We start from the raw sequence: 72,089 nt of genomic DNA, 5'->3' as shown, positions 1-72,089 counted from the left end.
AAAAATAGATACCACACCCTCAGTGCATCAGAAAAAAGACTTACTTAAATTGGTATCCCTACATATTATCCCTACCAAAAAAATTGCCATTCATATTGTCGTTTGTCTCGCCATAGGCAATATTTTTTGGGGGATAATTTGTGGGAGCGGGGGTTGTGGGGGTGTCCCCTGCACATTTAAAAATAATGCTGGGGTTGCAGGGGTGTCCACCGCAGGGTCCATGACTCAATATTGCCGCACAAATATGGTGATATTTTTGTATTGTGATATTTTTGCGGGGATATTAATACATGGAACCATTAAATCAAGCAAGATTACTCGATTAATGTATAAACCTTTAGATGACTTAGTAGGCTTAATGGAAAAAAAATGGGTCTGAATAATGCCCCACCTTTTACACTTGATAAGTCCATGTAAAAGCTAATGCCACACAGTCAGACGCAAGATAAGATAAAACCATCAACCCATAGGTTGATAGCTGTTCCAGATGCCTGCATAGGGATGAATATCAGTACTCCACCCACAATGCATTACATAAGGGAGGAGATAAAAGTGTCCATTGAATCCTACATCTCCCAAACTCAAGCCATGTTATTAAAGGCAAATTTGTGCCAAAGTGCGATGAGATTGACAGATGACCCCAAGGCTAGAGTACAAGCTACTAACGTAAATGCACAAGTATTCACTTATCCACACTGCCCTGTGATCATACTGCCTATGATGCAACCGGAGAATGTACAGAACATTATACCCTTGGCAAAGCTCAACCAAGAGATTCAGTCAATCTCACCTCCAATATCTGACTTTGCTGGGCAAACCGCTGCTGTGTTGCCCTCCATGCAGGACCTGAGAGATGAAATCAAGTTGTCGATCGATGCATATCTAACACAAAACCAAATTGCTCCTCAGAACGAAGACAGTCAGCAACAACCCCATAAAACATTTCCCGCAGTCAGTTCCCGTCTGAAGGGACCATTCGGTCCATCTCAAGATGCACGTCTCCATCAAGGCAATAACCAACAATATATAATCAAGTGTATGGTAATCAGAGATGGCAGGAACCAACAAAAGGCAAAGGGCTTAAAGCCACTAGTCAATCCTTTAATACCCAGATGGATACATTTAGAAGCTCCCATCAACTAATCCTAAAATGCAGGGATCATCCATTCAAAAAATATGATCTTAACAGGAGAAGTATCCTAAACATATATGCAGAGATACCAATCCTGGCAAAACTGTACACAGTGGATATTGATGTAGTGCAATTTGTCGATCATAAGGATCATTCAGAAGCACAAATTCATATTCAATCTGCATTAATACTGGCAAGCCAGGGTGGCACTATTTGTCCTGGGTTTTATAATGACACAAGAAATGGCACAAAATAAACAGCTGGATGAGCAATGCAAATTGAGAATATTTAAAACCACTAGCAAAGAGTCTCAGAATCAGATGACCCTTGAGCCTATTCCCCAAAGGCAGGCAGAGAGAGCAAAACAAACCACAACACATGAAGTCATCAGCCTGGTATCTTGGAATACAAGAGGCTATAAACATGTTGTCAATTCACTGATGGATGGATTTGATGATTATGATATTATTGCCCTCCAAGAGACGTGGCTTTTGTCTTCACCATTCTGGGAGTCACATACAATATTGACGATAGTAGCCACAAAGAATCTTACAGGACGTCCGATGGGAGGGCTTCTGCTAGCGGTTAGAAAGAGTAGTGGTTTTCAAAGCTGACTGTGTACATCGCCATCACCTTGCTTTCAAGTGGTAAAGCTATCTTTAGGAAACCTGTCAGTTGCGATAGTCGACATATTCTGGAGTACAAACATTAAGTGCTGATGAATGTTTTAAACATTTTAGGATTATACTAGATAGTCTCACACTAGACTCCAGGATAAATCACACCATTATATTAGGTGACTTAAATCTTCATCTCCATCCAGGCCTAAATAAAGAGTTAGCAGGTGATGAAGGCATGTGGACCGCAATTACGAATGAAAGAAACTACGTCATGTTAAATGGGACTGTCCCAGGCAATAAGCCATCACAGTACACTTGGTATAGAACCCATCAGCAGGCAACACTGGATTACATATTTGTTGACAGGAACTTTTTGGATAAGGTAAAATCAATGAACATTATTTTCTCAGATTTGAGTGATCATAACAAGTTATGGCTGATATTCAATCTCCCATACCTGCTGGGAAAATGCAGATAAACACTAATGTAGCAGACATCACAGTGAACAATCGAGGTAATCGCCTGTATTGGTTGAGATGGAAATTAACACAATTTAACACTACATTAGACAATATATTCCAAATATCGGTCCAGGATGAGCGGGGAGATTATGTTCAAGCAATGCAAATGTTCAGGCAGATTAAATTGCCTGATTCTAGTTGTAGACAGAAACATTGCTATACATTTGATATAGATTTGAAGTACAGAAAAGCACAGCTAACATGAGACATACGTAATTTAAGATTGGATAAAGGTGTAGAGAAACACACCAAAAGTAAACAGCTAAAATGAATTAATAAAAAGTGGCTCAAAGAAAGAAAAGCTATTCAAAACCAGAAAGATGGAGAGAATATGCTAAAACAAATTGCAGGCAAATCTTCAGCCGGCATTTGGGTCCTTTTGAATGATGGAACAGTTAACACACAAGCATGAGTACAAATCAACTCGATATCACAAAAGGTTTGGCAAGTCTATTATCGGGACATCTATCGGTCACCTGTTCCCAATATGTACTTGAATTTCCATATTGGGTCTTATAAGCATGATTTCCTGATAGAAATAGAGGACATTAGGCATTGGATATCCAGATTACGTAAATCCTGTGCCATGGGCCAGGATGGACTACACAACGGCATGATCAAAAAATACCCACAGAAATGGGCTGAGATCTTATATCGAATATATAAGAACATATTCAAAATAGGTAAAATTCCAGACATGTGGAAGAAGTCAATTATCCTTCCTATATTTAAAAAAGGTAACAGAGAGAACCCTTAATCATACAGACCCATAGCGTTACTGGATTGTCCAGGAGAAATGTTTGCTCGACTGCTCCTGAATCTATTTAATAAGTGGCTGGATAGTAAGAACACTTGTGATCCATTTCAAACGGGTTTCCTGCCTGGTTTACGTACAGCCATAGATATCGTAACATTGAACGGCCTAATACAGCAGGTTTAGCACCAGAATGAAGCAATTTACATTGCTTTTATAGATTTCAGGATGGCGTTTGATGCAGTGCCGCGAGAATTACTGTATAAAAAATTGGTAGATGAAGGATGTCCTTGGGAAATCTTGAAATGATTAATTGAGCTGCATACAAACACCACCATCTAAGTAAGATTCAATAATGATGGCCTGCTAACAGAACCGAATAAGACCGAGCAGGGACTAAAGCAGGGATATTTGTTGGAATCCGCCCTTTTTCATTTTTTCATTTCAGATGTGGGTCAATCATTCGAAGAACTTGTTACAGATTCACCAAAGATCATGGGGGTACAAATTTAATGGCTATTGTATGCCAATGACATGGTTTTATTATCCAAAACACCCAAAGGTCTGCGTGTACTGTTGAGCGCATTTGATCTGTATGCACAAAAAAACTACATAACAATTAATATTTCAAAAACCAAAGTGATACCATTAACAAGTTAAACTAAAACTACTCACAGCAGTGTCGCAAGCTCGAGTAATCAAAGCTAGATTCTGGCTTGATTCTGTAAATTCTCTTTAGTGCCGGTGATAGTATATTAGAAGCAAAAAGTAACTCCGGTTATATTGTATGGCACAGAAGCAAAATCATGGAAGCCATACGAGCATTGGGCAAAAATTGAAGGATATTATTGGAAGCATGTGTTAAATTTACCGTTCTCAGAACCTAAACCCATTTTAAGATATGAAGTGAACTTGACCTCATTATGTGCCATATATAAATGGAAATTGTGTTCTCTATACCGAAAGTGTCTCAAGGGCCAAGCTGCGCCTGGCCTTCTGAAAATTATGTCAGATTATCTACTTAATTCAATGGATCCCTTTTCTAAAATATGGCATTTTCAATCGCAGAAAGTCATCGATGGTGCGGATATTACTGATGCATTGCTAATCGGAAACCCGACTAAAGTGAAATCCAAGATATGGGAATATGATTGGCTTAAAACCAGAACTGTATGCCTGCAATATCAAAAATTCATAGTAAATCCATTTGAATTAAAACGGCACAGTGAGCCTGCAAATTACTCATTGAAATTCCCGAACCCACGGCATCGAGATGACTTTTAACGCTTTAGATTAAATCTATGGTTAACTGGAGAGGTGCTGTGTAAGAGAAAGGTCTTAAAAGCAGCAGATTCAAAGTGTTGGTAATGGAAAAATGGAAAACTTAAACCATCTCTGTACAGAATGTGTTGAATTATTGGCGCACAGAATCCTTCATTTCAAGCATCTGTTTGAAGGTTACGAAACTTTGACAAATGAGAAATTATGGAACTTGTTATTCCACACCACAAGAAAAGCTGTAAAATACGCCATACTTAATTTTTTAAACCATTTGGGCCTACCAAACAAAATCGTCTGGGCACGTGAATTTATAACAATGGAGAAATATATATTTGTGATCTGTGTAAATGAGAAAGTGTGTGCAATGTCGATTTATCTGTATATAGAGAGCTGATATTATCAGTTGATCTTTATTTTATTTTGTTTTTAGGTATTTTACTTGGTTTTATATTTTTGGTTTTACAAACAGAAATATTATAATGTAACCACTGATGAATATGCATGTTGAAAGGTCTTGATTTGTCTTGACCAAACCAACAAATAAAAAAATAAAACATGTTTTTTGCTGTTGTATATGGCCATGAACCTACAGTGCAGAGCAAATGTGGCCAGATGCATACATGAGACAGTGTGCACGCTTTGCATGAAGACGCCGGCCAACATGGCTGCTTCAGCTTTACTCAGTTTACAGCGTGGCATCTGACATTTTTCCAGATGTATATAAAGACACACAGGCGCACTTATATAGACAAAATACATTATAAAACACACACACACACACACACACACTATCACGTGGGTACTCTTAGGTACACACAAACTCTTTGTTAAATGCAGTCATATAGATCCAAACATGTGGCTACACAAATACACACATGTTTATGCCCCCGCCACACACATGCTCACACACTTGTTAACCATCAGAATAAAACTCAAACTGCCCACTCCAGTACTCTCCAAAGTCAGTAAGTAGCCGAACAGTCTCCATAATCTGTCCTGTTTTCTTCCAGCTGTGGCATTGTCGACTCTGCCAGGTCTCCAGCTCTGATTGTCATGTTTCAATAAGTTCAGTGCATGGGATCGTCCCAAGTTCTCTTTGTTTTGTGATCCTGTCACTCTAATGGAAGGCAGCACATATGTTCATGCTCTGTGTGAGGGCAATCTTGCCACTGCTACTCCAGATTCTCCAATATAGGAAGATTTTCCAGAGCCCTTGTTTTAGAATGGGGCTCTTTTATTATGGCCCTCACTCCTTCCCAGCCCCCACACCGCCTCACCAAATTTCAGAGTGTCTATTCTTTTCCAACTAGCTTTTTAGTTTAAACATTCTTGTGGGGGTGTTGGCAAACACACATGCCCCATTAAATGTATGGTGCACCAGGGTCAAACCCTCCAACCAATGGTACATCCATGAATTAGCTGAGAGCAAATAACGAACTCAAAAAGCATTGGCACACCATGTACAAACCTGAGGACTTGTTCAACCGTAGGATGCAATGCTCAACACACAGCCAAAGTTTCCTATCACTCCTCAAATCTGTGACAGCTGCTAACAGATGCAAAGCTCTCTTTGCAACAGTCAAACTCTTGCAATAATGACACAATCAGGCATCACATCAATGCCTCCAAATCATCAGTGTGGTGGTTATCTATCCCATTGCAGGCTCCCACACTCTGGAATGACTTCACAGTACTCATGCCCAAGGATCTCACCAACACGCTTGTGTCAATAAAGATAACCAATCATACCAATGAGATCCTACCTCCAACCATCGTAGAAAGGATCTAGGGACACACTGCTTTAAATTGTTAATGTCTCCTCTTAAACAGGGATTTTTTTCCTGTGCTGCTTAAAAACAGAGCTTGTCTGCCCACACTAGACTCAGAAACCCTTGCCAGTTACCAACCAATCATCCGTCTCCCATTCATTGGAAAAATCATTTAAAAGGTAATGGTGAATCAACTGCACAGGCAAATCAACCGGTCTGCCTTGCTCTAGGACTTCCAGTTTGTATTGTGTCCTAACTGCAGTACAGGAATAGCCAACATCCAGGTCATTGATGAAGCTCTCCAGATCATGTATACAAGGCATTCCTGCCTTTTATTCCTATAGTGCATCTCTGATCAGTATCCTTGCACAATGAATGATCTTCACAACAGTTCCCAACTGGTTTTCCTCCTAACTTTTATACAGATTCCAGGCTGTCCAGAAGGGTAGCTTCAGATCTGATAATCTCACAGTTACCTGTTGAGTGCCACGTGGACTCAATCCTCTCCCTGTTGCTATTTGATCTGTACAGGGACCAGCTGAAATCACTCCTTGGTGACCTGAACAGCTTGCTGCACAAGCACGCAGATAACATCCAGCTGTTCCTTCAAGAATCGCCTCTCACTGCTTCACTTGCCTCCAGAAATAACTTGCAACCAGTCAAACGAGGATGACAAGTGCACACATAAAACTTAATCCAAGCATATGGAATGGAATGTCTGCTTCTTGAACACCCCTCTGAACAGAAAAGCATATAAGGACGGCTGATTGAGATGAACTTGGACTGATTCACGCTCCAAATTGCCCTAGTGGCAGAATTTCTCACCTTCACTGTGGACAGCAAGATCTCCTTTCAGCGGCACATCAACAAGAAATCCCAGACTTCATGACACCAGATCATACTGCTATGCAAGTGTAAGGCATTCCCCCTCCTCAGATATTCCAGGCCATGGTACAAGCTCTTCTGATTGCACTAATTGATGGGGGTAATGTCCTTTTCACCAGCCTTTTCGAAAACATTTTGGAACATTGTCTCCATTCTGAGCAACATTCACAGGCTCCCTATCCCTTCCGGGATACTTTTAAAATTGCCTGTATAATGAAAAATGCAACCACCATCAGGACACCCACTTACTTTGTGGACAAAATGAATACCTCGGGTGGTGCGCAATCCTCGAGGAGCCCGACCATTGCTGGGTTGGAAATTAAACTAGCCCACGAGGAAAAGACAAGAAGCAGTACTTCCCCTGCTGTGCCCTGCCATACTGAAATACTATCCCTGCAATCAGGTATACTGATTGTTCAGCTCAGGAAATACCTAAAACCCTGGGCTTCAGGGAATTTTCAAGCGTTACTTAGGTAACTCTGCCCTTGGTTCTTCCACCACTCTTGCCCTCTGGTTCCGTGGAACTCTTGCACAGTGGTCAGTCGCTGTTGAACTAGGTTCACATTACATAAAACACAGATACAAAATATACAAACACAAATATCAAAGACAACGGTCTCTGTGTATAAACATGTGGAATTTACAACATTGCAAGCAAGCTAGGATTCACTAGATGGACTTCCCGTACCTGTTTCTGTTACCTTTTTTTCTCACATATAACTATTAAGTATGTCATGCTTTCTTAAAATATTCACATATGCCTTCAAAAGCACACTTTGCAAAACTAAAAAAAGCACACTTTTCAAAACTAAATTAGTTTCAAGAGACACTTATGAAATACCACTGGTGACCCTGGTCCTCATTATACAGCTTTGAATCCCTCACAACATATTTTCGCCAGCCATGCACTGTCCAAAGTGAGGCAGTAGAAGAACCGACTGCTTCAAGTTAGTGCTTTGAGTAGAAAGAATAGAGAATTTGTTTCAAGATGCCCCAACCTCACACCACATCAATACAGCTTATTTATTTATATATTTATTCATATTTTTAAAGCTCACATCAGCCCGAGGGCATCGTGGCGCTGTTACAAATAATCTTGCTGGTTACAGACAGGAGGAAAGCATATTATTTACAAAGAAATTGCATTTAGTTACAGTTTGTGATTTCAGCTTAGGTGTTACAGAAATAGCAAATAAAATATCTTAGAGTAAGTGGATATATAATATATTGCGCCAGCAGGTGGATGGAATGAAAGGTCTTCAAAGCCCCCTCCCCTTCATTCTGACCAACGTGCAGACTATGGGCCTCATCACGAGTTGGGCTGTAACACCGGCGGTATTACCGCCGGTGGTATTAGCCCTACCACCAAACGCCCCAGCGCTATTAGCGCCGGATCATGGGTTTGGCGGTAATGGAATTCCCCATTCCCCACTGGGCTCAATGGGGAATTTTCGCGCTCTTACCGTTGGCGGATTTCCCGCCGCCGGTAATAGCGCGAACTTTCGGCAGATTTCCCCCCAGCTCAGAGCTGGGGTGAAATCCATCAAAGCCCTGATTTGGCAGACTCTTAAATACGGCGGTAATAGCGCGACTGCCGGATTTAAGGGTTACCACCAAACTCGTGATGAGGCCCTATGACTCGTCCAGCAGCCACCCGTGTGCCTGTGGCCAGGGATGCGGGATGGCTGCGGGTCGACACATCTGGCTGCAACACTCAGCCAGCACCATGGTACCAGACTCCATTTTGTGGCACTCTCAGACTCCATTATGAACGTAATAATTTAAGCCTCACGAACAAAAGTGGTCTGCAGGGCTGCAGCTCTCCCCTCCTGATCACGCACAGCACACCAAGCACTTCCCTCGCCCTCCTCCCCTCGGCGTCCCTACTGCAGGCCTGTTCTCACGGGAGACTAGGCTTGAACAAGTTACATGACAAACATTGTATCTTTCACCTTCCGCAGTCCATCATTGACTTGCAGATGACCGACCGAAGCTGGGGTTTGAGAACAACAAGCTATCTCCATAAAACTTGTCCTGTCCCCTCGCAGACCCCACATTTATGACATATGCTGTGGATAACTCCAAGCCCTGATCCCCGTTTGAAGTGTCAGAAACGCGTACATAGTCCGTGTGCCACCCAGTTTCACCCAAACAGCTAATCCCTCTGAAGGGACTATACATTCACTTTTGTTGTTGTATGCACGAGATTGATTGTATATATATATTGAAATAAGGTGACCCTCACCCATCTCAGATTGCACGAAGAGCCGTGAATTGTATATTTAAGCCTGTCGTCACTGAGCAAAGATTATTGGTTGTTACAGACTAGATGAAGCAATGTATGATATCAATATATACTGAATGATTTTCTAAAATTGTATGATTCCCAATATACTCAATTAGTATCGCAATATGTATGGTTTATTATGATATGTGTCAACTGTATAATAGAGTGTCCTTTGTAGAATGTGTCTAACCCCCCAAGCATTGAAAGCATGCACCCCATATTGCAAGTGAAACTTTGCACACCTCTCAATGTACTTACACATACACTGGCCTACGTTTTCCTCATTCGTATGATTCATGTGTACCCGCCACAAAATGCACAAGATGTGGCACAACAAGCTGCAGAGCCTCCTCTCTGCTCTCGTGCAGTGCCGCACATGCAGCCCCCCCTTTCCTCCCACCTCAGGTCGGGCTGACAACTAAAAGCCCTTATTTCATTGACATTGTGATTTTGTAACTGTAACTTCTGACCCCTCCACTAAGCTTGCACCTAACCAGCACCTTCCTAAGCCCCCAGACTCGGATTGAAAGAAATATGGGTGCCAGGTCTCTCATCCCACCTCCTTGTGATATACCAGCTAGAGTACCCTCTGACCCGATAGTATCCAGGTTCACCCTAACCCCAACTGACCATAGAGGCTATATATTCTCTTTTGTACTAACATACTACAAAGATGTCACCCACCAGATCTAACAAAGAGGAATGATAGATGTATCTCTGCCTGTACCCCCTGATGAGTCACCTAACCCATGGAAGCTGCTAACCTATTGCTCACTTCATGTTTAGGGTTTTCTTTAGAATTATGAAATACTCACACCTAGAGTTATGTGGTATATTTCTTGTGATGTTAGAATAACGATTTGTAGGTTTTACAGGGCATCATGAATTACAATTAACACTGAATGGGTATGCGTGGCCTCAAGGGGAAATGTTAGCGTAGTCAAGATGTATCCATCAACCATCATCTGACCGGAGCTCCACCCTGATGAGTCCAGATGATCTGCATGCATCACCATGACACCCCGAGGAGCCTCACCAGCCCTGAAGATTCACCCCTAAACATCTAGATGGGCCCTTCCACACTGCCCAATCTCATCGATTCATGTAATCCCTAGCTCCCACGTCATAGGTGAAGTGGTTTTGTAACAAAATGGGAATGTTTGCTGATGTTTGGCAGAGCGCTCTCAGAGTTTGCAGAGTTCTCTGCTTGACCTAAATTGGTTTGGATAAACTTTTACTTTTTGACTTCACCTGCACTTGGTCTTGGTCTCATTCCCATCTGGGGTGTGTCCATCATTGACTCTCAATAGGGAGTTGTAAATGCCTTTTTGGGGGACGCTCACTTTCACAGGGTAAATGTATGTGGAAGGCAGGAGGCCAGGGTGTAGTGGGGATATATGAACAGGGTGGTTTTAAGGGATTTGCGAAAGGAGTATAGAGAGGGTTCTGCTATGAGCGCATTAGGTAAGGCATTCTAGAGATTGGGCGCTAGGTAAGGGAAGCCTATGTCACCTGCGTAAGCTCTTTTTATGGGAGGGACCCAGAGTTGGTTCTCGTGCTGGCTTCTTTTAGGATGGGCATTTGTGTTCTTGGTTAAGGATTCTGATAGGTATGATGGTGCAGAGAGATCGATACATTTGTGGGTGAGGGTGAGGATTTTAAAGTCAATTCTTTCCTTGACTGGGAGCCAATGGACGTCGCGTCTGGCTTGAGTAATGTGTTCATTTTTGGGTTTGTGAAGGGCTGCGCGGAGCGCATTGTTTGGTACTATTTGGAGTCTGTTGAGGTTTTTAGTGGATATGCCTGTCAGCAGGGCGTTTCAATAGTCCAGTATGTCTCCTATTGTGGCTCTGGCGATGGAGAGGCAGTTTTAGGTGGTGAGAAAGTGTTTAATAGCATATACAAGTTTGGTGGTAAGGGCTGAGGCAGATGAGATGGCGCTGACCTGTCTGGTCATCGAGAGTGTGGAATCTAAGTAGACTCCAAGGGTCTTGACCTTTTTGCATGTCTGTGGCATTCAGCAATGTCTAACATATCTCCTCAGCTCGTGCAAATTCTTCCTTACAGGTATGATCCATCAGACCGCTGGATTGAATAGAGGTTTTGAGTTTACCATTGATACAAATTGCAAGGAGTTGTCCAACAGCTGGAGGATAAAAAGTCTGCACATCAGGAAATAAAGCTCATCAAAGAAGTTGAAGGTGGCCAAAAATAGTAAAAACGTATGCTATGGACTGAGCTTTTCAGCCAAGTGCTATTCAATGGTATCTTCTTGGGTTACCCACAGGCTCTTTATCTCGGTTCAAGATTGAGACAGAGGACACCCCGCCTACATTTTCTAGTAGTAACTAGGACGTTTTCATTCCATGCACCACTGGATGTATGCTTTGCCTGTTTTGAAAAGCCATGTGACTCATGTTTCCCTTCATCTTGAATGGAATTTTTATTTTTCCTATCCACCCCATCCTACTTGCATGCACTCATGTATTTTAATCTAACCCCCTACTTTCCATAACTTTGTCACATTCTTTTTGAAGTATCATGACACTCATTTGATTTGTTGGGGGTATTGTTGGTTTGAGGCTGGGGGAATGCACAGTGTTTCCTCTATAGAGAACAGTTACATTTTAAACATGTATACTAAATTAAAAGTTTTTGCTCCCCATATAAATGCATTGTCCAATCTACTTTGACACCATTGTGTCCATAAAACCTATGGCCCTTATCCCCAAGTCCATGAATGTCCATCTCCCCACGTTCGTCTACTACATCACAATTCCCACAAGGCTCATCTTCATCCGAATCCAGTGATCACGCAAATCTGTTCAGTTTTGTGCTTAATGACCCATCAACTGTGTGGCCATCTGTAACAGGTCTTGAACTCCCCTAGCCCCCAAAATCTACTCTATGATGTTCTAGGTGCTGATGGGTGCCTTACTGTAGTGATGTTGGGCCTCATTACGACCCTGGCGGAATGGGTTTAACGGTTCCAGTAAAGGTGCCGATGCTGTTAAAACCATTCTGCCCTATTACGAGGTTCCCTCGCTGGACCCGCTCTGGACGTCTGGTCAGACCAGACGTCATTTGCGGGTCCCGCGAGAAAACTAGCATGCTAACAAATAACATTAATGTGCCCATTGTTAGCATGCCCCCCAATCCCATTGAGCCCTATTGGGGCTCAATGGGAATGGGGATCGTCCGGGTCCGGGTTCCCTGAATGGGGAAATACTGGGACCTCCAAAGTCGGAATGGCCCGTTAATTCCCCATTCAGGGAACCCAGACCCGGACCCGAGTTTGGAGGCAGCCATGCCTTATTAAGGGCATTGCTACCTCCAAACTCATAATGAGGCCTGTTGTCTTGGTGTCACAGGCTGCCACTGTACTGGTGTCAGGAGCCACATTCTAATGATGGTATCCATGGTGTACATCAAGAAGCAGTGAAGGGGACTATGGCCCTCATTCCTTAGTTTGGAGGTAAGTAATGTCCCTTACTGGCATGGAGCAAATAGCGTGTCCGTGCTGGCACCAGTCCGCTAATCTGCTAATAAAGGACTAGTACGACTTCACAGGCACTAGCTTTATGCCAGGCTGGTAAGGTACCTATCGCCATGCTGCAAAAGGCTCCCAAAAAAGCCCTTACCGGCATGAAGCATAGCGCAGATAACACTACCAACATTGTCCAATGCGTCATTAGCGGTGACCGTAAATAGCGGTGACCGCTATTTACAGTCACCGGTAATAAGCGGAACCAGAAGTAGCGTCATCGCACAGGAATGGGAAGGAGCACTGCGGCCATCTTTAAAAACACAATCCATTGCCATCCTCAACACACAGGACCTCTGGGACACTACTGATTGTCAGAAAAAAAAACCCTCCAAGACCACAATGCCCAAGGCCCTGAAGAAGGGAGCTGCCCGCCTGAGAAAGGAACAATTTAACGAGGATGAGCTCCAGATTCTTGTGGACACCCTGCACGAGCATGCTGCCACAGTCTTCTCCAGTAACATGAGGAGAGAGGCAGTGCTAAGAAAAAAAGAGATCTGGGCACTTGTTGCCAGAAGGTTACTGCTGTGGGAAACACACCACGCACAGTAAAGGACTGCCGTAAGCGATGGGATGACTTGCGCCTAAGGGTGCGCAACATCCTCTCTGTTAATCGCAGCCAGGCCATGGGAACAGGAGGAGGTCATAGTTCTCCTATAAAGCTCACCCCATGGGAGGACATATGCGCAGGCATGATTGGGACGGAATCCATCGAAGGAGTGGGCGAGATGGAGTGTGGCGCCACAACATCGGCTGATGGCGGTGAGTGTCCAATGTTAACACTGCTATGCCAAATCTGATGATAGTCAACCCCAATGTCAGTCCGAAGAGTCACGCTATGTTCTCCCACACACACCGACTCCCCGTAAAGTAGGCCGATGCATTACAGACACATGCATATGGCTGTTGTAAGGCAAAATCGTACATGACACATACCACACAAAGTAGAAAATTTCACGAGGCGCACAGCGTGCATGTGCAAAATAGTATGCATGTCAGACAACACTGTTCCTGGCCAACATGACTGACGCCGAAATATGCCTGCATTTACCAGCCATGTATCAAATGATGTGCTGGTCAGAACACAAAAGCCTATTACCCCCAATTGTGTGGATGAGCAATCGTCCCAATGTATTATGATGCCTATCAAAACATCACTCTGCCGTCCCTCTCTTCCACCCCCACAGGCACTGACCATGACAGCGATGGGCAGGAAGGCACACTTGCACAGGCCACACCCCAGAAGAGGTCCAGGGAGGACAGCAACTGGCCGTCAACCTTGAGGGGACAAGCCAGGGCGCGCTGTGTACAAGCATCCAAGCCACCTCAGGTACCAGTTGCACCTGTGCCACCAAGGCCCGTGGAAGGCACAGCAACACCACCACCTCCACCCACTGGTCAGCCTGATGACATCTGTGAGCCTCCACATTCGGAGGAGTCGAGTGTGGCTGGTGAGGTGGCAGCCACGGCACCCCTCACTGTGGATGACACAGAGGAGGACATCTGGGGCACCATGGAGGACGATATAATGGATGTGGTCCATGCCCCAACTCAACTTGCATCCCCCCAAGTATCATTGTTTGATAACGGAGGCACCAGCACCCCAGAGAAGTCTGGCCATGACCACACAGAGGGACACTTAAGTCCAGTTTCCAGTGTTGGGGAGTCTGAGAAGGCTGGCCATGACAGCCAGGGGCCCAATACATCCATGGGTGAACCTGCAGGGCCACAGCGGGCCGACCTGCTAACTGCACTCGTGCGTGAGTTCGTACAGGACAACAGGCAGGCCAGAGAGGAGTGGCGTACGGAGTTAGCTGCACTAGGCCGGTCCATTACAGACAACACTGCCTCCCTGGTGAGATCTTTCACGGACAACACCAGTCGCTTCTGCGAGGATGTCTTGGCCCTCCAGCATGTGTTAGGGTGCATCGCGGATGCCATGGAGGCAGGGAATGCCGCCACACTACCTCAGGAGGCGGCCACACCATCGTCCTGCAGTTCCACACAAACAAGCCTGCTCCACAGGTCAGCCCGTACACAGCGCCGACAAGACAAGCCGCCCCCTGGGTCAGGGAGTGCTGAGTAATAGTTATGGCAGCCTCATGTAGGCTACGGGGACTCAATGGGACTTGTATGGGGGAGTTGTGTGGGGAGGGGGAGGGGTGAGGGTGTCTGAGGGAGTTTTGGGGGTAGGAGGAGCGGGGGAGGGTGTGTGGGGGAGTTGTGTGGGGAGGGGGAGGGGCGTGAGGGTGTGTGGGGGAGTTGTGGTGGGAGGCGGAGGGGGATGAGGGTGTGTGGGGGAGTTGTGGGGGAGGGGGTGAGGGTGGTGGAGGGTTTTGTCACTTGCGTTTATATTGTTACATTCAATACACCGGTTGTGTGAAAAAGAAGACCTGAGTGGACATTCATCATTGTGCATGTGTCATTTATTATTACGATTTACAGTGCATAGTGTAAATGTACCCCCACACCCAGTGCCCTCTGTCCAACCATCAAGTCACCCTCTGCTGCCATGTGTGTCAGAAATATTGTGCAATCACTGACTGGTGCACAGCACGTCCCTCCTGTGCATCGGCACCATGATGATGCCCTGGCACATCTTCTTCTTCCCCTTCATCATCATCATCAGGTGGTAGCAGTTCAATGACAGGGGGCAGGGGAACGTTCCGGTGGATGCACATATTGTGCAGCATTACACATGCTATGATGATCTTGGCCACCTTCTCATGCCTGTAGAGGAGTGCCCCACTTGACCGGCTGAGGCAGTGAAATCGTGCCTTCAACAGGCCAAAGTTCTGCTCGATGACCACACGGCTTCAAGGGACAGCCACTATCACCTGCATGAGAGGGAAATAAAGGTAAATGTTAGGCGATTCATGATGGACAGCTGTACTAGTCACACATGCCTGCAGGTTATTGTTGCCCACATGCACATGTCCCTGGATGCATTGACGCCATTTTCAGTCCCTCAATGTGTCCTGTGCCATGGACTAATGGTGTGGGTTGAATCTTCAAGATGATACATGGTGTGCACTGACATCTTGTTGCACATGCATCGTGTATGCATACAGCTGTGTTAGTGTCAAATTAGTGAGGTGTTGTGTTCTGTGAGGTTTACTTAGCGGGAGCATTGGCAGTAGTCTGTGCAATATTGGGCCATCAGCGCTGATCTTTCCCATGGTGACATGTAGCACTCCTGTGGGTGTGCCGGCCCAGTGCCAGACAGTGGATTCCCTAGTAGGTTCAGTTTGATGCACTCTCAGGGATGCTTGTCCTGTGTGGTGATATGATGGAGACAGCAACATGGTGCATATGCACTGCATGGGGCAGGATGGCATTACGGAGGGTGAGGGTTGCTGATGAGTGGTGCACGTGTTCTGGGATGTGGGGTGGTTTCCTGTTAGTCATGTAGTGATAGGTGTCAACCTTACTTCATTCAAATGGGATTTGGGTGTCAGGTACGGTTTGTGATGGTTTGAGGCACAGTGTTCGGTGATGTGCACATCGTGCAGTCACATCAACATTGGCAGAATGGTGGTGTGTGCATCTCTCCCCCCATTTCAATGCCATGTGCCAGTCCTGCTACTTACCAAGCAGCCAGGCACGTCGTCCAGCATGTCGCTCCATGAAGCGTGGTAGCGTGGAGTTCCGCAGGACCAAAGAGTCATGAGTTGATCCTGGATATCGGGCACAACAATGTGTGCTGATCTTGCTTGCATTGCATACCATCTGCACATTGATGGAGTGGTATTGCTTGCGGTTGCGGTACACCACCTCCATGGCATGTGGGACCACCAACTCCACTTGGATGCAGTTGAGGGCACCTACACAATTTGGCATGCCTGCCAGTGCATGGAAGGCAACTTGTGTATCAAATATATCCTGGGGAGTCCGTGGTAGGAATATGTAGTCCCTTGTGTGCTTGAGGAGCGCATCCAGCACTTGGTTCATAATCCGGTAAAATAAGGGTTGTGATATGCCATGCATGTGCCCCACTGTGTGCTGGTGGGTGCCTGTGGCAAGGAAGTGGGGCAAAGACACTACCTTCAGTAGAGGGGGGACGGCGGTGCGTATTTCAATGAGGCTCACTATGTCGTCATGTATCAGGTCCACTATGGTGGTGATGGTGTCCCGGCCCAGACGGTACAGGGTGTGGATCTGCTCAGGGGTTAGGTTGAAAGGACTGGCTCTGATGCGAGGGATTGGGGGCTGCCGGCGTGGTAACGGTGGCTGCACTGGTGGGGCATGCTGGGCCTGTCTCACCCTCCTTCTCCTCCTGTGTCTTCTCTGTGGTGTCGGCTGTTGTTGTTGTTTATTTTATTTAACATTTGTATAGCACAGAAACCACTGACCCGAAGGCTTAAGGGCGCTGACAAACAAATGGTATATATGACTGGGCAGAATACATAGGTGAGAAGAAGATCAAGAAATAAGTAGACTAGTGGTAGATTATTTAAACACATGTGTCTTCAGACTTTTTCTAAATACATGAATGGAGTTTTCTGATCTCAGTTTCAAGGGCAAATTGTTCCAGGCCACAGGAGCTGCAGAGAAAAAGGCACCAGCCTTAGTTTGCAATAGTTTACATGCCGGAATCATAAAATGATATTGGTTGTTGGATCTGAGATTATGTATACTCACTTTAGGTCGTAGTTCCTCACTGAGATAACTAGGGCCTGAGTGTTTCAGGCAATTAAAAGAGATAGATAAGAGCCGGAAGAGGATACGTTCCCTAATAGGGAGCCAGTGAAGTTCCCTTCTCGCCTCAGAAATATGATCGGACCTTTTCTTGTCCAATACAACACTAACAGCATTATTCTGCACAACCTGCAGTCTGTTAAACTCACCATTTGAGAGACCGATTAACAGGCTGCTACAATAATCAAGCCAGGAGCAAATCAATGCTCTGGCAAGTGTTTCCCTACTAGTATGGGAGAGAAATGGTCGAGCATGTGAAATCAACTTAATCTAGTAAGAGGATGAAGCCACCAGACTACCGACCTGTGCTTTCATATTAAAATTACTGTCAAGATAAATGCCCAAAGTCTTGACTTTCTTCTTGACCACTATGACACATTCATCAATAACCAATTTGGAGTATTGATCTTCAAGGTTACGGATCTTGGGGACAGTACCCACAAGCATAAGCTCTGTCTTGCTTGTGTTAAGGGCCAGGCCATCAGAACACATCCAACTTTGTATAACCAGGTAAATTCTGTTTATGTTAAGTTCATCATCTGAGAAGACACCAGCGATGGGTATGATGCAGTGAGTATCATCAGTGTAGTTAGTAAACTCAATGTTGTTAGTGTCCAGGAAATCAAGAAACGGACCGTAAAGAGATTATTCAAAATCGGGGAGAGAGAGACTCCCTGAGGAACCCTTTGCATCAACTCCTTGATATTGGCATCAGCTAAATTGCTGCTCACACTCCAGTGACGGTCTTTCAGAAAAGAGGTGACCCAATCAGCTGCCGACGACGAGAAACCCACCACCTCCCTCAACCTGGAGACCAATAACGTATGGTATACCAGGTCAAAGGCGGCGCTGTTTTGGCAATGCAAGCAAGTCCTCCAGCTCCAGTAATGCTACCACTATTGGAATCATCTTGGTGTGGGAGGGGATGTGGTGTGTGGGTGTGCTCCTTTTGTACTGGGCCTGACTCCATTGCCTCCACCTGTGCTGATTGTGTGCACCTGCGGCAGCTGGGAACACTGCTCAGGGCATTTTATGGTAGGTCGGCGATGCCGATACTTACGGCATGCCGGTAACCACTTTTTCCGCCTTCATGAGGCCGTTATTTGCATGTCCGCTTTACTTGTAATCTACTCCAGTTTACGGCATGCCGCTAATGCTGGCATGGTGGGTTGCGTGTGCGCGCCCAGACCGCTATTAACGGCATCGTAGTTTACGATGCTGCTAATAGCGGTCGGGCTGGTCAGAATATCCCTAAGCGGTAATCGATGCCGGTATTCCTTTACCGGCATCGTTGTTCTGTTACCTCCAAACTCGGAATGAGGGCCTATGAGTTATTTTCACTCTTGGTACATAGGCAGTAATCTGTCCTGCCCTGCATTTTTGGGGGACTATACGTTTTGACTTGTTAAAGGGATAGATGCTTTTGGACGGTCAGCATTTTCTTTTGTAGTGCATCGTCAACTCACATGACCAATTCCTCTTCATGAGGTAGAGATTGCCATGAAAGGGCTTGGTCTGTATCCTGTAAAGAAGTTCTGCTATGGTCATAGCCAGTTCAGCGGGACTGTTCAGTGTCATCAAGGCACCGATCATGGGCCCTTTGGAAAATGTATTGTCATTATTAGGAGAATTAATATGTTTCTGTTGGCATCTGTGATTGTCCTGAGTAACAAAATGTGAGAAAAAGCCGCTGGACAGGATCATTGCGTTCGAGTTGACCCTACGATGAATAAACATGTGTGTAGGATTGTATTATTATTAATAATATTATTATACTTGAGCAGTTGGTGCAAGAATTGCTCTACCACATTTCTTGTAAGAAAAGGCTATAAGCTGGCAAAGTGAAAAATATACAAACGCGAAGGAAGCGAGCTTTCTGAGTGACTGTTATAAATTAAAATGCAATCAAGCTATTTGTTTCTTCCAGCACAGAGTCTGCAATAGTATGGGTGGAGAAATGGAAAAGAGCCAGACATTCATGCAAAGCAGCAATCCTAAAGAAAGACACGTTTTGAAAATAATTGAGTTGTAAGGGCCAGCCTGCCTACTTTCATCATTTCCAGATGGGGCAGCTGTAGTACATTTGCAGCGTACCAACAACATATTGCACTAAAAGACGACGAAGAAAATGTGAGGACAGTAATGGGAAATACATTGCAGCTGAAGACATCAAGAAAACTATTCCAGAGGCCCTGTACTAACTGAGGTTCATATACAAACACTGTTTAAAGTCGTCTGTTCTATTTTGAAGATGAACGTCCAACTTCTGATGCAGAAAATTAAACATTTCCAAACACATGAAATGACAGAAATGCAGATTTAAAAAAGGAAACAACTGTGAAGCGCCAGGTGTTTAACTCGTTATTTTAATGTAGACGTAGCTCCTAGAGGAAGTGAATTAATTTTGAGAACCATTTGACGTAAACTACCTTGTGTCTTTTGAATTAGTTGGGCAAAGAGTGTTTAGTCATCGGGTTTATTGCAGGAAGTGGTGAGTGTACCAGACAGCAAAGAAGTTGTTTTGCCTCCGCTGTCTGATCGGGAATGTAGGGAAAATCTCCTGGGATTCTGATGCATATGTTAGATATGGCTCCATTGAGGCACAACAAAAAGCAGCTTCTTTGAGAAAGAAAAGGTCTGTCTTTTGTTGAAACCCTTTTTTTTTAACCTGCACAGCATAATGAGATTGTGCTGAGTAGGGTTTCCATATGCAGACATTTTCACATACATTGAGGAACAACACCAAACTTGTAGGGCTAGATTTACTAACTGTTCGCGCCTTGAAACACCTGTGTATAGGCGCGTTATAAATGCCATATCATCTCATAAGTATGATTTTCATGTGTGTAAATTATGATCAAAGTCATATAGGATTGCGTGCAGTGTAAGTTACGTCCAATTTGGAAATTCAGTGGATCTCACACCGTGTACAAAATCGGATGTAACTCAAGGCTGATCCTCTAAGAAAAAGCAAGTATTCCCAAATATACCCCACATAACGAACACAGAGCAGCGTAAGTGAACGCATCAAGGAACACTTAAATAAAGAATGACAAGCACGTGCACATACCACCTGCAAATATTTTCCCATCCACCCACACACTTTTACCAAACATCCCTGCCATCACTGTGCGAATCAGCAAATATACCTGCATCGTGCACCACACTCACACCACCAACCTCATGGTTTAACTTAAGACACTCAACACCCATCTCCCAAGAACAGACTTTGCTTAGTAAATACATTCAAGCTTACACGCTTTGGGTGTCACACTCACTGAAACTCACTACGCCTCAAACAGACACACCCATCAAAATGCACCCAAATGAATGGACACACTCACTGACTCACACCGCAGGGGATGGACACTCCCAGCGATAACCCCATCAAAAAGATAAACACACACAATGACATGCCCACAATTCACTTGACACACCCACAGACAGTCCCATACCACATGGCCAAGAAAGGGATAAATAGGGCGGAAAGAACGCCACAGATAAGTGCACATTACATGCAGGCATATCATCACAGACTTTAAGCCAGATGGCACATGTATACTAGAACTGTTCTGACAATGTTCACATAGCCAACACAATGTAAGATAGACACAGCACCCACCAGACATACACATCACACATAACACATCGACACAGAGACATTCCAACACATAAACACACAGAACACACACAGCAACCTCACTACACATGTCATGCCATCAAGAACCAGTGCTCTCACAATCAGCAAAGTGCACATTTGGAAAAGACGTACCTAACAAAAGTCACAAAATCTACGCACACACCTAAGTGACGCAGCACACATGTTCATAATTACAAAACTGAATGACCCACACATTCCAATCAGAGTCAAAAGCTTACACTCCACCCTTGACAAAACATAAATAGCATACACATATGGCCCCAATCGCAGCATAGGCCATGGTGTCCAGCAAGATGGTAGCAGCAAAGGATGTCCTGCACAAGATGAACTTCACAGTAGGTGAGGTGGACCTAATGGTAGAGTTCATCCACATCCACCAGACCGGCATGCTCCAGATGCCAGGACACTGCACCACACAGAGCCAGCAAACACGCACACTGGCTCAGGCTCAGAAAGAAGCTGAACGTCCTGGGCATCAAGCAACAAACCTGGGAGGAAATCAAAAGAAGTGGTTGGACGAGAAGCAGAGGGCCAAATCGAAGTGCACCCAGTTCCACGTTGCCCATGCTTCTGAAGGAGAACAACCAGGCCCCAGGGTGTGACTGATGCCCAGGGAGGAGAAGACAAAGAGCCTGAGAAGGTGTGCACTGTCCTACGGGGAACAGCGGCAGGCACAGACTTCCCTGGTAAGCACATCACATGTGTGCACTCACCCACATACATGGTTCAGACACCCAAACTGCATTTGAACAATCTAACACAAACATGCACACATGCAGCCCATGACCCATGTCCATTGTCAGTATACCACAACATCCTACGGCACGAAGGACACTCCATAGCGCAAAAGTCATAAAGACCTGGACGCACAAGTTCATAGAACGCACATACAACTGCATCCCAGAATCCACAGAAAAAACACACACACACACACACACACACACACACACACACACACACACACTCTCCAGTCACATGGACACACACACACACACAGAAAACACACACACACACACACACACACACACTCTCCAGTCACATGGATGTGTCCATTACCATCAAAGGGAGCATTTTGCCTTGCTACATGTGCCACCTGTGCACTGCTACCAAGCAATACATTCCACACCACCCCTGCATCAGCACCAACACCCTGAACAACTGTTAGATTCAAAGTCATATGGACACAAGGGATACAACTACCACTTGAAATACACCATCATCCGCATGCATAGACATGCATTGAATCATTGGGCTGCCACCATACCAACAGACACAAACACCTCATACATAACCACCTTGCGCATTCGTGCACCACACATCGTCAACAGCAGCTGAAAAATGTTTATGAGGTTCATTCCAACACAGGGGCAACAGTGTGTTGATCTTGCAATGACAAGATGCGTGAGGGCCACATGCATGCCAAAACAGAGACACATGTTGCATCAGTAATGGCACTTATCTGTGCACATCAGTTTTATGCCACAGTCTGACATTTCACCTTTTCATTCGACTTCACTTCCATGACGAGGGAGGAAGGGGCCCCTGCAGAATGCTCAGACAGCAGTGAGGAGGGAGGACAACACCGGGATGGTTGGAGGGTACCCACCGAAGACGCACAGGAGGAATATTGGAGAAACACATCTCCACCAAACACAAGGAGCACTGTGCAAAGTCACCAGCAGCACTCCACCTGTAGAGGAGGTGATGCCGGAGAAGAGGTGCTGGCAGAGGACAGTATGCCACTGACACATGGAGAAGAATATGAGCAGGACACCAGCAGCGGATAATCCATGCACATCACCTCCACTCACCATCACTGAGCCTCTGCTACCTTTGGAGCCTACACTCAGGCAGCAGTACCACCACCAGAGCCTACAGGACCATCTGGGGTGGAGCAACCCAAGGGTCTAAGAAAATTCCTGCAGCAGCAGTAGTGCATGGTCGACACTGCGGCCAGGCAAAAACATCAACAGGAGCATTTTCAGGATGGTGGCCTTTTTTGATATTGTGACTGAGGCACACCTGAGAGCATTGGGGAGGTTTGACCAGGTGCAGTCGGGGCATGGTGCACCAATGAGGAGACCCGAGATGGTGCATAGGGCCATGTGGGCCACTGGCACCCCTTCCGGAGTTTGGGCCAGCACGAGGATGCAGGGAGTGTACCCCTCCTTGTGCCCTTTACGTGGCATGTTTGTGTACTGCAACACCTGCAGGGGGAAGGCTCACACTGCCCATTGCACCAAACAGTCCATCAGTGCTAGCTGCAACTCAGCCACCCATTGAGGACACTGTCTCAGGCCCAGCGACTGCTGGCACTGCACCTTCAGGAGACATGCCGTATGTCACAATGGATCAGGTCCCCATGCCTCAAGGTATATACATGGGGGGGCCCGCACAACCTCAAAGTTTAAAAAAATATATAAACATGTATCTAAATCTATTAGTTGGAGCAAGCAGCAAAATCCTCCTTAGCAATCAGGGGCGGAAGGGGTCCCCGGGGAGCACACGGTACGCTTTGCTCCCCAAGGAGGTTTTGGGCTCTGCACCCGACCAGCGTGTCGGGCTGGGATAGGTTGCACCCCCGTCCCCTTAGGTGATATAAATAGAGGTACCGGTGAAGGTTCAGGTACTTTTGGCACTTAATACTATTCCATGCTGCCTGGACCTTCGCCCGCACCGCTGCTATGGTGGTGTGTGGTTGCTTGGCAGGCACGCAGTTTCTGGCGCAGGTTAGGGGAGCTAGGGTAAGGATTTTTAAAAACAAAAATAAAAAAATAAATATATATTAAATAAATAGTGACTACGGGAGTAGTGTTAGTTTTACACCTTGCCGTTTTTCCAGGTATGCAGGGTGCTCTGTCCCACGGCTGCACTGGGTTTTATAGTCCCTTGATGAAGGGTAGTGAGCAAGGAGCGCTCTCCCCTCGGTCTTCTTGGCTTGTCAGGATAGGGCCTGGAGGTGTGGAAGGGAGCTTGGTGGGGCTGTGACCGTGTTTCTTTGGTCCTCGTCTGGAATTGGAGCAGCGGACTCGGGCAGTGAGCCTGCCTGCAGCTCCTTTATAGAGGCCAGACTGTGGTGCGCATCATATACCAACAGGGGGCAGTGTGGTGCACAGCCCTCCAAGCCCTTGTGGCAGCTATGGGTTTGAGGTCAGGGTGGTTTTGGGAGCTTTAGGGATGGGGTGGGTTTTTAAAAAATAAATAAAAGGGGTTTATAACAATATAAACAGATATTAGTAAAGGAGGGAGATACATACAGTGCAGGGGAGCTATTTTGCGGGGCACTACTGTGTCCTGCATTTTGGCACCAGGCCCCCAGTGTGGAATGGGGTGTTTAGGTGGGGTGTGCTCCCCGGTGGCTGTATCGGGAAGGGCGCTGGGGAAATTGCTGCCCTGCATTTGTGCTCAATCTGCAAACAGGGGCACTACCCATCATTATATGGATGGATGCACCATTCAGGCCGGTTCCAGGGGGTAGAGGTGTGGGTAGCCAGCGGTGAGGTGAAAGAGGGGGTTGGGCCAGAGCAGGTAAGGTGAGAGGGGTTAGCTAGTAGGGTGCTGGGAGGGTGCTTCCTAAGAGAGACCCGGTGAAATAGTGGTTGCCATTGGTTGCCCACCAAGGGTCAGTGGATGCCTGGAAACTGCCCTGCCTTTTGGTGGGGGCACAATGGGTGCCAGGTTTTATGGTTCAAAAGGGGAGGTGGATAACGGGAATTAAAGTGGCAGGTGGTCTAGTTAGGATCAGATGAAGAGAGTAACAGTTGTTATGAGGCGGGGAGGAGGATATTATATGATAAGTTATAACGCGTTTGTACAGTGTTTCTAAGGGGGAAAAGATGAGGGAGGGAACATATAGAGAGGACAAAACAACACTTTTTCTAAGCCTTGTGTTAGTCAGATTGTGCAAGTCATATACAGCCTTTAGTGTGCAATAGACCTGGAAGAAGTGCAGGGTTACGGGTCAAGGGAAGGGGCCTGGTACCCGTGAGACTCTGAGGGTAGCCAGTCTGTCCAGTACACAGGCGGGCTAGCAGGGGAGAGCGAGAGAGAAAAGCAGTACAATAAGAGCAAGGACTTGAGCTGTTCCAGAGTTTCAAGTGGTCTGATCAAGTTTGAGAGGGACAGGGAGGTCATTCAAAGGGAGGTACCTGCAGGGGGGAAAGATCTACACGCCACTATCGACTGGAAAAGAGTCTCAACATCAGAGATTTGGAGGTGTCTAAGGAAAGGCCTTGAGAAGGAAGGAGCGAGAGCATTGAATGTGAAGATAGTTTGGTTCTATTATAAAATGAGAAAAGGGATTGGGTGCTAAGGTAAAGAAGTGATTGGTAAAGTGAGGAAAGGGGGTAGTAGTTAAGGTGAAATAGGGGGTGACCTACTCTATGGTTAGGGGGCATGAGGTATCAAGCCTAGGCCCGGCATAGAGCAAGAATGGGATGTTGTGGTTGTACGGCCCCTCTGTGCCTTATCATTTAAGTGCTTGTTGATACTGCATCCCACCCCAGGGCCTTTGTGCGGCTCGTTATCAGTTGCCCCCACCCAGGACAGGACTTGGGGGAACAGGAGGCACTTGGCATCCAGCAATCTCTGAGAGTGGGGTTGCTGTGGGAGGGCTAGTGGTGACGAGCCGGAAAGGTTTCCTAGAAGAAGGAATAGTGGGGATAAGCATATCAGGTCAAGAAATTGTTGGGGTTGTCTGAACGGCAACACAGGAATAATTTTGTCGTACCTCTGTGTCTCAGGAGGATAGCTCAGCTCGCGTTGGCAGCAAGAAAACATTGAGTAACATGGGTTTGATCCCCAGGTCCGCGCTTAGAAACCTCTAGGTATTAATAGCGTTATAAATAACCTATCAAAGCTGTTTGTTTTGTTCGATTAAACGGATGATGGTTTGTTGACAGTTCATTTTGGTGACAGTTAAGATGGGTGAATACAGGTCAACAAAGCTAGACTAATGGGGAACTCGGAGGATCAAGGAGGGAGAGAATGTCAATTTACTGGAAAGTTTGGAAAGGAGAAAGAAGAGTTGAATGGGAGGGGATGAACATGGTAGTGATGTGGAGTTATACATTCTCGGCACAGGGATGGAGAGGATGGCTTAAAAAAAGAGGAGTAAAGTTAAAATGGTAGGAAAGGACAAGTTTTAAGGATTTATAAAAGAAAGAAAAATGGTGGGGTGCAAAGAGGGGCTATATCAGAGGATGGGTGCTTGGGAGAATGAGCGAAGCAGAGCGGCATACCGGGGATAAAATGGGCAGTGTTGCTGCGTGAAGTAACAGGCAGTAGTGTGGATTGAATTGCATGGATGGGGGTGTACAGACAGTCCTTAGTGCAGTGGAGGTAACAGCAATTATATGGAACATTTCCAAGGGTGAGCATGGAGCACAGCGGCCTATATGGAGGGATGTGGTGTCAGGGCGTGCAGTGTGCAGAGGACATTGAACTGCGCAGACAGAAGATGCAGGTGTGGCAAATGGGCAAAGGGGGGACAGCATGTGAGGTGCGTATCTGAGAGCAGGCGAGCAAGTATATTGACAAGGGTGAACACGGGATAAATTGACAAATGAGGAGGGGGTGGAGTTACTGCTTGGTGGGGTATTAAACTGCATGGACAGAGGGAGCAGGTACAGCCCCCGTTGAAGCGAGCAATAAGGAATGGTGCTGGGTAAGGAGCAGTGAGAAAATGGGTATGGGCGAGTACCCATGCAAAGGTATATTGGTTGGTAGATGGCTAGGAGATGCTGTTCAATATGCTGGCCCCTATCAAAATGAGGTTGGATTTGGTCTAGGGTTACAAGGTGTTACATGGATTGGCAGGGGAGAGGGGCGCAGACAGTTTGCGGTTGAAGTAATGAATAAAGGAAAGAAAAGGGTTTGTTGCAGCAATATTTAGGGGTACTTCAGGGGAGAGCATATGCTGGATAGAGGAGTCCGGGGCGAAGTCCGCAATGATACTTAATGCATTGACACCACACAACCCAGGGCTCTTAGTGGGTAGAAAAAGTAAATAAATAAAGTGAAATAATAACAATAAGGAGAGCATCAGAGGAGGTCCAGGTTTTCAGAACAAATTGTTGGTGATGGCAGTGAACTGGAGGGCAGGTGGTATTGGGGAGCAGTGAGTAGATGGGCATGGGGTATAAGGGCAAGAGGATGTGCCTCCATAAAACAAGTAAATAAAAAGGGGGACATAGGCAATAAGATAAAATGGGCCAATGTGTTGACAAGGACCTGCTAGGGCTCTGAAGAAGTGTTTGCGGGCAAGCACATGGGTTAGATGTTTTGAAAGTAGAGGAAAGGGCTTTGGTGAAGATGAGGGGTTAGTAGGTTAGAGGGGGAGAGGTTAGACAAGTGGGATGAAACAAGTTTTGGGTGTAGGTCTGTGATGCTGGAAATGTATCGGAGGGAAAGGGCCTCCATATCCTTGTCCTTTACTGCTTTTTATCGTGTGTTCTGTTGTGTTTTCCGCACAGGAGTTCATGTGAGACTCCTGGCAGTGCAGTTCTCTCTCTTTTGGTTTGGTGAACGGACCCGTGGGATACCCTTATGGCACCCATGGGTGGGGGTACAACCCTGTGCTCCTAGTGTATGTTTTTGGGCACCAGTGGGTGGCCCGCAGAGCAGGGTATGGGCTGGTGGCAGCTCCATGCTGAAATTGACAGGTGCGCGGAGTATCTTCCATTTTAGGATACCCCGGCCCTGCCATTGGGATCAGTTGATTCCTGATGGAAAACAAGATGGCCCCTGTGGCCTCTTGCTTTCTATTACACATTACCTTGTTTTCCCAAAGTCCTGGGAAGCCCTGACTCTGTCACTTCCCCCTGACTGGCTGTTGGGTGGAAATGCCTTATATGGTGTTGTTGTGAAGGCCCGGCCAGACTAGCTGGAGCCTTCCCGGTGATGTATGTTGTGGGTACCTCCTGTGGGTGGGACCTGGGTGAATAGAGTGTGTGACGAATATGCATTCTGTGTTGTGGGTGTCTAGTATCTGGTGGTTGACCCAATGACTGAGACAACCCTGCCCGAAACCGGTATGAATGCAGCTTGGAGTGTTGAATGGCTCGGTACTTGTCCCAATACACATAACTTGTTGTGAGTGTCTGGAGAGAAGTGAATGGCCTGAATACCTTGTGTGCCTGATTGGCTGCCTGCCTGCATGAATGCCCTTAGTCGTGATTGGATGCTTGAGTGTGACCCAGCGGAATGAATGGGAGATCAACAGTATATCTGGGGACCTCTCACTGCTAGGAATCGTGTTCAGAAGCTGAAGTCCTCTATGACAAGTAACTGGAGTAACTGACGCTTGACCTTGAAGACCCGCTAGACGAGAAGGAGTGCTGTTGCTCTCCCTCGCAATCTGAAAGCTGCTGTGTTTCCAAGGACTGACCCAGAGAGGACCTGGTAAGGCACCCTCTTCCCGAGCTACGAGGGACCATCGTGCACAGCTGATCTTTGCCAAAGCTCCCTGGTAGACAGTCCTTCGACAGGCTGACGACCCGAGACAGGGACTGCCACGGAATCCCAAAGAGAAGCACTCTGACTGTTGTCCACCACTGTCGACGACCACCGTTGCCGACCGGAGCCGCCGTGCTCCCGTTTGCCTAAGAACTTCCATTGATCATCGGACGCTCTCGTCTGCATCGTAACCCGCTTGTCTCCCGCTGGAGAAGGCCTGACCGTCGACGTGCCGAGGAGCATCCACCGGTGGGTTTCCCGCCACCTAAAGACCACAGAGACGCTGACGACTCAACACCTTTGCTGGGCCACAGTTCTTCATCATCTCTTTGCGGTCCAGAACTATCGTCACCAAGGTGCCCCGCACACCTCTTCCTTGCAGGACGCCAACGCTCTGTCGTCGACGAGCACCACTAGGAACAATGCTGCCACTTCCCTGCCGTAGTTCACCCTGTTCCCCTCGGACGTTCGACGACCCGTGACTCCTGCCTTAAAGGGAGGGCACTCAAGAAGGGCCGTCGATGCCCTGACACCAAACGCCGAGGTCCTCGACACCTCTCGACGATCTGTGGCTCCTGCCTGAAAGGGAGTCACTCAAGAAGGATCGTTTGATGCATCGTTGGAGACCTCTCCTCCACCAGGTACATTGGGGGGGTAAAACCTTAATAGGAGGAAGTAAGACTATCGGACAATATATGGACTGGGCTTGTGCTATATATCTTTATTTACAGGTTGCCCAGGTGGGGGGATCTCCACACAGAACTGTGCCTAGTGGTAGGGGTCAGCATTCTGTCTATTGTTTCAACCATCTTACGTTCCTGCCTATCTCTATTGCTGGTTTCCTCGTTATTAATCTGTGTGACATTTTAACCGTACAGTTGATGCACTTTAATGAATTTGGATAACATCAGTGGTACCACTTTAGAATTGTATATATTTATCATTATTGACTTCCGAGTACAAAGTGCGTTATTGTGATCGTGTACAGACCTTTGAATTTTATTTATATAAAGACTGTGTTTTCAGTAATACAGTGTGTGGACATTCCTTTGTGGGGGTTCGGGGACTACACTGTACTTAAGAACCAGCCTGCATCACCACCTGAGAAGCTAGGCCTTGATTGCTCGACCACCTACCAATAATAGAGAATCTTGGCTGGGGTCCTCTGTGCCTCTCCTCTACCATATAGAGAGCGGAAGTACAGACACCCCCTACCAGTCTTTATAGGGTCCATAGGGGGTGGTGCATAATAAGGGCGCTGGTGCAGATTTACAATGGTTTAATTGTAGGAAGTTTGGGTAGGGAAAGTAAATAAATAAATAAAGTGAAATAATAACAATAAGGAGAGCATCAGATGAGGTCCAGGTTTTCAGAACAAAATTGTTGGTGATGGCAGTGAACTGAAGGGCAGGTGGTATTGGGGAGCAGTGAGTAGATGGGCATGGGGTATAAGGGCAAGAGGATGTGCCTCCATAAAACAAGTAAATAAAAAGGGGGGACATAGGAAATAAGGTCAAAGGGGCCAATGTGTTGACAAGGACGTGCTAGGGCTCTGAAGAAGTGTTTGCGGGCAAGCACATGGGTTAGATGTTTTGAAAGTAGAGTAAAGGCCTTTGGTGAAGATGAGGGGTTAGCAGGTTAGAGGGGGAGAGGTTAGACAAGTGGGATGAAACACATTTTGGGTGTAGGGTCCATAGGGGGTGGTGCATAATAAGGGCGCCTGTGCAGATTTACAATGGTTTAATTGTAGGAAGTTTGGGACAAGGACATTGGTATGAATAATAATAAACAATGAATACATAAACCCAATAAATAAGAAGGGAAAGGAAATTATTTGCTGTTAGGAGGAAGGGAGGCACAGTGGTGCCCTGTTAGGAAACAGAACATGGAGCAGACACATACAGAATAAGAATAGGTTGGTTATCTGGTGAGGTGGCAGAATAGGACACCAGGAAAGGTGGTAAGGGGTTGGGTTGCGAGAGTATGAGCTGCACATGAATCATTACGGGGGCAGGGGGAATTTGTCAATCAGGGCAAAAGGTAATGTGAGGTTTATGGTGGCGGTCTTTAGGTATGATACAGGAGGAGAAAAGGAGTGCAGTAAGGTGGCTTGAGTTCAATCACATGTGGTGCTTATTTTGTATTTGCTTGAAGGGGTAATGTTGGGGGTAAAGGAAGGAGGGGGAATTACAGATGAGGAGGACATAAAGAACAATTCTCTCAGTTTGGAATGTTATGTCTAGGAGTAAGGTTGAATTCTGTCTCCAATGAATTCCTTTTTCTTGGACGACCACAGAAAAAAACCTGAACCATATGTTAACAGAAGAAAATAGGTAATGTTGCAAAAATGCAATTTCACCCAAAACTCACATAATGTCATGTCATTCATTGTTGTTGATTATTGTGCAAGTGATTTAATCAGAGAAAATCAAAGAAAAAATCAATCCCATCAAATATTGTTGAATGTAATGCAGGTGATATATCCATATAGAAATAAAGGGAATACAAATGCATGAGCAAGTTAATAATTAGTTCCTGGACATAAGTGATATCACGCTGTGTATTAATATATAGGGTAAGTTACCTTATGCACTGTAAAACCTTGGGCAATGGATAGAAATCAGGCCAATTGATTCACGTCACAATCTTTATAAAACATTATCTTTAGCAAACAAAGTCTTGTTGCAATATTTTTTTATTTATGCTGGTGACTAATATCCCTTTTATAAATTCGATTGATGCTGATGACGAAGTCTACCAAAACACAGCAATTAGTAAGTGTTAATTAAACGTGTTAAAACCTACTAATCCAGCGACACAAGCACTCGTGTATTAGGTCATGGCACTGATAAATAAACACAGCATATTCATACCTATTGTTTCCTACCCTGTGCAAAGTGGTTACAAAATGGTGCAGATGATACCTAATGAAATAATAAAGGGTGTACATATATGTACTGCAAGCTAGTAGAGACAGTTTGGCATCAATAATGGTACTGTCTGCTTGAGAACGGATTCCAATGTCCTGCTTATCCTCAACTGTGTGTTATGGGGTGCATCTCACGTGCAGCGATTCCCCTGACACCAAGTTTCTATACTGGCTGCTGTATAGCACGTCATCTCCCTGTGACATGTATGTATGACTCGTCAAGATTCTAAAATGTGTTGCAGATAAGCACCAAAAGTATCTAAGAGTTGTTTGTGTAGAATATACATTAATCACGTGAACGTGGCAAAAAATGGTGTGCGCTATCTAAAAAACTGAAAATATTTTGTGTGAGAAGAACCTTATACTGGGCGTGCGCAACCTCTCATTTGGTACAAGATAACAAAATAAAATGATTACAAATGTATGTGTGCTGCAGTAATGAGGCGATGGGGAACTTTTCACAAATGCCCACAATAGAAGAGTTAAACAGTAGAGTCACCTCATGTTCTACGCTCACAAAGACTTAAAGAATGTTGGACCAGTTTAATTAGAGCTATTTAAAAAACGACCTTCATTCACCACATCATGTTACACTTACCAATAAAATCATAGCCATGGAGGAAGGACTAGCCAACTCCTGATTGAGAAGTGGATATCATCTAGTCCATTGTGATAGTGTATCTGAAAATAAACCCTGCATAGGTGAGTTTGATGGATGCGGGTGAAATACAAATAAAAACACTTGTGAACTCTCACGCGAATGCTAAATCAGTGTAACCCTTTGTGAGAATGAATCTGCTTGTCACCTGGCCACTAATCTAATTACATATTCATTCACCTAGTGACATCTTTACTTCTTAGGTTAAACCTTCTGAACCATTGACAAAGTTGCTAGATCTGGACAACTTATAATGAAATCAAACCCATCAGGTTGCATGGCTGTTAATGTGATGGTATGTGCTATCACCTAGTGACAAAGTGGCCTCACATAGATGCGTGAGTAAAAAATGCAATGGATAACGCATCATATAACTGAACCCTTAACTATGTGCAATATACATTCATGGATGCAAACGAGATTCCAACAAGGGAGATCGAACTCATTAATATCTCAGATCGTCCACTCTCTCCTAAGGAGACTATCACTTAAGGACGAATTGTTTAAGTTCACACGTAAATTGCGTTTGAAAGTATTCTTTGATGAAATAGATATGGAAGAACACTCAGAAGATGAAGACGTATGCCTTAACAAGGAGTTCAAACCCAAGAGTACATTTGTTCCACAAGTTCCTAACAACACTATTGAGATCATCCATGAGAGGGTATTAACTGAGATTGATAAGATTTCCTTTACACCACCATATCATACAAATCTCACCATATTCTAATTAAAGCTCTTTATAGTTATGAGATTGTTACTATTAGACCAGCAGATAAGGATGGGGCACTTGTGATACAGAACACCACTGAATGTCTCAGACAACTGTTAGACACCAACACATACATATAATTCACATCAGACCCCCGCCTACCATCACGACATAAGTGGCTATTATTTTCTCTGAAGCAGTACATAGAGGTTGAACCAACAATAGCACTAGGAGATTTCTGACCATACTACAACCCAGCACACCACACTTTTACCTACTAGCCAAGATTCATAAGAGGTTGGATAACCCCCCAGGTAGACCGATTGTTAGACTGAAGGGATATTACAACCATTAGGTAAATACATTGTTTCCTTTTTGCAACCTATTATTAAACAAACATCAACATACATTAAAGACACTACTGTTTTTTAAAACAAATTAAAAGGGATCCAGCTGGAGGACACTGACATTTTATTCACAATTGACGTAACTATCTTTTATACCTCAATTCCACATACACCGGGCATAGAACTGTAGAATGGTTAGCACTTCAGCAAGGTGAGAGAGAAGCATTCAAATAATTATTTTTTCTACCTCTGTTTATATAATATAATTCTTATTTTCATATGATGGCATATATGATTTACAGATCACAGAAACATCTATGGGAGCCACTATGGGGCAGGCATATGACAACGCCTTCACGTATCATTTTGAGTCAAAGTAGGTTCTAAATCACAGACTTTGGAGAAATTACATCACCTAATGGGGAAGATTTATTGGTTATAATTTTGGAGTATGGAAAAGTAGTTGGGGAGAGTTGACTGATTTTTTCAATTACCTTAACTCCATCAATGAACACATTCAATGTACTCTTGAAATAGGTGACCGTGCAATACATTTTCTAGATGTAGATGTAAGTCCAGCAAACCACCAGTTTGTCACCAATATTTTCAGGAAAGAAACTGACAGGAGCATCCTCCTACATAGGCTTAGTTTTCATCCCAGATCCACTTTCAAGAGCATACCTTTTAGCCAACTCTTATGAATCAAATGAATCGACAGTGATCCCATCGAAAGCCAGAGACAGATCAACAAGCAATTAGACGATTTTGGATCTAGAGGCTATTCCAGTGAGGAACTGGATATAGCAAATGAGAAGGTGGCAACATATGACAGGGAACAACTACTTACCATAGCACCAGCAAAAATATCACCACCGTTAGTGCTTGTCTGGAAGTACAGTATCCAAAGTAGTGGTATCAGGCAAGCAATTCTGAAACATTGGAATGTATTAGGACAGGAACCCAAGATTGGATCTTTATTGCAGGAACAACCATTTTCTGCTTATCAGAGAAGTGGTAACTTATGTGACATATTAATAAACACAAAGGCCAGGTTGAAGATAAAGAATGTGAGGCCTGCCAAGGGCACAATACCTTGCTTCAATTGCAACAATTGTCACAACATTGCATGTGGTAATATGATTTATCAGCCGAGAAATGGATAGAAACTGTTCATTAAGGTTGCTCCCACTTGTGATTCTACAAATGGTATATATACCATAAATTGCTCATGTCGCATTTATTACATAGGATATAGCACCAGAAAGGCGAATGACCTCTGGAATGAGCATTGCTCGTGTATTCGCACCAAGAATAAGAGATCTTTGGTTGCTTGCCAATTCATGGAAGCATGGCATAATGTGACACAAATGAAATGTCAAATTGTGGACAAGATTTTGGATAATCGGTCTGATTATCATGTTGAGAATAAATTACGACAGAAGGAGTCCCTATGGATAGACCTCCAGGATTCAGTTCAACTGGGAGGTATGAATGAGGACCAGGATTTTACATGTTTCCTTTAATCATTGTGAGCAAAATGTATATACTGCATATAATTAGATGCAATTGTATGTATGCACCCAATATTGCAGAATGTGAATACTTCAATATCTGCATTTGCACATCTGCGGAAGCTCTCCAATGATGAACTGTAATTATATCCAATGTGGAATATTTACATATTCCTTTAATACAAAGGGGTGTATATAAACACAACACATAGCGTTCCATCCATATGAAGTCTATAATGATTATAGGTATAGTGTTTTATAGCATTAGAAACATCAGATTTCTACAGATTTCTCACATTACTTGCACATTGCTTATTGGACGGACACAATTCGTGGCACAATATGCATTTAATGAAATAATGATCGATTACACTATAGATTTACAGAGGAGATATTTGTATTATAAATCCTCAATTTAATTAAGTACCAGTATTTCATTCACTGGTGATGTAATTTTGCACAATAAATAAAATGAACACATGTTGAATTTAGTCATGGTTTAAGTTAAGAAATGCTTAATCCTTCATATATTTTTGCTTGCCATGGAACTATCAGATTATTCATTTGCATTAGATACAGATGAGCAACTAGTACACCAGGTACTAGTGCAGTATCGTTGCATGATAAGTACATGAATGTATATTGCACAAAGTTAAGTGTTCAGTTACACAGTGCTTTATCACTTGCATTATTGACTCACGCATCTATGTGGGACCAATTTGTCACTAGGTGATAGCACAAAGCATCACATTAACAGCGGTGCAACGTAATGGGTTTGATTTCAGTATACGTTGTCCAGATCTAGCAACTTTGGGAAAGTGCAACATCACTACAGCTTCTGTCAATAGTTCAGATGGATTAACCTCACTAGTAAAGCTGTCACTAGGTAAATGAATACACAATTACATCATTCAGTTTCATTCTCTAGAAGGGTTACACTGAATAAGCTTTTGCATGAGAGGTGACATGTGTTTTTTAAATTGCGCCTGCATCCAACAAACACGCTGATGCAGTGTTTCTTTCAGAAACCCAATTACAATGGAATGGATAATATCCACTTCTCGATCAGGAGTTGGCTAGTCCTTCTTCAATGCCCATGATTGTATTGGTAAGTGTAACATGATGTGGTGAATGAACATAATGTTTTAAATATCGCACATCATTTTTCTTCACGTTCATGTGATTGAATATGTATTCTACACGAACATCTTTTAGATAATTATGGTGCTTATTTGCAATGTATTTTAAAATCTTCATGAGTCATACGTACACTTCACAGGGAGATGGCGTGATATACAGCAGCCGGTAGAGAAACATGGTGTTGAGAACAACGAGAATCGACTTGGTGGTGTGACGTATTTGCAGCCGCTCACAGGAGCTAGTGGGGAGCGGGGAACAGTTACTCAGGTGGTGAATAGTAGCAACTGCAGGAGGAGACACTGTTTTTCAGAGACTAGTGCACATGCTATAGTGACAGGGTGACAGGACAGACCTGACTGGGAGTGGGGCAGATTCACAGACAACGTATGGGGAGAGTTGGCTGGTCCTAGGGGGTGGGACCTGGGTGGCCGTGGCCTGACTGCTGTAGGCCTGGCCTCAACTCCCCCCTGCGAGGAGCAGTTTCTGAGGTGGGTGAACTGTTTGCCACCTTGTGGGAGAGGGGTTAGTTCTTTCACAGGTCTGCTGTGGGCAGCACCATAGGGAAAGCCATGGCAGATTGTGGGGTACATATGCCAGCCCCAACAGAAACCCCCTACAACAAAAGCCACATTTCCACATTTCACCCAAAAGAGGCTGTGCTTTCTTTCCCTGGCGCGGAGGTGGCAAGCTTTAAACACTGCCACTACAAAGAATGGCTGCATTTGCTTCTTTCATCTTAATCAAGCAGAAAATGAACTATTCTCAGAACAGCATCACCTTTTTCTGTTCTGTCATGCTGAATACTAAAGCTGCACACATGACACCCAAGATGGCTTCGCAATTTACTCTTGATTTCATTTTTCACAAAGTTGTGCCCTTCATGGAAACCCCTCCTGGCATGTTTTATTTCTGCTGAGTAGCAGGAGTGAGGCAAAAGCAATCCCAGAACAGCTATTGTACTGTGAAATCACTTGAAAGGCAAAGAATTTGGATTTCTACTGAGACACGGCTTGAATTTACTTTTGGAAATAAATGAACACATGCAAAGTACTTCAATCAAAAGATGCTCTCCCTTACCTTGTGTCAGTTACAAAGATACTATTTTCAGCATCTCTCTGTGTTCAGAAACTGACCTGATCTGTAAAAGCCTTTCAGACAATTAATGCCAAGAAATTGCATTTTGTGAAATGAACATGAGGAAAAAATGAACCTATGTAAACCTGCTTTTGCAAAGCAGTGAAATGACACTTTGAAAACTAAATAGGAAATCATACTTTAGCAGAAACACAACTGTACATTTGGGGAGAGGGGCTGCCAAGACATATGTATATTGTGCTCTGTGTTTCCTCCACACCCCCCAAAAAAGAACTTCAACAGCCTAACTGAGGTTCAGGCATTCCTGTCAGACCAGTTTGCTTTAAAGGCCAATGTAGGACCTACCCGTGAACTGATACTATCAGGGCAGGGGCCCTGTTCTTATGGACCTAACAAGTGTGATAATTACAGGTTGACTGTTTAGCCCATTTCCTTAGCTGTTTGCTTTTTAAAAATATGTGTAAAAAAAAAAATGCAACTTTGCCACGTGTGATTTTTGCTGCATTGCTTCCCTTCCCAAAGTCGATTTTCTCAACTGTATTCATTTTGCTTAGTACCGTACCTTAGTACCTTGCACAGTAGTTTGTAAGATTCCTTGCCTCTTTAGTACAGCCACATGAATTCATGTCCTATTCATTCTACTGCACATGTAAACTGACCTCTAATTATCCAGTGAACTCTGAGTGCCATTTTGCTCCTTGTTCAGGGGTTTCATTTTCATTTTGGTCTCCCATTCTGGGGTGGTAGGTCAGATCTAAAATCCGAGTTTTCCCTCTTATTTGTGACTTCTTGCCAATCCTTTCCACCCACACAGAATTTAGTCAGCAGGTGTTTGGGGAAGTGTTGCAGGGGAAGGGCATAACAGTTGTGCCATCTATAAGTATGACAAAAAGTGACCTTGCTTCCATCTCCATTTAAAATGTATGTAATTAATGTCAGAAAGTTAAATTAAGTGTATTATAAAAATTCTGCTGTATATTATTACCACACTGGTGATTGCTGCCCTACATTTGATTTGCTTGATTTTGCATTTGAATTTAAAAATAAATAAATATTTAATTATTATACACAGGCCTGGTTCATGATCCATTGTGACACGGGGTGTTTGTCAAGGGGGTTGTGAGACGGGTTGGGTGCCTTCACAAAGAAGAATCTGAAATAATTAAAGTAAAGTGTTTTTATTGTGCACCACATCCCTTGCCAGTGGAAAGAGTCCTGGTCTGGAGTGTGCCGTGTCGTAAAATCTGTTACAAGATGGTGCTATGCATACTGTGGGGAAGAGTAAGCCTCTGAGCAAAAAGGGAAAGCTCAGTATAGAGGAACTTAGTGGAGGGGAAACAGATAAGTGGGAATGAACAGAAGGTGGTGGAACGGGTGGTAAAAAAGGAAATTAAGGGGGGTGTAGCAAAGAAGTATGTTGGTGGGTGAGGGGTGCAGAAGTAACACTTCAGAAGGTGTTCCTGTGGGAAGCAGTGTCAAGGGGAGAAGAGATGGAGTGCAGGGAGCTGGTACAACAGATCAGTCCCACAGCAGGTCCCCAGTGGATAGGAAGGATGACGAAACTGAGAGGGCAGGAACTGGTCAGCACAGTTAAAGAGCTGATAGCAGGTGCAGAACTGGAGTGGAACTGCTGGAGGCTGATGCAGGGTGGAAAGTGGTCATTAAGTTGGCTAGGCCTGATAAGGATCTTGGAGTAGTTGGCCCTTTTTTATATGAGGATGGTTAAAGTATGGGATTGGTGAGGTGCAGTCTGTGCAGGTGATAGGTGGAGGGGGATTGTTGGTAAAAGAGGTAGGTGAGAAAACTAGGAAAAATGCTTTGGACATAGGTAGCTTTGGAAAACACCATTTAATTGTGATGGAACAGTATGCGTATACATGTAAAGGGGTAATTTACAGAGTCCCTCTAATCATTTATGATAAGGATATAGTGAGTTCACTGAAGGGTATGGTGGTGTTAGAGGTGTGGCAGTTGGGCAGGAATAATGCTTATGGGGGTGCCAGCTCTACGACTGTGGCACTGCGGTTTAAGGGGAGTGAAGTCCTGGAATGTGCATATTTGTAGTATCAAACAATATATACCGTGGCCTCTTCAGTGTTACACATTTCAGCAGTATGGCCATGTGGCACAAACCTGTAGGATGGATAAGAGGTGTAGTAAATGTGGTGGCCCCATGATATTAAGGAATGTGTGACAGAGGATACGCCAAGTGTTGTTATTGTGGTGGTGAACACATTGCTTCATATAGAGGTTGCCTTCAGCAAGTAGAGGAATGGAAAGTAATGCAAACAAAAGCGACACAAAAAATAAGCTATCCTGCAGCGTTTCAGAAAGTAAGAGAGGAGAGGATGGAAGTGTGAGAAGTCCTAAGGTCCCTGAGAGACAGGTGGAGGTGGCAGTGTGGCAGACCCATGGTAGCAATGAGAGACCAGTGTATAATGTCAGCATGGAGGACTTTTGTTTTATCATTGCCACCATTAACAAGACAGCTGAGTGTCAGTCGGAATCTGAGAGATTCCAGGCATTTGTGAGGGCTGCAAAGATGTATCTGAAGATAGGGAATATCACTGACAGGGATGTTCACAGAATGAAGAGTGGAGGTGATGCTACCCGTGATAATTCAGGGGTATGAATTTATAGCAGTGGAATACCAGGAGTTATTGGTGAATGGGCAGGACCTGAAGAGACAGTTATTGAAAGAGAGTGATGTCTATATTCTTTGTATGCAGGAGACTTGGTTGAAAGGCGGTCTCAACCTTCACTTTACAGGATATGTGCTCTTTCAGAAAGTTAGAGCAGTGGGTAGAGGGGGGCGGTGGTGTTGGTACTTTGGTTAAGAGTGGGATTCAATGCTTCAGTAGTTGAGTTTGATGGGGACATGGAACTTAAAGGTGAAGACATTTGCAGTGGGTAATGGAAGGATAGTTGTGCTCAACTTCTATAACCCATGAAAACCTCTTGATATAGGGGCATTACAGCTCACCCTGGGTCGAGAGGGCAAGTGTATATTCTGTGGTGATTTCAATAGTCATAATACCGTATGGAATAGCCTTGTGAAAGACATGAATGGGGATAGACTTGAGGCTATGGCAGAAAAGTGTATTGTTGAACTCTAAAGAATACACAATGACAGATGTGAGTACAAACAAGGGGTCCTGCCTTGATTTGACATGGCTATTGGTGAGTCTGGTGCCTAGGTGTGTGTGAAAGGTGAGGATGGATGTGGAGATGGGGAGCGATCATGGATCTATTGCGCTAGAGGTAAACGTCAGGATGGTACTAGAGATCAGTTTGGCTCCACAAGGTTGTAGCATTAAAAAAATGGAATGGGTGAAGTTTGGTGCAAGATGCACAGGATTGATGGTTGACAGTGGAGAAGATGGAGGGCAGAGTTCGCACTTGCCCTCCACAGTCGGAGAGTTGGATCAAACAATGGAGCATGTCTTTCAGAGTGTAGTGGAGGAACTGGCTCCAACCGGGAGTAAGCAGTTTAGTAAACCAGAGTTCCCAAGGTGGTCATCAGAAAGTTCAGTGGCTGTAAGGGATAGGAAGAGGGAACAGTGGAAGGCCTTGTGAACCAATAGTGTAAAGGATGTGGTGGCTTATAAAAAGGCCAGGGCTCTTGCCCAATGTGCAGGTCACATAAAAGAGATTATTGCAGAAATCTTCTGGGGAGGCAAGTATGGCGCAGGTATGGGTGAGAGTTAAACGTATGTCAGGCCAGGTGAGGCAGAGTTATCAGATCCAATCATTACTGTTGACAGGCGGGAATTGGTCGATGATTGTAGTAAAGCGAATGCTTTAGAGACCCATTTTGTGGCTGTGTACAGTATGTGCAATCATTCCCTGGCAGCTCGACAAGAGATGATAAATGTCATGATTGCAAATGTGTGTTGGAGAATGTGGAGGAGTGGATGCCATGTATGGGCATGCCTTTCTCTAAGTGGAGTCATGGAAAGTCTTGAAGGGGAGTAGGGACTTAAGCCCAGGATAGGATGGTGTTTAATATGTCTTCCTACAGAAGTTACATGATACGTGTTTGGAGGTAGTTTTGAGACTGTATGATATGGTGTGGGCCAGTGGGACAAAGCTGCTTTGGTGGGAAAGGGCTCTCATCCTTGAAAGCAGAGAAACCACCCAATTCCAGTGGGTCCTTTCGAATCATAGCTCTGATGTTTGTCCTTTGCAAAGTAATAGAGAAAATGGTATGTGCAAGACTTGTATACTTTCTGGAATCAGAGAATAAACTGAGTGTGTGTCAGCATCGATTCGGAAACATAGATCAGTTATGGATGCGTCAGGGGTGTTGCTAGGTCTGGAAAAGACCCGGGGCTATGCAAATGTTGGAACTGTCGGGACCCGGGGCTAGCTAGCCTTTTGGCTGTAGCACCTGCGATTCTATCCGGGGCCACAACCAAAAGACCAGAGGCTATAGCCCCCTCTGCCCCCTCCTAGCAACACCTCTGGATGCCGTGATTGCTCTGACTTCAGATGTTGAAGAGGCTTTGAGCTGCAGAGAAATGTTGGGTGCAATCTTTATAAACATGAGGAAGGCTTATGATATGGTTTTGAGAGGTGGTCTGCTCTACGCATTGCCAGAGAAAGTGTTCACCCAAAATTATTTTCCTGAGTGAAGAACTTTTTTGAAGATAGAGTGTTTTATGTGAAAGTGAGGGATACATTATCCCAGGAATTTCTGCTTGGAGAATCAGACTCCTCAGAGCAGTGTTATTGCTCCTGTCCTATTTAATATAGTGGTGGATGGTATCATAGGAAAGGTCCAGGAGTGTGGATGTAAAGTCAGGTTCTATGCGGATGATGGAGTACAATGGGTGAGAAATAAGCGAGGTGGAAAATTCAGGAGAAGTTGCAAATGACATTGGAAGTTATGGAAAGATGGTGCGCGAAATGTACCTTTACAATGTCTAGCTCCAATTAAATTTTTATGCTGTTTCATAGATGGAAAATAAGAGTAGACCTGGACCTTAGACTCTGTGGGATTGTGTTGTAATAAGTGACAGGATTTAGGTTCCTGGGAGTGTCTCTGGATGAGCGTTTACATTGGAATACACATGTGGACATGAGAGTAAACAAGTGTAAAGGGCACCTAAATATGCTAAGGGCAATTTAAGGGCATGAATAGGGGTGGGGGTCCATGTCAAAAGAGCATGACACTGCTGTGAATTGGAATTGTTAGGAGTATGGGATTCAGCTGCATCCTAGTTACAGCAAGACTCCACTTGTTGTGCTGAACAGGGTCCCGGCAAGAGCAGTGAGTATTGTGGCAGGCACAGTAAGGTAATCACCTACTGAAGCTGTACAGGTGTTGGCAGGGGTGTTGCCCTTGGACCTTAGGAGGGTGGAATTGTGGATTAAATACTGGTTCAGATGCCACTCCTTCATTGAGTGGCATCCAGTAAAAAGTGCTTGGAGGCTAACTGGATCTATGTGTTCAAGGTGAAAGCTGGGAGAGAAGAGGGGGGACCTTTGAGTTTCATGCCGTTAGGTTAGTGAAGCCTCTGCAGGTAGAGAAAAAGAAGGGTGATAGAGGGGAAATCAAAAAAATGCTACTTGGGTCTGTGGGGGCAAAGCAGGTGCACAAGTGTATATTGATGGATCCAGGGACCCCCACAGGCACAAAGTAGGGGTTGCTTACTATTTTAAAGAGGAAGAGGAGTTTAAAAGGCAAGGATTTCTGATAATGTTTCCATATGGACGGCAGAGTAGATGGCAGTGTATATGGCACTGGATAGAGCTATGGAGAAACGGCTAGCAAATGTAGTGTTATTTGAGGACTTGTTCAGTGTGTTGCAAGCTATAAAGGAATGGGGTGGCGATAGACAAGATATATTGTTGAGTATAAGACAACAGCTGGAGAAATGTACAGTGGGAGGGATGGGAATTGAATTGGCATGGATTCCCAGTCATTGAGAAAGAGTTTGTGGACAGGGCTGTGTATGAGGCCACAACCAGGTGGTAGTGGATATAGAGATACCCTTAAGTGTGTCTGAGACTCAGGTGGTGGTGAAAGGTGAAGTTAAGGGAGATGGCAAAGCAGATGGGATACGAGCAGGAGGGGGAGACAGATGCAGGCAGTACAAAGAAAGGTTCAGTGTAAGAGATGTGGGGGGAATGCAGAAGTGTCCCACAGACAGGCCACTATCTTGAATCAGCTAAGAATGGGCCATGCCGGTTTAAAAGGATCAGGTTTAAGATGGATAGAATTGTGAGGCGTGTGGGAGCCCGGAAATGTGAAAAGTCCAGACTGCAGAGGAAATTACCAGGATGAGTAGCATCGGAGTGTCAGTGAAGCGGATATCTGACTTGCTTCACCTCAAAATGGGGCTAGAGGATAAGCAGTGTAGGTTTCTCCTTCAGTATGTTAAGGAGACTGGGCACTGGGATGAGCTCAAGTAGAGATGTGCAGCTGAAAAGGGTGACTAACAGCGAACATCATCTCTCGAGATGGAAATTGCTGGCGCCTGCCCTTGAGGAGCCATCCCAAGAAGAAGAGATGTTGTTGAGGGAATCGCTGACTGTGAGATGCACACCATAACACACCGTTAAGGGTAAGCAGTACATTTTAATCCGTTCTCAAACAGACAATACTATTACTGATGGAAAGCTGTCTCTACTAGCGTGCGGTATATATATTTACACACTTTCTTATTTCATTAAGTACCATCTGCACCATTTTTTAACCACATTACAACGGAGTAACACACAATAGCTGTGATTATTCTGTGTTGATTTAGTTGTGACATGACCTAACACACAAGTGGTTTTGACGCTAGAATAGTAGATTTGTACACGTCGATTTAAAACGTTCTAATTGCTGTGTTTTGGTACACTTCAACATCAGCATAATTTTAAATTATAACTGAATGGAAAATGAGTTACCTGCACAAATAACACATTTTGCAATAACACTTTGCATGCTAAAGTTAGTGTTTTATAGTTAAGATTGCGACATGGCTGGATTGACAACCAAGCAAATAAACTAAGCATCCCACACATCCACAGAGCCAAAGCCAGAGGTATTGGCTTTCCACACATCGTTCCTAAACTCTGGAACTCCCTCCCCAACACTCTCAGAGCCGTAACCTCCCTCCCAGCATTCCGGAAAAACTCTCAAAACCACACATTTCATCTAAAAGCATGCCTCCCATAACCAAGCTGTAACATAATAAGTCTGTTTGTATACATGTAATTTGTCTGTATTATGCAACTAAGTTCAATGTCTGCAACAAGCGCCACAATGCCTCCTGGGCTGATGTGTGCTTTATAAATACTAAATAATAAATAAATAAATAAATAAATACATAAATAAATTGGCCTGATTTCTATCCATTGCCCAAGGTTTTATAGCGCATAAGGTCACTTGCCCTATATATTAATAGACAGTGTGATATCACTTATGTCCAGGAACTAATTACTAACTTGCTATTTTTGTTTTTATTCCCTTTGTGTGTTTATATGTGGATAAATCATCTGCATTACATTCAACAATAGTTGATGGTATTGTTTTTTTCCTTTGGGGTTCTGTGATTAAATCTCTTGCACAATAATCAATAACAATGAATGACATGACATAATGTGAGTTTTGGTTAGAATCGTATTTTTGCAAAATTACCTATTTTCTTCTGTTAACATATGGATCAGGTTTTTTCTGTGATCGTCCCTGAAAAAAATGAATAAAGTCCGAAATGCGTTGGGCTGAGAGTTTATAATGTATGTATGCCTTTCTTTCTGTCTTAGGTCCCGATCTCGAGTCGGGCAGAAGTCCTTAAAGGCGGCAGTAATGTTGTTACCGCCACATTTAAGTTCTGGCCCTATCACGAGTCTGGCTTATTTACCCCCAGTTCTGCGATGGGGGTGAAATTCACTGAAAAAATGCCCATGGACCACCTTTAATTTCATGATTCATAATTTCATATAAAACAGAATATTTAGAGTAAAAACAGGATGTTTTTTGTCTAAGATTTTGGTTTGGGATTTTGATTGTGGGCATATTTGAGCAGGGTTATTTCTCCATGAAAACATTCAGAAGTTAGAAATGTAAACATATTCCATAGTGTCACAGGTGACTTCAAGCCCACACCAACTACTGAAGATGGATCAAGGGTTTTTATTAAAATGCTAGATTCAAATAAGTCTTAATAAGGGTTGTTCCTCTCTCCCTCATATACTGTGGGATTTTCCCTCAGTTGCCTAGTCATCCCTAAATCCCAAGGTGGCCACTAGAGAGTGGTAAACCCTACTATCTATGATCTGGCTGGCTATTATCAGGGACTAAATGCAATCGCCTTATCTCTGTTGTCCCCACCAGATCTATCTAACCTGGGGCATCACAAGAAGAAAATATCTCAAGACCTTGTGCTCTTCAATCAACCAGGTCTCACTTGATCTTTACCTCTCACCGCTTAGTATTCTTAACCTGGTGTTCTCTCCATCCTTTGCATTATTTCTACTCCCCTCTTTATCTTTCTTCCACTCTCCTCTTGCTCTATATATCTCTTCCCCTCTCTGGCCTTCTGAAGTTCTTCCATATACTGTTACTGCCCTCCCTCTCTATTGCTCTCCACTTTACTAGTCTCCTCTAGACCAATCACCCTCTTCATTCTACACCTCCCCATTCTACTAGGGCACCTGATCTTGCAACACGCTCTCTCAGCTATACTAGCTGGTAGGCTGACTCAGCCGGTTACGCACTTGTTTCTGTGATCTATGTTTCATCTGCAGGTTGCAGGTTCAAATCCTAGCAAGGTCGACTCAGCCTATCATACTTCCGAAGGTTGATAAAGTGAGTGCCAATTTTGATTTGGTAATAATAATAATAATAATAATAATAATAATAATAATAATAATAATAGTAATGTATGTAAATATGTGCTATGTAAGGCGCTTTGGATCAAAGCTCTTTATAAATATCACATTATTATTATAATTATCGTTCAGCTCTTCACTCTGCTAGAAAAGGGGTGACGTATACAGCACAACGATCTTCGTGCCAGCCTTCAGTCTCAACCACTCTCATAAAATGTACATAGAAAGAGGCTGGACCTTCTCCATTGCTCAAATTGGATCATGGGTGACACATCTGGATGTTCCTGTCTCAAATGAATGGGCCTCTGAAGGCAGAATGGGTTGATGACTTATATCCAGTTGGCTTCCCACAATGACTCTTAACAGGTCGATGATTGGATAGGAGGAAAGCTCAGGGTCAATGAACTTATCTTGAAAGAAGTACAATGCTTAGCAGAATGGCTTCAAAACATGGTCCCATGCTTAGAGACTGGACACCGGCATAAGGCATGATATAAGAACAAATTTTTATTTGTTTTATGGATATTGGTTCAGAATCAATTTCCCCTGAATAAGGATCCTATTTAGGTGGTGCATCTGTGGATACTGCTTCTACTTCTTGCTTGACATGGTCTGTGGGGTTTCTCCACTCTTGGAATGCAAGACCACCCAAGAGGCTTGGCTGACCACTAAGGTTGGCGTGGGATTATCTCAATCTACTAATTCACTCCCAAGCCTGACGTATCTGTTCTAATAGACTCTTCCTTGGGTCCTTCACTAGCATGTACCTGGTCAAGATTCTGTCAGATCCGGCTGAAACCCAGAGTCCTCTCATTCTTCTGGTTGGGCATCGAGAGTAAGGAATCCAGTTCTACTCTGACCTTGCAGATCTCTTGATAGAGGTGTTCAGTGCTTGCAGTCAATCGGAGGTCTCCTGCCTCTGACTTCCCTTCTGTTTTTCTCTTTGTTTGGCAGCCTCTGTATCTGGGCTTGATGAATTCATCGATGACACCATGTGTCACATATGACGTAAAGCACATAACAACTCATATAGATTGTTCAAGGACTTTGGTTAAGATAATCAAATAGGATCTCATTAAGGCTGTGCCCCTCTCTCTCATCTTCCATGGGCTTTTCTCTTCCTAGCTCATTCAACCCTACATCCCAAGTTGGACACTAGACATTGGTAAACCATCTTATGCATGATACAGCTGGCCATTTGTAATGGTCTAAAGGCTATCACCTTATCTCCCTTGCTCCAGCTGGGAATGATTAGATGGGTCCTAACCCAGTGCCCTTCAATCACTCAGGTGTAACTTGGACTTTCCCTCTCAAGCTCTTGGGCTCCTTGCTCTGATGTTCTCTCTTTTCTTTCCATCCTTCGACTCGCCTCCTGTCTCTTCTTCCCACTCTCCTATTTCTCACTCTATCTCTGCAATCCTACTCTGTACTCTCTACTACTCGCCCCTTAACTGGTCTCCACTCTACCACTCTCTCTTCTACTACTCTCCTCTCTGCCGCTTTCCTTTCTCCACATCTACCACTCTCCACTGCACTGCTCGTTACCCTACTACTATCCCCTCTCCACTCTGCTACTCTCCACTTTTCCTTCATAGACTGCTCCCACTATTAGAACAGTGGAAAAGGAAGTTTATCTCCCATTGTTTCCAATAAGAGGAGGTGCAATTAAGGCTTTTCTCGGTGTAGGGATATCTGAGGCATGGGAAAATTATTATTTGAATCCCACTGTCTGTCTCTGTGATGAAGATGCCTGCAGCACCTTTATATCAGAGAGGTACAGCAATGAGGAAGGGCTGTGCTTCTTCCAGTAAGTACTATGGTGGTTTGAGAACAAACAATAGTTTCCCCTTCTAGGCTATTCTCAATCAGGGAGGGGCTTTGAAGGTTGATCCAGCCTTCTTCTGTGTCTAAACTTTGCTGAATCCCATTTATGACCATTCTGAGTTTTCCATTTGGGAGATTAGTGCATTTTGTGCATCCCAGTTGCTGGGTTCTGTGACCATAAAGAAGGTTCCCAGGGAAAAAATGGATAGGGGCACCTTCCTGTTTTTCTAGCCCATATAAGTGCGCTGTGAACACCAAACTAGCCAAGAGGTGCATCAGTGTCAAAATGTACCAGAATAAAGCCTTTGACACATTTCTTTGCAAGTCACATTTTAAGGTACAGCAATTTGTTATTCCCACAGGCATTGATACATCAGCTAATGTAGCATGGCTGAAAATCTGACTGCCTACCTGTTATAATCACCATAATGTTGAGGCAGTGATTCCATGTACTGTGCAGGCGGATGCTGTGTGCAATGAACATGATAACTACCCAGCAGTGTGATGCAACAGTTTCACTTGGCAGAACCCACCACCATTTACTATATGTGTGTGCATGCACAGCTGGTAAGAGACAATTAGGTGCAAAGTAAAATGTCAATATTGCAAACTCATGCCATACAGTGCTTAAATGGTCAATACATACCCTAATTGCATGCAAAGGAGCACAGTCAATGCTGAAATATATAATCCCTGACCATATTTAAATGATTAACTCTATGCAAAGCGGGCTGGTTAAGGTGAATCTTGGAATCACAAAATAGCATGTAGCTAAATATCTCCAAGTTAGGTGTCCTGTCACATTGTGTGTGGACTGTGAGTAGACCCACTACTCTCTTCAGGTAGGAAAATCATGACTTGCCACTACACAGGTTGCGCCAGAAAAGATTTTAATCAATAAAGGGTCCTATGGTTTACACGTTTGCTAAATCAAAAAAAGTATTTCTAAAATAAAATAAAAATGTGTAACAACAGAGAAGTAGGTGTTGGAGGTGGGTACCAATTAAGATGAAATGAGAAAATAAAACAATAATGAACCCCATTAGTAAAGCGACCTGTAATTTGGTCAATATTCAACAAATTTGTTGCAAGTGATATATGGATTTACTAAAATAATTCCATTAGAAAGGCAATCCATAACGTGGTCAGTCACCAAATGAATACTAATCACGTACAACATTGCACATCATTGTATTTCGGGGTCAGTAGTGAAAAAAATGTTCAGATTCAATAATTGTTGTGTGATCACAAAGGCAGGGTATTAGTCACCCCAAAATATAAATTCTTGAAACTTGATAAAGCTGTTCTTGGTGAATCGTGAAGTACCGGGATAATCCCTGTTCCTAGAATATGAACATTATTCATGAAAACTACCTGACAATTGGTGTCTGTCATTACTAGATCTATCCTTGAAGGTATATGGTAACTGAATCCAAAATCTGACTGCCCCCAAAGTAATTCGTCCTAATAGACCTATTCTGCATGTAGCTTTAGCCCCTAATTAGATGTGATTATGTTTGTATTTGTTGACATATCGTCGATCTATAATAATATGTCTCCAATGGTTCATGCTTCCCTCACTCACCACATCAATAACTCCAGAGTGAGAACTGATTGAAAAACTAATCAAACCTTGCTGAAAAGTTAAGATTAAGCCCCTCTATCAGCAATCCATGAATGATGATTTAAATATTAGGACGCTATTTGAGTAATGTTTAGCTCTTAAAATAAAAACATTGGGCCTCATTAGGACCCTGGCGCTAGCCCGCTGGTAATTTTTTTGTGGGCCCAGAAAAGGGCAATAACCGGTTCATGCCGACCTTGGCGGACCCGTTTATTGCCATTTTCTAGGCTCCGGAAAAAAAACATTCCCCATTCCCATTTGAGGCCCATAGGGCTCAATGGGAATGGGGAGGGTGCTAACAACGGGCTCGTTAATGACGGGCCCGTTGTTAGCATCCGGGACTGCTAGCGGGACCCGCTAAGGACGCCTGGTCTGACCAGGCGTTCCTTAGCGGGTCCCACACCAGTCCTCGCAATAGGGCAGCCCGTAATGAACGGTGTCGGTCTTGTACCGGCACTGTTCATTACGTGGACCCCTGCCTCCTAATGAGGCCCATAATGTTTTACCTTTGAAACTCTTGATCCAAACATTCTTAGTAGAATCAGTATTGTGCGTGATTAATGCGTTATAATTGCGTGATTCATAGATAGTAATTCTCCCCATCTAAGTACTGAAAGTGCTGTACATTGTGCAATGGTTGGACATGACATCATCCACTCAGCAAAGAGCATGTGCCTCCCTTTTGCATCCTGCATATGTTTACCAATATGGTGATATATGTACATCCATAGTATCTAGGAATCTGTAATCCTCCCCCGTGAGGGGAAATATTTATGGGGCTACCCAATAAGAAGTATTCTGCTAAAGATTATAAGATCCCAATGAGGCAGGAATTAGTGGAAGATGCAAAGGATGCTCAGGGGGAGGCAGCAACGGAATGCCCAGGGGAGGCTTCTTGAGTAGTAGCAGACGAAGATGCTCCAGAGGTCTACTCTGCAGTCCAGCAGAACCCATTTTGCCCAAGATATAGCTTACTAGCACAATGCTGCCCCCATCCATGCCTACTGCAACTCATTATTAGCTGTGGTTTGTTCCAAGACCCAATCAAGCCTTTCCCTCAGTTCCTTTATTCGGAAGGTGACCTGTGGCTCACCCAGTTCATTCAGATTGCACCTTAACTGTGCTGCTGACCTGCAAGAAGCGGTCCTTGTCCCACACGGAGAAATGTGTGTGACAGAATAGGGGTACTCCGTTATCTTCACGATCCCCTCCAGCAGCATCTCAGCATCCGTCTCATGGAAGTGAGCTTATTATTTGTATTTCATATTAAAAGGATCACTATGCCATCCCAATGTCAACTACATGTGCAAAAATGCATCCACCCTCTCCTGAACACGTCACAAAGAACAGAAGTGAGAACTGCATGCTGTACATTCGGTTTGAGCCTCACAAAATAACCCTTTTTCACTAATTCCATATCATCTGGAACTAGGCTGCCAGATTTATCATTGCCCTGCATCCATGGGACCACAGAACTCCCAGTGTCAGTCAGAAGCAACTTCAGGACACTTATATGTACTCTGTAGGGACTGCAAGACATAGACCTATATATTCTGTCTAATGTAACTCCTTAGATTGCAATACCCTGTGTCTCATGTAGAGGTAATCTTCAGGAATAAATCATTTGGCGGAAGGATGTTGGTTGGCTCAGTAGCAGCTCTCTAGCATGAGCTCCTGACCACGTTTCAGTCTGGAGAAATCACCTCCAGTTTCAGAAAAGACTGAAGATTTTCCTATTAAACAAGGCCTTTGATCTTGATCCGTTGCTCTTCCTGTTATATTTTTCCCAACAAGCTCCCACATTATCGTAATCATTGTGATGCCCTTTCACTTTCCATTATTGCTTTCCATCTGTAAAATATGCCGGTTTGATTGTGTACTGTCCTGTTATGTCACTTTTCCTATGTCCCCATCCAACAACTTAGCTGTGAAGTTAAACTAACTTTTCTGCTGCCTGTCTCCTACCTCCTTATATTTGCACTTAACTGATCCAGAATGTTCCAAATCCCAGAGAGGATTGTACCCCCCTTTCCTTGCCATGGGATATCACAAAGCAACTGTGCTCCGGTTCAAAAAGCAGGCAGGCTGCTTCACCCATCCACCACACCCATCAAAGTCACCAGTCTTAAGCAGCCAGTGAAAGGGCAAATGATCCCTTCACATGCTCCATGTCTTCATCGTGTGTCGTTATTGTTTCTCTAAGCAGTCATTTGTATTTATGTTGGAATGCCACAATCTGCCTTCACTTTGGAAGTCTTTTCTGACCTTACACCCTTGTAGCATATTGGATTTGTTTTTGATCCACACTTGGACCATGGATTTCTCGTTAACCCCCATTGGACCAATAATATATTTTGAACTCCCCCTTGATTTATTTTGGACACTTCATTTGCCCTTGAATGTGCTTTTTCTTTACAAGGCACTTTGGATTTCTTTTTTGTTCTATTATTTTGATCTATGATTTACTGTATGTTTTTTAAGGTATTACCCTTTGATTTGGGGGATATCAATAACTGTTTAATTTCATTTATGGCCGACTGCATAGATCCTGGTCCCCATCCATCACATATTTGCAATAGGTTCCAGCTCAAAATTGTAATTCTGATGTCATCTTGATTAACATGTTTTCACTGCAATTGGTTGCGGGTCAGGGGTAGGGTGCCTAATTTCAATTAAATTGTGTTGAACCACCTCATTTAGAAGTATTTGCGGATAATTTCCTTATGCAGCATTGGTCTATCGATATTGTCTGTGTTGTTGTCCAAGACTGCAATGCTGCTCGCCATACACAAGAGCACCATCATCTGGCACTTTATCCTCCTCATCCTTAGTGGGCAGGAGCATAATGAGCTTGATGTCAAAGTTGTACAGGATACCAAACGTAGGTCATTTTTAATGCATCCTTTAAAGGAAGGGCTTCACTGTCTGGCTGCCATTCCGGGTTAATCTGCTTCCCCCATCTGCTGTCACTGGAGAGGAAACAGCGGAATACATTATAAAATGACGGCTCACCATAAACTCCCATTCCCACCACCTTTACACCAAACTGACTACTCAGGGCTGCAGTATTCTGAAAATCAAGTATACTTTGCATAACTTTGCAACCCAAGCAGACAGCAATACCTCCCATTTAGTACCAGCAGCAATGGCATCAAGGCGCACCATTCCCCTTGGTTGGTAGCACTTCAAATAGCAACATGTAAGGAATTGACCTGAATAAACTTCTGCTGTCCTGGTAGGGTGTAAAATTGAAGAAGGCAATACCTCTGCTGGTTCAAATCAAATGTTGGCAAGAATCAATATGCTAAGAGCACCGATCTACAAAATTGAGACCAAATGTTTCTACAATAGGTGCAACATGACATGCAAACAACTCAAGCTTGTCAATACACAAGCTTTGATTCGTGAGCTTCAGCCACACATAGAAAAATACTTTAGAAGGAGGAAGAGGACAACTGACAGCAAATGTCAATATCTCTGAGGAACAACTCATTTGTCTTCATCGCAAAGGGTAGGTTACAATACTGTCGACCATCATCACACCCAAAACAACTGGATCCATACGATGAACACCAAAGTAGGGCGGAGTATGAGATAGGTAAAGATGTTAGAGGAACCACTCTGATTATGCACGTGCGAGGCCGAGGCAGGTAAACTATCCTGACCCGCTCTCTGAAACTGGAGAGAGTTCTAGGTCGCAGCAATAGTCTTGAACTTAATCAGTAAGCGGTTTTGGAGCTTGTTCACTCAATTCCGAACATGCGCCAATTACGCTCACCGGATTTTCAACTCAACAAATTTTACGATGATGAGTGCCTGGACTCAGTGTCCCTTCACATCACTTCACCAGTTGTCAAAAATATGTTGTTAGATTCAACAGAGAGTTTGTTGATGCTGGGGTTTGACTTGACAAGTACATATTTGGCCGATGAAACCATGTCAAGACAACCTCAAGGTGGACCAACCCTTGAAACTGGGCCCACTAAAGTAATAAGTCAATTCCAGGGGGACCAAGGGTCAGTTGACCCTAGGATAACCCCACCATACTTGGACCCTTTGAATCTGGGCACAGTGCCTTCTGGCCTTGAATTGAAAATAAATGTTACCTTCCAGCCAAACTCCTCCATTCGGCAAGTGGACAGTGTGAAACCAAAAGATTCTTTGACAAGGCCCAAACTTGCAACCTCAGATTGGTCTTGGCTGGCAAGTGCCCTAGCGCCCCACAGTTCATCTTAGCAACCCAGCTGCAACCTTGTGGGACAACAACAGGATCTTCATATGGTTTACACAGCATCTTTACCGGTGTCCCTGAAACTGGTCTCCTGGGATACCATGGGATTTTCCCACCTCCTAAGACCAAGTGACATAAACCTGGGAGAGTACAATCTGATTTGTCTCCAGGAGACATGGTTTCGAGTTGTCTATCATTCCAGCTGTTAAGGGGGCTGTTCGACGTCAATCGGCAAGACTCCTTACTCCTTACTGCAGTGAAATTGTGGTGTTGTTTGAACTTCCTGAAGTTAGCTTCACCAAAGAGGTTGTGATTGGATGGGAGTCTGACCCCTTTTCGGTTGGAGGTAAAAATTTAAGCAAAATCCCAATTATTAATGTGTATTGGAACCCGGCTTTGATCTCGGATGAACTACTTATAGATCAGGTCACCAACCATCTGGACGACACATTTACCACCCAGCAGTCGAAGTATAACATCCTTTGTGGTGACCTAAACTTACTAGACCTAGTGAAAACATATCAAGAGCAAGGTTAGAACTACGATGACCCCCAACAGGTGAGATGCAACCTATGGAACTCATTGATGGACTCCAGAGCGATGCTACTCCTTAACGGCAACTCCAATGGTGATATGCCTTCACAGCCGACATGGGAAAATGTGGGCTATTCATTGACTCTCGATTATATCTATGTATCCGCCAACTTTCTGCCCGTGGTTAACAACTTCCAGGTGATTAAAACAAGTCATCTTGATCACCATCTTCTCCTGCTAGAATGGAGAGCAGCTAGCTCTAATATTCAGGTTTATAAACCCCCAATGGTAGAATTGTGCAACAGGGGACTATGTCTCAGACTGTCAGCCGTAAAGATCTGGACTTTAATATCAACCTTTGTGAAAGCTCCCCCGTTGGTCGAATATTCACCACTGTTAGAGGAGTTTCATTACCAGCTTAAAAATAAAAGTCTCGGTTGGCCACCAGGGGGCGCACGGATGATCTCCTATCCCGTGTGAGCTCTGTCTCTGTATGTCTGCGAGGTGACCTGAGTCCCCACACCGCGACCCCCCCACGGAAGAAAACTCGAGGAACGGACATCGGTGTACCCTCCCACCGCCCAGAAGAAAACCTGATTAAAATCGGACTCAGGAAACCTGAGAAATTTCTGTGTGAAGTTTCACGCCGAAGCCGGCGTGAAAACAAAAGTAAATCAGTCCAGCACAGCCACGCTGGAGAGCGCGTCCATCTGGAGAAGAACACTCAGCCTGAGAGGCGCCAACCAGCGTGTCCTCCCCAGCCCCCAGGCCGCACTTCCGAAGTGCCTCTGACTGCAGCCCAGCGCAGGCCCCTCAGTGACACACCCCAGCCCGCGGACTGCCGGAGCACACAGAGGCCAATGCCGGGAGGTAAGCTGCACCTCTGATTGAACGCAACTCGAGCTCTTTGCTGCGCCCGCGGTGCCCCGGAGCGCTGTGGCCTGTGGATGGGGCCCCAAATACGCAAAGAAGCTCTAGAGGCGCACACTCCAGTGAACCTCTATTGCGGATGCCTTGAGCTCCGCGTCCCGCGGACGCATACTTTGACACGCAGTGTGGATCCACTGCAGGGCCCCCACGCAGTGAACAGCTCCTTCCTTAGACGCTCTGCACACCGCGGCATACAAACGCATGCCCCGACATTTGGAGCGGCAATGTGGGCCCGCTGTGGTACCCCCGCCCGGTGAAGAAACACGGTCCCCAGTGTCTTGCGCCCCACAGCCGAGGCCATCATAGAGGGCGTATAAACCTGAGGTCTGCCTCCCCCTCTGGATACCTCATCAGGGGCAACAGATTACAGGAGCTGTTAACACGAAAACGGACCATCAGGGTAATAACACGATAATGGTTTGATTGAGTGGTCCTTGAAGATTTCTGCCCCTCCGGACCTCCAATAACAAACGGTGTATCCCAGAGCTGCCATAACCCTTTCTTACACCCAAAATGTAATGATGCACCTTATGCACTGGCCGCTATCTGAAAGTTGGAGACACATGGGGCAAAGTGAACACTGACGCCATAAAATCTTCCACCAGCTCCCACCTGTTTTGGACACATTACTGCTTGGCCTCTGCATACCACGTGCCACTCCCAGTGCACGGGGCAAGGGTCATTGGGACTGAGGGTAGGGCCCCGAAACAGGGGCGTGTGCCTCCTCAAGTACTCGGTAGTGAATGGAACTGAAACCAGGGAGACCCCGCAACTTCTGCTCTACATAGGGGTACCTGCAACTCACGATGTCTACCCACAGGAGCGAGTGGACATCACGTCCGTCTTTTAGGAGGTGTGCAGCACAACAGTGTGCATACAAACGACCAAGTACTCTGGAAGCTCGCAGCATGGCCCGAGTGTGAGGCCCTTGCATCCTACCCACGCCATACTCGAACCCAAGACAACGAGGCACAGTTCCCAAATATATGCAAGCCAAAATAAAGCTAGCCACATACGCTTACGCTCCCGCCAACCGCAAACTCACCACCCCCAAGATGGCAACCGAATCTGTGGCACAAGGAGAGACAGCAGCCACGAAAGATGACATAGCAGCCCTCCTCACGGAGATAAAGAATATGGGAGCCAATATAGGTAGCAAGACTGGCAAAATCACTCAACGCATAGAAGACAAGATTGAAGACAGACTGGAGGGAGTGGAAAATAACCAAGCTTCCATGAACACTTTGGAAACACAACTCGAACACAGAATCACAGATCTCAAACAACGAGAGGAGGAATACAGACTGAAAATGGATGATTTGGAAAATCGAGAGAGGCGGAACAATCTACGGTTTTTCGGGATCCCGGAAGAAGACGGGGAGACGGAGGAAGGCCTAAAAGCAAGGCTTCACAATATCATCAAAATCTTGGCAGCCGATGACGAGAATGACAAACCGAGAACTGAGCGGACCCACAGAGCGGGTGGCCCACCAGGGGGCCCGAGATCGGTCCTCACCCGCTTCCACAGATACCAGGACAAGGCGAAGATTCTCGAGAAGGCAAGGCATGGGGGTGTGATCATCCTCAACGGAGCCCAGGTAACCATATGTCAAAACCTATCCGCTATGACATTGGCGCTGCGAAGGATGTGTGGCCCCCTGACGAAATGGCTGAAAGAGCAGGACACCCGATATAGGTGGGGATATCCGTTCTCGCTCTCTTTCGAACATGAGGGCACGAGAATCAGATTATAATCAGAGAGGGAGATAACAGCGTGCATATCTGAACTTGTCAATGCTCGTGAACGAAGGGAAGACAGAGATGCCCCCAAGGCAGAAGGGCGAGAGTGGAAACTCCGAGGACCTAAGAGACAGAGAGTTAAAGGATCGAGAAAATTTCAGAGAGGTAACAACTCACCGGAGGGGGACAAGTGAATTAGACCAGCGGCAACTACCTTGACACTATGGGTGCATTTTAGACAGAAGCCACTTTTGGTCCCATGCAAAAAGTAATATTAGATGGCTGTATGTTGTAGCTAAAGGGGGGGTTGGGGCTCAGACTAATGTGGTGTTTATTGTTAACAAAAGGACCGCACGACGATGGTCCCTCCTGGTGGTTCGCTGCTAGTTAAGTGAAGCTAACTGGACCTGCTCGGATGCCGTCACATGGGGGGAAGAGGGAGCGAGGGAGGGAGAGGGGGGAACACAAAATGCGAGGAAAGGTATACAAGACATGGGAGAAGGAAAGACTGAAACAGTTTTTTCAATTACTGCCGAGGAGAGGAAATCATTGATACTGGTTGGGGGCATAAACCACAGGGAATGGCTGCTTACTATTATGAATGATTTAATGTCACAAATAGATGGCTACCCTTGAAGCCAGCACACGGGACCCCTTGAAAGTGGGGACACTTAATGTTGAGAGGCTTAACTCACCTACCAAGAGGTCACTAGTATTAAGGGAATTCCAGAGAGCCAAGATGGACATCCTATTCCTGCAGGAAACCAAGTACATGAAGGGAGAGGAGAGGCCTATCCAAGGAAAACGTCACGGCCTGGAGTTTTGGGGCTCTGGACCATTGTGCAAAGGGGGTGTGGGAATCCTTATAAGAAAGGGAATTGAATTTCAAGAACTAAATCCTGGTCAGATGCGGAAGGGCGAGCCTTATTGGTGGCGGGAACCATTGGGAGCGTGGAGGTAACGAAAGCCACGATCTATTCCTCTCTAGAACCATCCCCAAAATAATGTTGGAGGCTATGGGACATATTGTGCTGGGTGCGGACATCACATCACACTCTGAGATCACCCCAATAACATGGTCCGATCATGACATGCTCACAGTCGCTATACAGTGGGAACACTTACCGATCAGAGTAGGGAAATGGAGGTGCAATGAGACCCTGTGGAGGGACCCTGTCTTTAGAGAAGAGCTTGAGACAGAGATTAGAGAATATTTCAAAGCTAACGACACGGGGGAGATCTCCAAACGGGGTGTGTGGGAAGCGGCCAAAGCAACCTGGAGGGGGATCCTTATACGGGAGGGGGCGCGAAAGAAAAGGGAAAGGACCCTCATTGAAAATAAGCTTCGGAACAAAATATGTCGATTGGATAGGGAAGCCAGGGAAGGGGATACCACATACCCTGATAAGATCCAAGAAGCTAGAAAGAAACGGGATGAACTTCGTCACCTGGAACAGGGTCAGATAACTCGCAAATTGCATTTATTAAAACAAAAGTTCTACGAAAAGGGGGTTAAAGCTGACACACTGTTGGCTGCTAGACTCAGGATGCAATGGGCAGAACGAAAGGTAAAGGAATTAACACATAATACCCCTGACCAAGGGCAAGACAAACCATCCATCCCTGAACTGTTCGCAAACTTTTATGAATCCCTATACTCTTCTGAAACAGACCCAAACTCACAAGCGATAGATAACTATCTTGCTGACATTGATCTTCCAAAAATAGCTGAGGTAGACGCAGCCCACCTTGAGTCCCCCATAACGGAAGAGGAAGTACACCAAGCCATCAAAAGGCTAACATTGGGCAAATCCCCGGGGGAGGATGGATATACAGCCGGCTTCTATAAGACCTTCAGTGCCCTTTTAGCCCCATTTCTGACTGAATTATTTAATGAGATCCTAGATTCGGGAACCGCTCCCGACTCCTTCGTCCAATCGGTCATCCCCAAAGAGGGTAGGGATCCCAAATGTTGTGGGTCATATCTTCCCATATCCCTGTTGAATCTCGATGCCAAAATCTACACGAGGGTACTGGCTGCCAGGTTAGAGACTTTCATGCCCCATCTTATTCTTCCTGACCAGGTCGGGTTCATAATTGGGCGACAAGGGGCAGACACCATGCGGAAAACTCTCCATTTGGTCGCAGCCTCCCAAACTATGAACGATGAACCCGCCTTGCTTTCCATTGATGCTGAGAAAGCATTCGATAGAGTAGAATGGGAATTCCTTGCTGCAGTCCTCCGCGCCATAAGTATAGGACCAAAATTTAGAAAAGGGATAAAAGCAATGTACACAGCACCTAAAGCCGCAGTGTCAGTCAATGGGGAGTACTCGAGATGGTTCGAGTTAAAACGTGGTACCCGACAGGGATATCCCCTTTGGGCTATACTCTTTGCCCTTTCTGTAGAACCCCTGGCCCAGAAAATCAGGAATGACTCCCAAATTGAGGGAATGAGATTGGGACAGGTGGAATATAAAGTAGCGCTGTACGCAGATGACTTACTTCTCCACGTGATAAACCCCAACACATCCATCCCCAGGGCACTAAACCTAATGGACGCATACAGCCAAATATCGGGTTTTAAAATCAACAGATCCAGGTCGATAATCTTCCCCCTACTGGGATCAATGGAACTGAACAATGAAAGATACTCTTCCCTGGGCCTTACGATAGAGCATGAGAAATTGAAATACTTAGGGATACATGTCACGAGATCTCTCTGAGACCTATATGAAGCCAATTTCCCGGCACTTCTCCAAAAGTTTCATGTAGACCTCGCAAGGTGGGGTAAATTAACCATATCCTGGCTGGGACGCCTAAATGCAATTAAAATGACATGTCTCCCTAGATTTTTATACCCCTTTCAAATGCTCCCCATCCAAATTCCGCACCAATTATTTACAGAAGTCATGAAAGTGATCATAAAGTTCCTGTGGCAAGGGGAAAAAAACAATAATTGCGTATACTGACTTGATGCTGCCTAAAGACAAAGGTGGGGTGGGCCTCCCGGATATTCAGAAATATTATGAAGCAACCCAGTTACGAGTCCTCATTCCCCATCTCGGCAATCAGAAAACACTCCAATGGATTGCCATGGACAACCACTACCTGTCCCCGGCGACAGTCTCTGAGTGGCTATGGTCCCCCAGAAGGAGAGTACTAAAGAAATCTAAAGCACACCTAATGTTTGAAACCCTATGGAATATATGACGAGAAGGGACATGAAAAACATCACTACGTGGCCATCGCCACTAAGTCACCTGTGGTCCCCTGGCATCAACGACCAGAGTGCTAACGTAGAGAGATTTCAATCCTGGTATGAGGCGGGCCTGGAAAGGGTGGGGCAACTTCTAAAAAAGGACTCATTTATCACGCTCCCCAAGCTGGAGGAGGCGCTTGGAATTGGTACTCTATCTGTATTCCACTTTCTGCAAATTAAGGGTGTCCTGACAAAGCCCGAATGGAAGGATAATTTCGAAAGGGACCTCATTCCATTCAAGACGATATTGGATTCTAGAACTGAAATGAAGGGACTGATCTCAACCCTATATAGAACGCTCATAGAGGCAGGGGAAGGATCAACATAACCTCTTAGACTGAAATGGGAGAGGGGCATTGGGGACAGTATTGATCCAGAGATGGGCCAAAATATGTCAGGCTGCACCCAAAGCTTCGATCTCATGCCAATATAAACTGCATGTAATTAAACTACTTAACAGATGGCAATATGACCCGCATAGGCTCTCCAAAATGTACCAATCATCTAGCCCACTATGTTGGAGGGGTTGCGGATCCACGGAGGACTATTGGCACATGTGGTGGAACTGCCCCCGAATTAAAGTATATTGGAGCGAAGTCCTGGGATGGATTAGGGACCAAGATGGGATCCAGAGGATAGCGGACCCCCTCCTAGCACTATTTGGCTTTGAAAAAATTGAAGATGAATGGGGAGGGTCACAGATATAGCTGTGCCGCTGTTACTAGCCGCGAGGGCTCTCTTGGCCATGAAATGGAAATGTCCCACAATCCCATCAAAAGAAGAATGTGTCAATGTAGCCTCTAACATGTGCACCATGGAAAAGATCATGTCATCCATACATGAGAAACCCACACAATGTGATATTTTATGGATGGAGTTCCTTAACAAATACATGCCGGAAACAACACAATAACGCCTACAGATCCACCAGCCCCATGACCTCACATTGCGAGAAAACACCTGTTAATGGAATACACGACACGAGACAACGAAAAACCATGCTAACTCTCCAAACAAGGTGGTCCCCAAAACTTACCACATCTATTATGCAACTCACCACACATTGGAAAGCACATTCCTCAGCGGCAGTCGGTGAAATCTTGTAGGGTGGGGAGAGGAAGGGGTAAACAGGGATTATTGTTGACATTTATTGATATTTTAAATGGAAGTTACATGCGAACGGAAAGTTCACGAAAGCATTGTCGAAATGTAGAATTGGATTGTGATTATCTTTGTTTGGCAACAACACCATCTTTTATTGTTTTTGGTGCTTGTTAATTTCTGATGGAAATGCTGTAACCTGTTTGACATAAAATCAAATAAAAACAAATTAAAATAAATAAATAAATAAAAGTCTCTCGACCGGGACCTTTAAACATTATTTTGATCTGGTCTTGGTGACCAAGAGAAGACTAGCACAAAAGCTGAATCGTGCTGCTAAAAATCAGGTCTGTCGAAGTCTTTGCTGAAGCTAAGTTGGCACAGTTAAGCTACAAAAACTGGCTACGTACATTGAAGCACCAGAGATACCAGAACGACGCGGAGGCCATGTTGAAAGCTTTGGCTGGTAAGGATCTGCGCAAATTAAAGCTGGATGATTCTTCCCCAAAAACAGATCAATCAAATCCAATAAGCGAGGAGTTGTGGATCAATCACTTTGGAAGCCTGTACACCCCGACTATGGCTGTCAGAGCAGATGGGGATTCCCCGCAGAGCACTGGTTCATGGGTTACAAACAATGATAGTAACGAGATTGTAGACCGGATCAGGAGATTGAAGGTTTCTCGAGCACCGGGCCCGATGGGCTAACAAAGTCTATGTTGAAGGAGTTCCCAGAGGATTGGGCGGTTTTCATATCCACTCTGTTTAAACAAATTACCATATTCCATCATTGTTCTGATTTATAAAAAAGGTGATTGGTATGACCCGAAGAATTATCGCCCGATCGCTCTCCTCGATGCAATCAGTAAACTGAATAGTACCATCATCCTGGATCATTTTCATGCTTGGTGTCAGTCAGCCGACTGTTTTGCTCCATTCCAAACAGGTTTTGTGAATGGTTTGGGTATGGCTGTCAATATCCTACTGTTGCAAATCTTGAAGGGAAACTCACAGATTCGGAAGGGTAAGATCTATATGGTCTTTGTGGACTTAGTCCAGGCTTTTGACCAAGTGGACAGGGGTCTGCTTTGAACAAAAATGGAGAAAAAGAATTCCCCCGAGGCAATATTGCATCCAATTAAGGCCTTGCATTCCACCACCTGCTTAAGAGTGAGACTAAGCCAGGCTGGGATCCTGTCCAAAGAAGTTAAAAATCTTAGAGGAGTAAAGCAGGGATGTCCTATTGCCTCTTTAATTTATTTCTTGAAGATATGCCTGATGCCTTTTTGGCAACAAGATCAATTCCCCCCAGGGTGGGTGGACGTCAGCTATCACGATTGTTATATGCTGACAATGTGGTACTTACCGACCAGACCCCGGTTAGCAACTCAACACCCTTCAAGACTACATCAAAAACAATGGGCTTGAAATAAACAAAGGTATAATGAAAACCATGATTTTTGGAACATCGGCGAGGGTGAAGAATCGTTTCTCTTGGCACATAGGCGGCGAGAAGATAGAACATGTAGAGTTGTTTAAATATCTGGGTGTCTGGCTAAGTAATTCAAGACCAGAAGCTCCCATATCACCTCACTTAATGGAAAAAATGAAAGCACTAACTAGCCAGGCTTGTGCGCTAAATCGAACGTTTGGCTGTTTTTCCATTCTCCCAGTCTTACGATTCTACAAAGCAAACGCTACACCGGCCGTGACCTATGGTGCTGAAGCCATGTTTCATATCCTGGAGCCCTTGTGGACTCGACTAGAGGGGATCTTTTGGAAGAGGGTCTTGGGTATTCCACAATCTACCCCCGTAGCCATCCTCCATAGAGAGTTGGGCCTCACCTCTCTGAAGTGTATAGTCAATTGGAATAGACTGGCCTTATTTGGGAAATGTTGTTCCACTCCGAGACCAGCAACTTTGGAAATGATCCATAATGAAATAATGCAGGAGAACAATGTATCCTTGCAATGGTGGCATTTGCAAATGACGACATGCCTTGAAGAAATTGGAAGCTCTTTGGATCAATTGGTGACAAATCCATCACGAGTTAAAGTAAAACTGAAAACCCACGATTGGATTTGAACTTTGGAAACTGCCAACCGTTATCACTCTGTAGCACATATACCAACTGAGGGTCGTAAACTGAACACTGTGTGTACCTATTTGAAAAATTCCTGGATAAAAGGATCAGAGATCAATTCATGAGGGCCCGTTTGAACCTTTATTCAACAAACGAGATCCAGGAAATAAGCGGCTTGTCCCAAGAAAATCATTGTCTATATTGTAAAATCACATCTGAATCTGAATCTCTAGTTCATATGGTTACCGCATGTTCAGGTTTGAGAGACCTTTGCAAAAAGCACCTTAGACCCGTCTTTCGGACCCCTCAATGTGGTGGAACTTGTTAATGCAGGGTCATAGAACAAAAAACATAATTGGCCTTGTTCGATTTCTTGCAGATGTTTTTCCGGAGACAAGTCCTGTTATAGAAACTTTATTTTATTTTATCTAAGGTTATTTTAATATTACTTCACTGTCTAATTTCTTGTGTTACTTTTATTATATGATGAAGATTGGTTTGTATTCTTTTGCAAAAAAAATGTTGATCAATTTTAACGCAAAAAAGTCTTTTAAAAAATGCTGTTGCGTCTCTTTCCTCTCTATTTCTATATTGATAAATATTATATTTTAACATTCCTTAGACATGTTTGCTGTGGGGGATCAGTACTGTATGTTTTTAATTCCCATTCTTGAGTTCTCATTAATGTTCTATTGGCAGTGGAAAAGATTAATCGTGGGTGTGGTAATGAAGTTATGTCCTTCTGATTTAAGAAGTGCATTAACTGTTTTCTTGATGTTGGAAATCTTTCTTATGGGGGTAGAGTATCGTGTGTTATCTTTTTGCCATTGGTATGATTTTATTTAATTTCGTATTGACACTGAAGAGTGTGATAATTGGATTTAGTACCAGTGTTGGGTTCTTCTCAGTTGAGAAATGAACATGCTGCATGTTTGTTTTATTTAACACAAAACCGTCAACTGGACGTACCAATGCTACATTTTGTCTTGGAAGAGGTATTGCAACTGGATGACAGATTTTAGTGATAGAAGGGGCAGGGGTCAGTACACATTACCTTTAAGCTTGGTGATGAAGAATAGTTATAGGGAATTTGAAAGTATAGGAAACGGCACAATACATCATATAAAAGCACATGGCATGATAAAAACAGGCACATAAATCAGAATAACTTTTCAACATTCTCAATGACACATCTGTGGTTCAGGAATTGCAGCAGGAGCAGAATATGGCGTTAGAACCCTGTTCCAATGGCTGCAAGGGGAGGTAATGACCCGGCAGCCTGAATTATAAGCCTGTGCAAAGCGAGAAACCTGGGGTGCTAACAAAAAGCAATTTAATTCCTTCAACAGTGCGCCGCAGGCGTCCCATCCCGTTCAATGAATCAAAATCCTATGTCCATACGGAACCCCTCTTCCATTACCATGGTGGCCTGGAACAGCGAGCAGAAGGGAAGCTGCCGCAACAATCAGGTAAGTGGGGTTGGGGATGGCGGTAGGGGAATAGTTAAAAAAAAGAAACGGGAGGGTGGGGTCGGGGATGGGGATAGGCTAACCGTTTAAAAAACGAAACTGGAGGCTGGGGGGCAAAATGGCAGTCCGCGGGGAAGGCAGGGTGCGGGTTCAGTGAAATGAGGGTTGAGATCATAGATTTCAGCTCACGATCTGCAGAACCTGGTTTTCTGCAGCCCCCACCCCCGGTGCTAATGAGACAGAGAAACCTTTGAAAGAAGACAATGCATTTTAAGTGTTTGCAAAAGTGTCTAGCATCTACTGGGGCTTCTCTCACCACCTCCACTCTCGAAGGTCTTGGTCAGAACTGTGCAAGAAGAAGTGGCATGTGTGCCTACTAAGCAGAAATGTTGCAAGTTTAGATGGCAGAGGATATACACTGCATCATCATGGAAGGGATGATACCTCACATATTGCTGCCAGTAGTCCTCAAGCTGACTACTTCTGACCACCATTAGCCACCAAAAAAGTACCTCTTCCGCCTTGATATGATATTATATGGCATTTATAATGCGCCTATCCACAAGTGTTTCAAGGCGCAAAACCCTGCCCAACCAATCTGACTGCTGAAATGCCATTACTTGTATCTACTTCAAAGCATCACTCATGACAGCATTCACCACACGAACACTCTGCTATGTTACAGACATGTGCACCCTTACACCTTTGCTCCACATCTTTAACCTCTTACCTGCAGATGTTTCCTATGGTAGCATAGATCCTTTACCCATTTACCATGGTTCCTAAATGTCCTGTTGCTTGACTACCATTTGAGAGCCATTACCATAGTGAATGAACTTGGAACAGTCTCTACAATAATTAAAACAATACAAGTTTCTGTGGATCTGATTCTTAATCTTAATATTGTAATTTGTCCCCTCAAGGTGCATAGAGGATCACAGTGAGCAGTGCAAGGAAAGGGTAAAAGAGATACTTGAGCAAGAATCAAAGGAATGCCTGGTTTGTATTGCACACATCCTCCCCATGATATCACAACCTGCCTCGTAATCAGGCATTTATCCACCTCTGAACAATATACATGTATCGTTCATTCAATGACTCTCCCTGAAAACCCCCAGAACAGCTGTGCCCCAGCCCAATCAATGTGTACTTGTTTATTAACTGATGCTCTTTTTAGATCATGTGCAACACCATTTTTGTTGAGCTATTATATATAACTTCTGGTCTGTCTTTAAGCATGCTTGCAGGATGTCAGACCTATGGGATATCATAGAAGATAATGGCCCTCATTACGATACTGGCGCTAAACCATGGCGCTATTAGCACCATGGTTGGTGCCGGTATCGTAGCAAGTCCGCCAATGTTCAATGGGGAATTACCACCCCATTCCAAGGTTGGCGGGGCGGTAATTCCCCATTGAACATTGGCCCTTCCCCATTCCAATTTTTGCCCCATAGGGCTCAATGGGACTGGGGAAGGCGCTAAGTACGGTACCGCAAATTGCGGTACCGTACTTAGCACCCAGGTGCCTTTGCAGGTCCCTACTTTAACGGCTGGTCTAGACCAGCTGTTCAGGTCGGGTCCCGCAAAGGGACCTCATAGTAAGGCGCTAATTGGTTAACGGCACCGCAGCATTTTACGGCGCTGTTAACCCATTAGTGCCAGGGTCGTAATGATGCTCAATGACACTTGGCTGCTGTGCGACGACTCTACTCCTCTACTCCACCCTGTTCCACACCTTTCCAAAGAAACCCTCCTCTTGAGCAAGAGAATGTATGGCACACAAACAGCCTGTTTTCCCCAAAATGTCAGTTTATGGCATTTCTTGAAGCTACTTCATATGCAGAGGCATGGCTCCACAGCTCCCACAAGTGCCACTAGCCCCAGCCAAGGTCAACAAAAGTGATGATGGAGGCTGTAGACTAAAATATCTGGGGACCTTCAGGTTGAGATGAACTAATATTTATGTTAGACAAAGGACTACACATGTAAATGCACTTTATTGTGCTGTTTAAGTCCTCTGTATCGAATCCCACATTAACACCACTGTAAATAGAAATAATACAAACCTACAGTCTGTCGATATCCGCATATAAAACCGAAAGGAAGAAAATGTTAAAAATGGCATTGAAAAAATAAATAAATCCCAATAATGTCGATCAATGGGAGCAGAGGTTCTGGGGATGTCCCCCGTCCTCCTAGATCGACATTCTGTGACTTTGGTGGTTGCAGGGGTGTCCTCAGCTTCCATAAAAAGGAAAGCGGGGACAAGCAAAGTAAAAAAAAAAGAAATTAAAAAAGGAAAGCACCATGCAGCGCTGGTTCCCATCCAATTGCGTGAAGGGAACCAGTGTTGCAGAGGGATGGCAGAGGTGGCAGCAACACACTTCGCTGTGTGCCGCCAGAAGTTGAGTAAGGGGGATGGGGGAGTGGGTTGACGGAAATTTCTGCGGGAGACAAAACAAAAAGTTATTTTCATTCAAATAACTTAAGTCATTTCTCCTTCGAACATTTCCAATTCGATTAATTCATGGACATCCCAATCTGTCTAACTAAGGGACAGGATAAGAGCAATCTTACCAGAATACGAGTAGTCCGTGAGCAGCCGGCAACTTTTTCATTAAAATTCAGCTGAACTAAGAAGGCTAGGAGGATAGCACAGGTGCAATGCATTTGTCTTGTAAGCAAAATTACGCAGAGCCACACAGGTTTGGTGCTTAATAGCTGGTCTCCGATATTTAGTGCATAATAAAGGATTAATTAAATATATAGATGTCGCATTGGCAGCTGCACAAATTTCGTGAAACACTACATATCACTGGCTGGCATGTGAATTCTTAAGCATAGGCAGACCGACAATACCCTATCAGGGAGCTTGTGAGCATTTTACACAGAATATAAGAATGATATTGCGAAGACAGGCATTAGGTGTTCAGTTGGTGCAAAGTCAGTGTAGCACTGCCTCAGAGTAAATTTAGACAATACAGAACATCAAGCCACAGGACATGTGTGCACCTTACATCATTCCAAGTAATAGGGTAACATGGTTCCAGCATGTACCGGAAAACAAAATCAAGTAAAGCACTGCCATTTATATGATATGATATTTTATTTTTCTCCACTCATACACAAGTGTTTCAGAGCACGACGAGGCAAGGGAGGGGACCAAGGGAGAACAAAATAGGGATCTTACTAGGCCCAGTGACATTGAGAACACTGTGTCGGTCCGCCTTTTTCCTTTACCCACTCACTCCCCATTCTTAAGCACTGCTCATAAGACAGACACTGCAAAGAGGTTGCTAAATGCACATGTGCATACATTTTTCTGCAAATGAATTTAATTTTGTGTGTTTGATTTTAGGTATGGATGCTTGTCTAAATGCTGTACGAATGCGCACGTGAAAAAGAGCATGTCTGCAGCATGCATGAGTATGTGAAGGAGTCGTGTGTGCCATATAAGTGAACATGTGTGTCTGAATGGGTGAAGGGGGAGTGGGCTTCTAATTTAAGGTAGGCTGCTGGTGGCATTGCATTTTTGACTGGGCATGAACGTTAAAGCAAACATGTTAAGTGTTATTGTGTGGCATGACTGGCCCACATTGATGGTGCAGCCAGTCTTGACATATTTTCTAATTTGGGAAATAATGGAATTGATCACTGGGCACCAATGGTAAGTTATACATGAGCAGTACTGTTAGGTGGCTAGACTGGCCCACATCGGTGATGAAGCCAGTCTGAATATATTTTTTAACCGTGGCATAGAATTTGTGTACTGGGTATCAAGAGTAAAGGGAACATAAGTGTTATTACATGACTGGACTTGCCCACATTCGTTCAGCCAGTCTGGCCATGACTTCTAACTGTACTATGGCATTATTTGTTAGTGGGCATCAAGGATAATGCAAACATGATAAATCTTATTACTTTAGCTAAGCTGTCCCCCATTAGTGCAGCCAGTCTGGAAATATGTTATAACTCCCCAATGGACTGGATTAAAACAGGAATGGGAATGAGGCTTGTAAAACCAAAAAACAGCTTTCTAACTGTGGATATAAAGTTGGGAGTACTGCCAAAATATCTACAAAAGAACCTTGCTTGGGAATCAAGAAATACATTTCTTAGAACAAGACGAAATCTAATATGCACAGGCGAAATTTTAAGCATCAGAGGACAAAAACACAAAGCTATTATCCTCTGTGAAAGGTGCACAGATCCATGAACCCAAAATTTACAGCATTTGCTCCGAGACTGCAAGGGGACCTGGGAGACCAGAGTAACATATTTCGCTAAGTTTGTAAATACACTGGAAGGTCTACGATCAGAAAACTTCTGGAATCTCCTGATTTCGGGCCACAACACCGCTCTCACAATAGCGGTAGGACAAGTCTTAACAAAGATTGGCCTAATATCAACAGAGAACAGGCAGAATATGGACATTAGTTCTAAATATTCCCAAGAGCTAGTGGGAAAGTGAAAAATGGCTCATCGGCCCCATTACAATTCTTTTCTTTTTTTCTTTTTTTCCTTTCCTTCTTTCTTCTGGGGGGAGTGAAAATTTGAGAAATAGACAATTTCAATGGGGCTTTAGAGCCGAAATGTGTTTCTTTTGCTTCGGAAGTTCCATAAATAGCTTTTTTGTTTGGCTTTTTCTCTTTCTTTTTTTGTGGCAAAAAGGCAACATTAGTTCTTTTGACAAACTTATTTCTTTTCTTTCTTTTTCTTTTTAAAGTTGTAATTTTACCTATTTTGTAAAGATCTAATATGTTCAACACAAATAAAAAAAATATATATATTTTCTAACTGTGGCATGGCAGTTTTTTAACTGGGCATCAAGCGTAAAGCAAATATGCAAGTGTTATTATGTGGTAGGATACCCAACATTTGAGCAACTAGTCTGTAAAAGCTTTCTTTGGTAATGGAATGTCTTACTGCAAAATCAACAAGAGTATTTATATTGTAATAGTGGTCTATATTGGTGTAGCCTCCATGGGCATGTATGGGTTTAGCCAGCATGAACATGTCTTTTATACTGGTATTCATTGTGGTCAAAGGCATTATGAAAACCCACCTGTGTGCTGTTGGTAATTTACACCTATTGTATTTGATCATATACTTCCATACCAAACCGATTTCAAACTGTGTGGCTTTTGTTGTAATGTGCTTACAGAAGGATGCATGCAAATCTGGAATGTGTGATGTCAGAGAGAATGATTAAATGTAGAATGCGCATGGATGAGTGAGAGAATGTTATGTCACTGGCGTTCCACCAACGGCAGCTGGAGGATGTAGTCTGGGTGGGGGAGCCATTGGGTTCTTGTCTTATGGACCTATATTGTAACTGAATAAAGGAACTTACCAGTAACTTAATTGAATTGTCTGAGGATCTTCACAACAATGGTAACGAAGCTGCAACGTTAGAACTAGATTGATTGGTCCAATGCGTGGTGCAATACTCGAGAAGTTAACCCTTTTGCAGGCTTTACAGGTATATCATTGCAACAGCAACAAGTTTGAAGTTTGACGTTGTCCTGGGAGGATAGCTCAGCGGCAATGTGCACGCCTTGGAAGCTAGACGACACGGAGCAACAAAAGTTCGATACCTGGGTCCGAGCTTAGAAACCTCTGGGTATTAAGCGCGTTATAAATACCCTATCATATCAAGTTTGTTTTATTTGTAAAGCACAACCAGGCACATATTCTTAGGAACAAGGTCTCTTAGGGTGAAGGCTACTTGCCAGATTGAGATTATATCACACAATGGGTGCTATATCTATATTTGAGATGGTATTGTGAATTATTGTGCTGCATTATAGTGACAACGAACATCTATGGTTGGTGTGTGGGATGTTGTTGTCTAACAAATGCCAACGTTTGATTTTGAGCAAATGTGTCTATTCTAGTGCATGTAACATGCCATTGTATGGATTGATAGCAAATGCGCTTATTGTGGTGCTGGTGATATGCCACTGGAGGTATTGATAGCAAAAGTTAGTGTAGCACAATATGGTACCAGATGCATGGACTGGATTGGAAAACGTGCACAGCAGTGTATGCAAATATGTCAGCCGCTAAAGAACATTTTTGTTCTTGGAGTTAGTGAGTAATGTCTACACGTGAATGTGGGTCAGGAGGTATCAGTAGGCCTGTTGTTATAAAGCAATTTTGTTTTTGGTCCCATGTGAAGATGGGTCATAATGTGTGATAGTGTGAACGGGTGAATGAGGATGTTATTGTATGTGTGTTTAGTGAGGAAGGGAGGTGTGTTGTGTATGTGTTCAGTAAGGAAGGGATTTGTGTTGTGATGCGTTTTTGGATGAATGCATACACGTCTAGAATACATGAGGTAGGAGTGACTTATGGAATGTAGAATGTGTATAGACGAGTGCGAGAATGTTATGTCGTTGGCGTACTACCGATGGCAGTTGTGGATGCAGCCTGGATGGAGGGAGCCTGTGGGTTCTTGTCTTACAGACGTACATTTTAAATGAATGGATAAACTTACTAGTGACATATTGAGGGGTCAAGTCCTAAAAATTAAAGTGGGGGGACTCATCAACAAACGCAGTGGGATGCGACGTTGCCAGAAATGAGCATATCATGGTGAAATATGCACTTTTCATTAAATTGGCTTTGCATAACCACCCAAATTGCACAGGACGAATGACATTTGCCTTTCATTAAATAAACACACACACAAAACCAAGAGAGGATATTGTCTTCCAATGGTGTATTTGAAACCGTTAAAAGGTGTGCATGTTTTCAACTCCGAGAACCAATACACACGTTTTCCCTGGGACTTACATTACCGAAATGGGACATTTCACCTTTAGTTGTTTATTTTTCATCAGGTTATATAGTGCAGTGCTGAAGTGCTGGCCTGCAAACTTGACCACTGCGGTTGCATCCCTGAGGTCGGCTTTAATTCATAAATTCAAATAGGACATTCAATCTTTCTCATTTTAGCTGGGGGGAACTGAGTCCCCCCTCTGAAAAAAGTGGGTGGACTCCGTCCCCCCGCGTGTTCCCTCAACTTGAGCCCTGGACATATGTAAAGTGCCTGAGCATCTTCTTTACAACAGCTTTTACCCAATTATTCACAGAAAGTGTGGTGTAAAACACACCAATTTACAATATTGTGTAACCCCTGGACTCCTTGACTGGTTCGGACTCCCTCTCTACACTCTTCTCCCCCGGCCAAATCGAGGCAAACATTCCCCCCCCTCCAATTAAACATTCCACCAGCCTCCGCTAGATAGTTCAAGAAACTTTACACCAGGGCAAGTGCTGTCAGCTCTAGGGCGAACATTACCATATTGTAAAGAACATATTCTCTAAAAGCTTTCTTGATTCAGATCAAAGGCCTGTGACTAGGGCTGACTTTGCCTTGGAGAGAAGAACGCATTGGAAAACTATGTTTTCAAGACCATGGTAATGTTTGCTCAAGTGCACTTAGACAGGTGCAAAG

Source organism: Ambystoma mexicanum, chromosome 1q, assembly GCF_040938575.1.
Source record: "Ambystoma mexicanum isolate Mex_15411 chromosome 1q, UKY_AmexF1_1, whole genome shotgun sequence".
Taxonomy (NCBI): Eukaryota; Metazoa; Chordata; class Amphibia; order Caudata; family Ambystomatidae; genus Ambystoma; species Ambystoma mexicanum.
The sequence above is the reverse complement of the archived record's forward strand: the minus strand, read 5'-3'. Positions refer to the sequence as shown.